This window comes from Schistocerca cancellata, chromosome 6, assembly GCF_023864275.1.
Source record: "Schistocerca cancellata isolate TAMUIC-IGC-003103 chromosome 6, iqSchCanc2.1, whole genome shotgun sequence".
In the NCBI taxonomy this organism is placed as follows: domain Eukaryota; kingdom Metazoa; phylum Arthropoda; class Insecta; order Orthoptera; family Acrididae; genus Schistocerca; species Schistocerca cancellata.
In genome coordinates, this window is record NC_064631.1 from 515,524,832 (window position 1) to 515,596,920 (window position 72,089).

The window sequence follows — 72,089 nt, forward strand, 5'->3', positions numbered from 1 at the left end:
ATTACGGGTGGGCGTTATCTTGGAGTAGCATCACTTCGCGCAGTCTTCCTGGTCGTTGCTCTGGACCTCGTCTACAAGACTTCGCAGATGTTGACAAATTTCAGAAGTGATGGTTACACCTCGGGAAAGCAATTAGTAGTAAGCCACACTATCGCTGTTCTAGTAGCTACACAAAGTTATCTTATGTGCATGAGCGCAGGTCTTTGTATGAGAAGTTTGATTTGGTCGGGGTCTACCATCCCTTTCTTTTCCTTATCTTAGCATAAAGACACATCACTTGTCATCACTAACGATACAGGATAGGAATGGTCGGTGTTGTTTACGAGCCGATTGATGGCGAGATAGCAGATATGCACATATGTCCAACCGCTGATTTTTGTGATTTTGGCTTAGAACATGCGTACCCATACACTCGATTTTAGAAGCATGCCAATTGCATGAAAATGTCGCTCGATAGTGGAATGATCACAGTTCATCACATTTTCCAGTTCTCGAGTATACTAACGTGGTTGATTGTGGATTAACAGGTTTAAACGATTTTCATCAAACCCCAAAGTCTTTCTGACCGTGGAGAGTCACTAACGTCCAACCGATCCTCCTTAAACCGAAAGAAAAGAAAAAACATTTTGTTGCCATGTTCTCCAACGGCATTATCCTCTTACACAGTTAAATGTTCCTGGCTGCATCCGCTGTTGTCACTCTGTAGCACCAAAGACGCAGATAAAATACTTTCTACACCATCCACAATTTTTTGCCGTTTAATTTCCGCCGATAGCTTGTACTATACTGATAAATATGAATCTGCAAGCTCTGTTACATAAACAATATTTAATACGTAATGGATGTAATAGTGCATTTACTTGTGAACGTATATAATTGATTGGAATGTAAATACCGGGTGATCAAAAAGTCAGTATAAATTTGAAAACTGAATAAATCACGGAATAATGTAGATAGAGAGGTACGAATTCACACACATGCTTGGAATGACATGGGGTTTTATAAGAACCAAAAAATACAAACGTTCAAAAAATGTCAGACACATGGCGCTTCATCTGAGCAGAATACCAATAATTAGCATAAAAATGTGAGACAAAGCAAAGATGATGCTCTTTACAGGAAATGCTCAATGTGTCCACCATCATTTCTCAACAATAGCTGTAGTCGAGGAATAATGTTGTGAACAGCACTGTAAAGCATGTCCGGAGTTATACTGAGGCATTGGTGTCGGATCTTGTCTTTCAGCATCCCTAGAGATGTCGGAGGATCACGATACACTTGCGACTTCAGGTATTCCCAAAGCCAATAATTGCACGGACTGAGGTCTGGGCACCTGGGAGGCCAAGCATCACAAAAGTGGCGGCTGAGCACACGATCGTCACCAAACGACTCGCGCAAGAGATCTTTCACGTGCCTAGCAATACGTGTTTTTGGTTCTAATAAAACCCCATGTCATTCCAAGCAAGTGTGTCAATTTTTACCTCTCTATCTACATTATTCCGAGGTTTATTAAGTTTTCAAATTTATATTGACTTTTTGATCACCCGGTATTGTAAACTGCTAAGGGAAGTTTGTTTAAATGTATCGATAGCAACGACGAAATGGCGGTAGCTTTGCCCAGTCTCGCTGTGAACAGAGAGGAGACACAGCAGTTTGAGTGATGAGAGAGTGCTGAAGTGTTTGTTGGGCGTTCCCGCAGACGCGGTGCGTAGTTATGATCGCACCACTGTAGGTGCACCTACTTTATTAACTGGCGAGTATTGAGAGCATGGTAGGAGTGGACAGACGGAGGAAGCTGCAATTCTAACTGCTGCCTGTCGGATAGTTATCCGTGGCTTTAGAGACGACTCGTGGTCTCAACCACCCAGCAGCAGCAGCAGTGGCAGCAGCAGCTCAGCATTATCGTGCTTCATCGTCCGCAAAGCTACAATATGGTAAGACTGTAAACTGATGGAGTATTACTAATATTGTACAGGCATTACCCAGTGCAATTTCTTTAACAAACTTTAATGACTAACTTTATTAAATAATAATCTGCAGTAGAAAAAACTTCTAGGGCATGTGTGTTTCATTGTCCTCAGACATTGTTACCAAGCAGGGTCCATTTCCTTGAACATGCAGTCGCCGAGTGTCGTAAAAATGTGAAAACTGATTAACTTTGTACTGCCGGTTCTATTTGTTTGCTTATGACAAGTTTCAATCTAAATTTTGCTGTTTCAGCAATAGTCCCTTCTTGTACTGCATAACAGAGTCTTAATTAATTTCAAATTTTGAGTATTAGCTTCACTCAATTAAAATAATGTAATATTTCAATGGCAAAACTAGTAACTAAAGATACAGAACAAATTAAGAGTATACAGCTTTATTCATTCCGTATTTAGCCTAGCGAATGACTTCTACTGGATTGGTATATATTTTATAGTTTTTATGTTAAAAGCCTGTTACACACGCTTACTTCAGCTCTGTGGCCACCTCGTCGCTTGACGCGAAAGTAGCGCTCCCACTGCATAGAATCAGAACTATAGCGTTCGTTACGTTAAAGTTTATGATGTAACGCACTGATGTGAATACACTGATATGAATATCACCCCAGCACCACCACCAACAAATTATACCCAAAAACACATTTTTTGAGAGTACACTCAATTCTGTGCTCACTCCATTCCCAGATGTTTACATTTATTTACGCGTCGTGAACAATGTTTCTTTACTTACGACGTGTTACACTACCTCTTTTAAAAGCCTCCGTTGCTAAATTCTACAACGCCGTTAGTACGGAGAAGCTGTTCAATACAAGAACTAGACGTAAACATGTGAGGATGGGATGCCATGGACCTTGAAGTGTCATCATGGACTATTAACGTCTGTAAAAGCTACTGGTTGCAGCAAATTAATCATAAATTACCTTCAGTTTGAACAGTCGCAGGGTTGTAATACGCCCACAACGGGCGAAAATTGTTAATAGGAGAAAAGAAAGAAAAACGGAATACGGCTATGTAGTAGGCATTTCCAGTCGATAAGCAATTAGGATTAACTTTCCAATTTTTGAATACAGGCAGCTTATTCGAGTGTTTTTGAAAGCTACTCTGTTAATATCCGCGAACACTATTAGCAAGCAATTTTTAAATATCTGTCTAAAATGCTTATGATGACTCATCGCAGAGACATGAATTGACTCTGTAACACTAAATAAATACAAACGACCGCCTCGCTCTCCCTCCCTCGAATTGTTTCCACGGGGCGGTTTGAAATAAATTGCATGCCGTATCCAGCCCGCGGGCCGCAGGTTGCCAACCCTTGAGCTAAGACATCGATTCGGGTGTCATTGTGATTGGTTTCTGGAGAACTGCCGGGATCCAAAGTGAAGCACTAAAGAAATTCTCTGGAATATGAGTGGAAATAGTCATTAAACTGAAAATTAGAAAATAATGAAAGATGCCGTCTAATACGACTCATGATTATGCTCGAGACAACAGAAAAACAAGTCAGAAGCAAGCTCGCTGCAAAAAGAATCCAAAAACCTTGAAAAGTCCAGTGCAGATTGAATTCTAGAACTATGGCAGCGTCGAAAATAGGATGCAAAATCCGGCAAAGCAATATTTCGTCTTATTTATTCTGTAACCAATATACTAGTCTATGTAACCATTGTGTTAAACAGACTTAAAATGAAATTACATAGTAATGCGTAACGCTTATTATGAATTTATCCCCAGTTTTCACTATAAATCTACGGCACGCACCCGAACCGCGCACACAGAAAATATTTCATTTGCTTCCGGAATCGGTAAAGAATTTCCAATTAACCATTTCATTTTCATGAAATGAAACATTTTTCATTCAGTACAATAGCACCAACTTACTGAAAGAAGGTGGTATTTTCCACTTTCGTAATATTAATTTTATTTGTTTACAACTGGTTTCAACATTATAGGTCATTTTCCAGTACTTTTTCGGTTACATAGAAATGTCGACGTCTTAAAATTTCTGTTTTCTATTCGTTTTGGTTCACAAATGCTGTCTTGTTGCTTTGACAGCTTGGCATGTACAAGGACGTTATACTGATCAGTAATGCTAACTTGTTGGTTTGACTGCTTGACAGTTACAAGGATATTACACTGGTCAGTGTAATATTCTTGTAAATATCAAGCTGTGAAACCAACAAGACAGCATTCCTGAAGCAAAACGAATAGATAATACGCATTTAAATACGCTGGCATTTTAATATAACCACAAAGTACCTTTTAATGGCCTAGAAAGCTTAAGCCAATTGTGAAAAAACAAAATGAGTACAGCAAAAGTGAAAAATTCTACCTTAATTTAGTAAATCATTGTTGTCGTACCGTCTATGAAGAAAGAAAAGCTTATTGAAAGTACGTTTTCATAAACTAAATTGGGCGTATTGTTTTCAGGCGCAAAAACGAACGTGTTTTGTGGTTGTCAAACACAATAACACTCAATTCACAGTTGTCTGTGAGAGAGCACGATTCTTTTGCACTCCGCAACATAGTAATGTTTGCCTTGAGCTTTAAAGACTGTTATACCTTACAATAATCTTACGGCAAACTGAAGCCTTTTGATTCTCAATGACTAATCAGTTAAAATATGTGCTATTCGTGATGTGAATTTCTACTTGTCTTTTTCTTGTATGGCTAGTATTGTCGCTTGTATGTTGTTTTTAGGAGCTTTGTGATGTACAATCCTGATCATAAGACTAATCTGGTGAGTCGATATTTTTGGACAGTATTATTATCGGCTCAGTTTTCAATTGAAAACAGAGCGAGAGCATGTCGGAAACACTGACAGAATTTGGTGTTGCTTTAGGGACGTTTACGGTTTTCTCTTCTGTGAAAAAAGTGTCAATGAACTTATATATGTATTCTTCCTTTAGTATCATATTCAGTATCTGATAATTTCTTTGTTGAACTGTGTTATTTATGTAGTTTCTCTCTATAGATGGACACACTTACTCATTGCATTATTCCTTTGACTTTACTACGTTGCACAACTACTTGGAAAATACAACTACCTCGGAGTGTGCATCAATGTGAAATGTGCTGTTTCCAAGTTTTAAAGGGTTTTCAGAAAATAATTTTGTATTTGGATCGCCTGTTATTAGGGCACTCATGTTTTCCGTTATTGACAAGTTTTTTATGTGATTCTAAATGCTGGATTTCTCTAAAAATATATTTATTTCATCGGCCGGTACTATTTTTGGAATCACTGACGGCGTTTGTCGAAAATCTGTTGACATAATCAGTGATACAACTCCCATCAGTCTGTTGATCCTCGGAAGATACGCAAACATTCTGTCCGGGACCTCACGTGATTTTCTTATCGTGCATTCGTCTCGTACTAGGTCTTTTTATCATACTATAAAATGGTTACACGTAGAACCCTTTTTCTATCACAAACTGCATTTTCCTGTTTGCTTACATCGACCGGTTGCTTTAAGGCACAATGTGCTACACTTCCACCTTCCATTAACGTGGCTGCAGATCCAGATGGCGTCAAAGCTAACGTAGTTTGTTTATTCATCCGCATTTTGACTAAAATCAAGTCCATGAGAACTACTTTTATGGTGACGTCCTGTGCACCCAAAAAGATAATTATTACTCGAGAACATTCCATAATACTGTAAATGATTCGAGAACATTCAAAAACATTTAAAAATATTCGAGAACGTTCAAGAAAACTTAGGAAAAATTTAGAATATTTGGAAACATTCTAGAATATTACAAAACATTGAAAACATTTTAAAACTTTAAAGAAAACTCTGGAATAATTTGGAATACTTTAAAATATTCGAGAATATTCTAGAATAATCGATAACATTCGTTAAGTGTCGAAAATACTCGTAGAAGCTCGAGAGTGTCATAGAACAAGCTGTAACTTTTCCCCTTGTGGAACACGTTAATGCAACATAGACAGAATATGTCTTAGTGAGCATCATGATGTGGTAGAAACAACTTCACCAACAACTACTACTACTGCACATACACACACACACACACACACACACACACAGCCGCGCGGGATTAGCCGGGCGGTCTTGGGCGCTGCAGTCGTGGACTGTGCGGCTGGTCCTGTGGTCGTGGCGGAGGTTCGAGTCCTCCCTCGGGCATGGGTGAGCGTGTGTGACCTTAGGATAATTATGTTAAGTAGTGTGTAAGCTTAGGGACTGATGACCTTAGTAGTTAAGTCCCATAAGATTTCACACACACTTGAACATTTTTTGAACACACACACACACACACACACGCACACATACATACATATGCAGACTCTGATGTGTCATGTGACAGTAGAATGCACCGTAGGCAGAGCTAAAGTCACCAATTTTTCACAAATTTAGTTTATTGGAAAACATATAGTATGCTCGTCTCCTCTGATGAACTAAACACAATTAACACTCAAAACTGACACGTACGTGCATGGAAGACCACGAGTAGCCAGACCCTTTCGTGTTACTAAGGTTTGGCGATTGCGTATTACGCTCTTCTTTACTGTTATGAAGATATTTCACGAAAACAAAACCAAAACAGTGCTGAAACAGGCTGCCGCACCATAACATTGGGGTACATCCATTGTTTCCAAGCAGGTATCAGAGTCAACCATCAATACATAGATCAGTTTCGAATATAATTACACAGTCCCAGCCAGTGACAGCCTATGGTTCAAATGGCTCTGAGCACTATGGGACTTAACATCTGAGGTCATCAGTCACCTAGCACTTAGAACTACTTAAACCTAACTAACCTAAGAACAGCACACACATCCATGCCCGAGGCAGGATTCGAACCTGCGACCGTAGCAGTCGCGCGGCTCCAGACTGAACCGCTTGGCCACCACGGCCGGCGACAGCCTATTTCGGGGCCACTAACAAAGTGTTCTTTAACAACACAAGTTCACTTCAGAGACCATGTTTTCCTTGTCCATATATATAGTCTAAAAACTATTCGATGCACGATGCAATTAATAAAGCAGATATATATTAAATTTTGTACTCTTTTGTGCTGGGATACATTTTCGCTAGAGGCCATTGTTTTCGATTTATTCAAAAACAACATACAAAAAGTTGACATTTAAAATGAATTTCTTTAAATAACTCGAAAACCTTGATTTCCGGTTGTAATATTCCTTCTTTTGACTTGTGTGTGTTATTTACTATCCTGATATGCAAAACCAGATCTAATACTTGCATGTATTTTGTATTCTCTCAATTGGTTTGCAAAACATACTCTCATGCAAAACCAACTGTAATATTCTTATTCTATACTGTTAATAACAAGCAATGTAGCAAACAGAAATATAGTTTCCTATCCGGACAGCAAAACCACAAAAACAAGCGTAATAACCGTGTGTGTTAACCTAAGGAATAAGCATCAGACTTTAACTCGTTTCTTCAAATAAGTCATTAGTTCAGAGGTATGGCGAATAAAAGTAGTTAGACTACTATTCTGCATCGATAACAACATATGTGGTAGGTTGTTGTTGTTGTTGTGGTGGTCTTGGGTCCTGAGACTGGTTTGATACAGCTCTCCATGCTACTCTATCCTGTGCAAGCTCCTTCATCTCCCAGTACCTACTGCAGCCTACATCCTTCTGAATCTGCTTAGTGTATTCATTTCTTGTCTCCCTCTACGATTTTTGCCCTCCACGCTGCCCTCCAGTAGTAAATTGGTGATCCCTTGATGCCTCTGAACATGTCCTACCAACCGATCCCTTCTTCTAGTCAAGTTGTGCCACAATCTCCTCTTCTCCCCAATTCTATACAATACTTCCTCATTATTATCTTCAGAATTCTTCTGTAGCAGGAAACATTTCGAAAGCTTCTATTCTCTTCTTGTGTAAACTATTTATCGTTCATGTTTCACTTCCATACATGGCTACACTCCATACAAATACTTTCAGAAACGATTCCCTGACACTTAAATCAATACACGATGTTAACAAATTTATCTTCTTCAGAAACGCTTTCCTTGCCATTGTCAGTCTACATTTTATATCCTCTCTACTTCGACCATCATCAGTTAATTTGCTCCCCAAATAGTAAAACTCCTTCACTACTTTAAGTGTCTCATTTCCTAATCTAATTCCCTCAGCGTCACCCTACTTAATTCGACTACATTCCATTATCCTCGTTTTGCTTTTGTTGATGTTCATCTTATATCCTCCCTTCAAGACACTGTCCATTCCGTTCAACTGCTCTTCCAAGTCCTTTGCTGCGTCTGACAGAATTACAATGTCTTTGGCGAACCTTAAAGTTTTTATTTCTTCTCCATGGATCTTAATGCCTACTCCAAACTTTTCTTTTCTTTCCTTTATTGCTTGCTCAATATACAGATTGAATAGCATCGGGGAGAGGCTACAACCCTGTCTCACTCCCTTCCCAACCACTGCTTCCCTTTCATGTCCCTTGACTCTTACAACTGCCATCTGGTTTCTGTACATATTGTAAATAGCCTTTCTTTCCCTGTATTTTACCCCTGCCACCTTCAGAATTTGAAAAAGAGAGTATTCCAGTCAACATTGTCAAAAGCTTTCTCTAAGTCTACAAATGCTAGAAACGTAGGTTTGCCTTTCCTTAATCTTTCTTCTAAGATAAGTCGTAGGGTTAGTATTGCCTCACGTGTTCCAACATTTCTACGGAATCCGAACTGATCTTGGTAGGTGGTACACTACCAGTCTAATTGGGCACACGTAATGAAGCTGACTAGGAAAGCAGAAAAGATTGCAACTCCCTACTTACCTAACAGACTTCACTTTAGATTTAAATAAAAGATTTTTCAGCAATACAAAAAATGTTTAGCCGCTCAAAACAAAACTACAGCACCCAATTGCTTAATCATACAGACTGATTTCATTAAAAGAAGGAAATTTGGACAGGGGGTTTCTACATCAACATATTTGGTACTCAACATTTCATTGATTCACTATAAACTGTTTAACGTTACTATTTATCACCATTAATCATCAACTTAGTATTTCCTTTCATTTATACGTAATATGAAAGCAGCAAAAAATTTATCTAATGTGGTCTCTGAATCTGGCATAACCTTACGTAATCATTTTAACACAGAAAATAATAGCAATGTTAATTATGAAATTCTCAGTTATTCTTTCCATCATTTATTTCACTGATTAATCACTGATTTGACAACAATATATTAAAGATTTCACAGTCTTGGCTGAATACAGGTCACTCGGAATTTTTATTTACCAGGTTAGGATCCTGCTTGGTTTATAAGCGGAATAAATTACCAGGTGGACACAATTGTTAATTTGGATAATGGTTATTATTCTTAAAGCACATTTCATCTTCCTGGCACACACTATAATACGTAGCTAAAGTGTCGTACCCTGTAAACTGTGATCAACGACGGTGGCGTTGGTGGCAACAACTGCATTAATATCAGAACGGCGAAGAGCAGTTATCCATGTCGGACTTATTTACTCTTCATAGCGGTAATCCATCTTATAATCAACAGCCCGTTTTTCTCCCCATACCAGGCCGTGATAAACTGCAGTTTCCAACCGAGGCAGGATGCAACAATATGGCGCACTCCACACTATGCTGGCGTTGTACGTGCTGTCTCTAAGATCACTGGCCACCGACTGACTTTGATCACGCTCGCCAAAGCACGCCAAACGTTTCCGCTCACACCTTTTCCTACGCTTACACAGCTTTCCGTTCCTGACGGAATTACTCTATCTTTTATACTACACGTATCTCATACAGCCCTAAGCGAGTGCCAGTAACTATTATATACATAATTACATTATAGCACCTTTTTACATTTAATGATTATAACAAATAGATATCTTTACAATATATAAAAGTAAATATTACATCCCTTCCCTTAATAAGTACATTCACTTTAATCTTATCAAAGTGTTTCAGTATCGATTTCGCACAAGTTGTCTCTACTTCTGCGTTAACGGTTTCAAAAAATATTTACAAAATTTATAAAAAAAATATTAACAATAATATCACACAGTGAAAACGTGTCCGGGTTTAAAACCTAGGTGCATTAAATTTCCAACAAAAAATTCGTGTTCATTTCTTCTGTCGGGCCAATTGTTTGTGCAGAACGAGCGAGAGACTATGAAAACCATTCAGGTGGTTTTCGAAGGGATTGTGGGCTGCATAACACCAATAACTAGGGACATCTGAATCACCCTGTACATATACACCGAAGAAGCAAAGAAATTGATACACTTGCCTAATAGCGTGGAGGGCCTCCTCGAGCAGGCAGACGTGCCGCTACACGACGTGGCATGGACTCGACTAACGTCTGAAGCAGAGGTCGAGGGAATTGACACCATGAACCGGCAGGCTGTCCATAAATCGTTAAGAGCACGAGGTGGTGGAGATCTCTTCTGAACACTACGATCCAATTCTTTCCAGCTCAATAATGTTCATGTCTCGGGAGATTGGTGGCCAGCGGAAGTGTTTAAACTCAGAAGAGTGTTCCTGGAGCCACTCTGTAGCAATTCTGGACGTGTGGGGTGTCGTCTTGTCCCACTGCAATTGCTCAACTCCTTCGGAATGCACAATACACTTGAATGGATGCAGGTAATCAGACAGGATCTTACGTACGTGTCACCTGTCAGAGTCGTATGTAGACGTATCAGGAGTCCCATATCAGTTCAACTGCACACGCCCCACATCCTTACAGAGCCTGCACCAGCTTCAAGAATCACCTGCTGACATGTAAGGTCAAAGGAGTCATGAGGTTGTCACCATACCCGTACACTTCCATCCGCTCTATTCTATTTGAAACGAAACTCGTTCGACCAGATAACATGTTTCTAATCATCAACAGTCCAGTGTCGGTGTTGACGGGCCCAGGCGAGGCGTAAAGCTTTATGTCTTGTAGTCATCAAGGATATATGTGTGCGGCTCCGGCTCCGAAAACCCATATCGATGATGTTTCGTTGAATGAGTCGCACGCTGACATTTGTTGATGGTCCAGCATTGAAATCTGCAGTAATTTGCGGAAGATTTGTACTTCTGTCACGTTGAACAATTCTTTTAAGGGGCTCCGGAACACCCTATACTTGCAATGTTAAAATAACGCTTATAAATTACATCTTTCCTCACAAAGTATTTGAGGTAGGAAGTTGAACTTTTTACAGATTATTTATTGGAATATGGGCTACAACTTAACACAGGGATTTTACAAAATTTTAGTTCAGTTATTAAAGATGATTTTTTTTTCAATTGTAATGAAAATTCACATTTTTTTGCAATTTTTTATTTATATATTCAAAAATATACAGTTTTTTGGAAAAAGGCTGTGTTAAATTATGCAGAAGGTACTGTGTAACATTTACTGAAAGTTTGAAACAAATATGTTTGGAAGATCCTTAGAAAACATGTAATTAGTATGAGAAAATAAAAGTTTTGGCAATCGAGCGACAAAGATTGGATTAACTTTTTGGTGCATTCCAGGTCCATAGGATGGATTATCTTCATCCTCTGCAAACTCCTCCTCCAGCTTCCTCTTGTTCCTCCTCCTGTTTACTCTTGCTTGTATTTCTAGACTCTTTACAGCCCTGTCTGCAGCCCGAAGGCGTTCCTTGTCTAAAGCAAGCATCGTTCGTACCATGTTAGAACCTATCTTCATTCCCATATTTCTAAATACCTTGCACCTTACAATGTTGCCATCATTGAAAGTCGCAACAGCATCATATACACCAAAGTGAAGTGTTTCTATTCCAACAAATACAGTCTTGGGGATTCTCGACCATATAACACTATTTACACTTTCATTGGGATTTTGAGTTTTTCCGTGAATACACTTTTTCAACAGTTCAGGTGCTGCTAAGTCTCTGAAAATAGATTAGCCACAACACATACTTTATCTCACATCACTAAAATTTACCTGATGAACACGGACGTTAATAATAACACCATTTGACAGCAGTTTAACAGCGCCACAGTGGGTCACGCCCATGTAGAACACATTTCAAAAAAAATTTAAAAATAGTTGTAGTCTTCGGAATTGAATAAATTATATATCTATTAAAAAGTAATAGTCTGCAGATTCAGAAAACGCAAAAAAGTAAAAATTGAACTTTTCATGATTTTGAGCCTTTCCGGAGCACCTTAAGTCGTCGTTGGTCCCGTTCTTCCAGGATCATTTTCGTGCAGCAGCGGTGTCGGAGATTTGATGTTTTGCCGGATTTCCGATATTCACGGTACACTCGTGAAATGGTCGTATGGAAAATTCCCCACTTCATCGCTAGCTCGGAGATACAGTGCCCCATTATTCGTGTGCCGACTGTAACAAGTAGTTCAAACTCACTTAAATCTTGATAATCTGCCACTGTAGCAGCAGTAACCGATCTAACAACAGGACCAGACTGTTGTTGTCATATATAGGCGTTGTCGACCGCATCGCCGTATTTTGCCTGTTAACATATCACTGTATTTGAATACGCGTGACTATACCGGTTTCTTTGGCGCTTCAGTGTAGTACCAATCAACATTTGCGTTGCTTTGCACTATTTTTACTGTAGTGGAGCCAAAAAGCTAAATGTGGCAAGAAACCCAACAAATATAAGTAACTGTAACCATGTAAAGGAGACCGTGGCATTCTTATCCCAGAATATTCACGTTTCCCTGAATAACCTCTGAAAGTTTGTCGGAACAAAATTTCGAAAGTTGTGTGGGGATATTATCCGTGCATTTTGGCACAAGGGGCTTGCGGTCTCCGGTGCCTCGTTACTTCTGAGAGCCACTTTCGGTAAACGGTGGATCGGTCGAGGTGACCCTGTGGCCTGGCAACCCACATCTCCTGACCTCATCTCAGATGTCAAAATCTTCCGGTGGTGGCATATGAAGCAGCTGGTGTAAGAAACCATTGTGGGAAGACAAGAAGATCTCGTATTGCAGTAGCTGCTGGTGCCATTGCAAACGTGCTAGGAATCTTCGTACGGACACCACAATCAATGGTCTGACGATGTGCTGCGTGCATACATGACGATGGTGGCGAGTTCGGGCAGCTCCTGTGAATTTCACTGCAGCAAATGGCATTATAAACTACTTTCTTTGTAAATCGTCACTACCACCAGAAACTGCAATCAGTTATCATATGTAACATAACTAAATATTTGTGTTTTGATGTTCGCATTAATTTGAGCGAATAGTTTCGGAATACCCTAATACCCTGAATACAGGATGCGTCATATATATATATATATATATATATATATATATATATATATATATAAAAGCAAGTGCTCATGACTCTTAAGGTGTACACTTTGGAGCCCAGTACGCGTATATATATATATATATATATATATATATACCGAACTGTGTTAGAAAATTTATTTTTCTACGTAAAAGATTAGATTTTTAAGAAGGAGTAGTTTTATATTTCCTCAACAGTAGGTAGCAGACCCAGTTTGTGCCATGATGGACAAACGTTCGAGCTTTCCAAGAGTTGAAACAGGTGATTGAGAACGTCGCTCCGATTTAGAAATAGGGAGTACGTGAGTATGGGGCTGCTCCATCATCAAAGTTAACAGTTACACGCTTACGAGACAAATTTGAGGATCGGGGAGCAGTGTGTGACGGGCACCAGTGACCAATCATCTGTTGCGGTGCTGGAATTGTTTCATCGTTCACAAAGCAAATCCTCTAGACAAGGATCAGGTGAGAGTGGTATAAGTGCTGGTCCTGTGCTGCGCATTCTGAAGAAAGGTAATTTCTGCATGTACATTCCACGGCTGGTGTAAGACTTTAGTGCCGACGACCCAGATCGTCGGGTACAATTTTGTGAATGGGATCAGGAGATAGTTACACGTAAAGGCCGTAAAAGATTTGTTACACCGTACTAAAACACGTAACCTGGACATATTGGGGGAGGAGACTCTGACGGTGTGTCTCTTAGATATACGGCGCGAAGTGCGGAATCTGTCATGACTCGTATTCAGAAATTTAGAAGCGGCAGTACGGAAAAAAAAAAAAAAAAAAAAAAAAGAAAGAAAGAAACCACTCATACGCACAGGTTTTTGTCCGTACTGCCTTCTGTGAAAGTTTTGTCGGTGTAGTTCGGGTGGTCCCAGGTGCAACTGTCAAAAAAATATTCTACTGGAAGCTGTTTGCTTTCCGTACTTTGAGAAGTGGTGATATGGATCAATAGGACAGGAAAGGGTCTGTAAAACTGGGCTCCAAAGTGTATACCTTAAGAGTTATGAGAATTGTTTATTTACCCTACTTTGAAACACATCTCTTCTGGTGAACAAGTTTCTCGTAGCTCTTAAGGTATGCGTTTTAGAACCTATGCTTTCTAGACTTTTTGCTTCGATTTATCGTTCTTCTCACATCCCCGAATACGATTTTGTCCTATGGATCAAGACTATTGAATTTTCCTGTGTGACACTAGTTTTGAATCGCCATATATAATCCCTTTCAGCCATCCAGTATCATTACAGTACACAAACATTACAATTGGCCCTTTCGCGCTTGCGTTTATGCTGTGAGGTGGTGCTTCATGGTAGGACTTCCAGAAGTCACTCTCCTAAGAGGCGCTGGGAAGCCGCTGCCATCTTGGAAAGACCAGCCGTTAAAGATAACTTTACCCTCTGTACACGGGTGGCAGCCACCACACACACTCCGGCTTGTGTTGTCGGGCGCTGTGATTACTGTTATGTTGGTGATAAACACACATAAGCTTGTCGGCTTCCGGACGCAGTATTTTCCTGGATAACATTTATGAGGTTCATAGTCCGTTGCTTGATGTAAGCCCACTGGAACATATTTTAATCCGTCAAATGATGACGGTTCGTCGTGATTTTATTATAGACAGGACATTCGCAATTGATGACGGTTTTACTAACTGAAGATGCATGATACTTTGCCTAGCCACGCCAACTGTTACTCTGCGGCATTCTTTAATAGCGCGCTACACATATCACACAGCGCTATATACTCCTGACGATACAACCTAAAAATTGCGATACCTGTTGTGTTAGACTCTAATCGACTTCAGTAAATACAGCTCCTGCGGACTATTGGACTATTTTTATATTTTAGAAGTTTTAACACTTGCATATACCTGTGTCATACAGCGTCCAGTAAAAAGAAGTCCAGTGCTTCAAGAAGTAGCCACAAACAAACAAACATAATGATAAAAGATTTTTATTTCTGAAAAACAGATCGAAGGCCATTGTACATTAGCTGTTTTTAAAAATTATCTGTAGTAAACGGTGTCCTCCACTGTTGACACACTGATGTAGTCTTTCCCGGAAGTTGCGTATTGTTCTTCGTGACGTTTCCGGTTGAATTACAGCCACTTCCTGGGGGGGGGGGGGGGGGTTGCTTCCTTAAGCGCTTGTGGATTTGTAGAGTTATTTTTGCATTCTTCAGCCTTTAAGTGTCCGCAAACAAAAAACAAATGAAACATTACGAGGTGATAAATCGGGTGATTTTGTGGACCAGCCCATGTCTCCTCGTGAAACGGCGTCTAAGACACGACTCTAAATTTCTAGACATTGTCGAGAAGTTTTAGCTGTGGAACCGTCTTGTTGGGACCGGAATTCTCCCTCTTGATAGTCTGCACAAACTGGTTTAACATAAGTTGAAGGAATGTCTGTACCATGTGACAGTAGCAATTTCAATTAACAATTACGCCATATTCTTCTCAAAATATGGACCCCAACACCAAATTCAGCAAGACCGCACTAAACTGTCGCTTTGCTGTGAAGCTCTCGTTGGTGAAGCTCCTGAGGGTTTTCTGCTGCCGAGTAGCAGAAATTACGTGTATTTATAGCAACTGACATGTGGATGTGGGCCTCATCAGGAGAAGTGAAAACAGCACCTGGGGGAATGTTCTCAAGACTTTCCTCACACACAGCTCCGTCAGTTTCAAACTCTCTCTCATTCATTCTTGGGTAATCATCTTCTTGTGTGGGCGTATGTGAAGATCTCCGTCCAGGATTCCTGATACACTCCAAAAGAGCAGCTGATCGCTTTGGAGACTCCTCCATGGACGCTGCCAAACGCGCCACATTTTCCAGCATTGTTGCAATCCGAGGTCGGCCAGTACATTTTCTTTACAGTGAAGAACCTGATGTTCTAAAGTTAGATACATAAACATTTCTATCAGGAACAGAATCATTTTCGAGGTGGACGGGAAATGCTCGATGAGTAGTAACCATAGAACCACCATTACGAATTTAGTGCAGGCACCATGTTCACCTTGACGAAGCATTGTGCGTCCTGGAAATGGTAGGTACACCGCTCTCGATCGATGATCCCTCCACATCAATAACCCCACCACAGCTCAGACAGGAGCCTGTCCAAATACTGAAGCCCTTTTGCCAGACCGTGTACTGTGCCAATGGCCAATCACTGGCGCTTGAGCTTGCCCTGTAGACCTACACCAGAGACCATTTGGGTGGACAACAGATGAGTGGCCCATCATCTTAGTCCTGGAGAAAGTCTCCTTCCCTGGACGAGGGAACAGACTAGGACTTCCACTATAGTCACAGGTCGAACAAAGAGACGTGGTACCAAGTGTTACGTGAGGAAGAGTCACGTAGAGATGACACCAACACTGACACCGTGGCCTGGGGTTGGCCGGCGGCTGTCGCTTGCGGTGGCCGGCGGTCAGTGAGCGGCCGTGGCTGTGCCGCCGCCTCCGCCGCCCCCGCCGCCGCCTCCGCCGCCGGCAGGCGCCACCGCCACTGCCAGCGCGCTTCCTATTGATCTTCTTCCGGGCGACCACGGCCAGAGTTTTCCGGTGTCGCCCCGCCTGGGGGCGTCAGGTGCCGCTGGTCGATAGCCGCGCCGGGTGCCACCCACACCCTCCATCCTCCACCCACACCTCGTCCCCCAACCTCCGCTCGCCAAACACTTGTCTCTCCTTGAGTCCTCGGGAGCTACGTTAGAGCGCAGTGAAGGATTTATAGGGCCACCTTCTCAGTGCTTCTTTAGACAGACAAGTTCCACCTAATAAGATGATGTACTGCACTCGACTAAGAGGAGCGAGGTCTGCGTGTGCATATCTTTAGGTATTGTGGTTGCCCTACTGTGATCATTCCAGAGGCGAGTCTCTGGTCGACATCCTTTCTTGTCCCTTTACTCAAGTCATAGTTTGAGGTTTGCGGTTTGCCGATGGCGCTGAAAGAGCAGTTGAACGGAATGGGCAGTGTCTTGAAAGGAGGATATATGGTGAACACCAACAAAAGCCAAACGAGGTTAATGGAATATAGTAGCATTAAATCAGGTGATGCTGAGGGAATTAGATTAGGAAATCGCACACTAAAAGTAGTAGATGAGTTTTTCTATTTGGGGAGCAAAAGCACTGATAATGGTCCAGGTAGAGAGACTATAAAATATGACTGGCAGTGTCAAGGAAAGCGTTTCTGAAGAATAGAAATTTGTTAACATCGATTCATTGTAGCCATGTATGGATGTGAAACATGGACGATAAATATTTAAGACAAGAAGTGAAGAGAAGTTTTCGAAATGTGGCGCTGCAGAATAATGCTGAAGATTACATGGATAGATCGCATAACTAATGAGGAGGTACTGAACAGAATTGAGGAAAAAAGGAATTTGTGGCACAACTTGACTATAAAAAGGAATCGGTTGGAAGGACATTTTCTGAGACACCAAGGGATCATCAATTTAGTATTGGAGGGCAGCGTGGTGATTAAAAATCGTAGAGGGAGACCAGGAGATGAATACACTAAACTGATTCGGAAGGATGTATGTTACAGTAGGTTCTTCGAGATGAAGAAGCTTACACATGACAGAGTAGCATGGAGAGCTGCATCAAACCAGTCTCTGGGACTGAAGACTACAACAACAAAGTCATACTTTCCGATTTTCCAAATAATGGAAGTCTCCCAGTTCTGTTATAAAACATTAACTGTCGTTACATGATTTCCACCATCAAATGTACGAATATTACTTTCCAGTACTGGTCAGTGCGGACTATTATATGACTTCCAGAAAGGAAACTTCGTTATATACAACACTGACTAAAAATGACAAATTTACAGGGGTCACGCTCCACCAGTACAATGAACAAGTATAAACACTTCTTGACGTGTATGAGGACAGACAACCACGCTGCCCAGCCAGAGACGGTGGGGGCAAACATAAAACTTAATTTTTTTTCTTTTCTTGTTACCATCCCTTTCGCCACAGACGAGCTGGGGGTGGGTTGTCAGCGTTCAGAATTTGCTGATCTACAGCAAAATGATTTTAAAAATTTGAAATACAATCAACTTTTTTTAAATAGCTTTAAAATTTTACATTTTCACAAAAATTAAACGCGGTTCGTGTTGATGATTTCCTTTTCGTTTAAAGTATTTTCTCAAAGAAGGAGGAAGTGACGAATTTACAGAGATTCTCAAGGGTAACGGTTTTATTGGAAATGTACGTTTTGCATGGTGTGTAGTATCAGTTGCACAAGAGCTATTCGGAAAGTAAGCAGTGATCAATCACGAAGTGGAAACAACAGGGAAAATCCGATTAAGTCTGGGCATTGTCTGAAGTATGCCTGTAGACAGCATCACGTCGCTCTTCTCTTATCCGAGCGCCCAGTGAGCGCGTAAAGGTGCCTAGAAAATAGTGTCCCGCGCCAAGTGTGTGTGGCTGCCTAGAGATTCGCCTGATTTCATGCAACCACACATAACGTAGCTGTCATGCAGTGCCTTCTTCATGACAGTTCTCGGGCACACACTGTGTGGACTATGAGGACGCTCCTGCAGCGTTTTCAATGGGAAGTGTCTGATCGCCCACCACACAGCCCTTACTTGGCTCCCTCCGAGTTACATCTCTGGCTATGAAGGCAACATTTTGACATGGACAACGAACAGCAGTCCAGAATAGAAAACTATCGGAAAGCATAAGAGTCTGCATTCTATGGCGAGTGTATTCGAAAGTTGGTACAACGCTACCTCAAATGTCTAGGTTGGAGCGTCGACTATGTGGCAGGAAGATGTAGCTAACTGTTGTAACTAAAACACTTGACACTATGGTTTCCATTTCGTGAGCGATAGGCCCTTACTTTCTGAATAACCCTCGTACGTAGCTGCGTGTTCGAGGAATTTGTGAGGGTGATGAGAGGGAAGTTCTGAACCAAGCCTTAGATGTGAGTGGAGTGGTTATGACAGAAGAGCAGCACTGGTAAGGGGCGGAGAGTTGGGATCTGCTACATACGGTGGGACGAGTATATTTTTGCGCGAATTTCATAGTAGTTGGGAACGAGTAGGTGTGTGTAAAAGTGATACGGAAACAATGTAAAAGTAAAAGCAGAATAGAGAACACCGTCCATGGCGAGCCAAGAGTAATAAAATAAATCGCCACAGCATCAAGGATCATCAAATAGGTAATAATGTCAGCAGCTGGGTGCACATTGAATCGCTGTTCTCGTACATGTCAACACTGTCGTTATAAAGGCGGTAAGAGTTAAACTCAACAGTTGCAATCGACGGGTGAAGTCGTTACCAGATGTGCAACTTTTTATCGTCATACAAACATAACCTAAGTACCAATTACACTATGGACAAAATAATACAGATGAAAATTTAAATGGAAGATGGGTTTAGAAGTAAAACGAAATTCAAGCAAAATGAAAAATAGATACAATGAACGCACTAATGTGGACGAAAAAACAGGGTGATAAAACAACAGAAATTGAAATTAATACATAAAATTAGTAGAAGCTACCTTGGGGAAGATCAGTTTGGATTCCGTAGAAATATTGGAACACGTGAGGCAGTACTGACCCCACGGCTTATCTTAGAAGCTAGATTGAGGAATGGCAAACCTACGTTTCTAGCATTTGTGGACATAGAGAAAGCTTTTGACAATGTTGACTGGAATACTCTCTTTCAAATTTTGAAGGTGGCAGGGGTAAAATATAGGGAGCGAAAGGATATTTACAATTTGTATGGAAACTAAATGGCAGTTATAAGAGTTGAGGGGCATGAAAGGGAAGCAGTGGTTGGGAAGGGAGTGAGACAGGGTTGTAGCCTCTCCCCGATGTTATTCAATCTTTATATTGAGCATGCAGTGAAGGAAACAAAAGAAAAGTTCGGAGTAGGTATTAAAATCCACGGAGAAGAAATAAAAATTTTGAGGTTCGCCTATGACATTGTAATTCTGTCAGAGACAGCAAAGGACTTGGAAGAGCAGTTGAACGGAATGGATAGTGTCTTGAAGGGAGGATATAAGATGAAAATTAACAAAAGCAAAACGAGGATAATGGAATGTAGTCGAATTAATTCGGGTGATGTTGAGGGTATTAGATTAGGAACTGAGACACTTAAAGTAGTAAAGGAGTTTTTCTATTTGGGGAGCAAATTAACTGATGATGGTCGAAGTAGAGAGGATATAAAATGTAGACTGGCAATGGGAAGGAAAGCGTTTCTGAAGAAGAGTAATTTGTTAACATCGAGTATAGATTTAAGTGTCAGGAAGTCGTTTCTGAAAGTATTTGTATGGAGTGTAGCCATGTATGGAAGTGAAACATGGACGATAAATAGTTTAAATAAGAAGAGAATAGAAGCTTTCGATATGTGGTGCTACAGATGAATACTTAAGATTAGATGGGTAGATCACATAACTAATGAGGAGGTGTTGAACAGGATTGGGGAGAAGAGAAGTTTGTGGCACAACTTGACTAGAAGAAGGGATCGGTTGGTAGGACATGTTGTGAGGCATCAAGGGATCAATTTAGAATTGGAGGGCAGCGTGGAGGGTAAAAATCGTAGAGGGAGACCATGAGATGAATACACCAAGCAGATTCAGAAGGATGTAGGTTGCAGTAGGTACTGGGAGATGAAGAAGCTTGCACAGGATAGAGTAGCGTGGAGAGCTGCATCAAACCAGTCTCAGGACTGAAGACCACAACAACAAGAACAACATAAATTAATTAGAAACACATGAATAAAGATTTCAAGTGCAGAAATGACGATAGGAAGCAAAATGAGAACAAATGAAGAAGTTGATGTTATGATTAAAATTACTTGACAAACGAATGGAATTAAAAAGTTACATTTAAATCAATTAAATGGTTAAAATGACGATTGGAGCAATTTTGATACATATATAAAAATTTAAAAAAAATGTGCCTTCGGCAGAATTCGCACCAACACACTCCTACATGCAAAGCTGTTATCGTATCCACTACAGCACGCAACAAAAATACGATAGGGGTCATTTTTAACGCTACCGAATGTCACACGGAATTCCGATTTTTTCCCGTCTATCACTCACAAACAAGTTCCCACCAGGGTGAATGGCTGCAGTGTCGTACCTGGTATCTTAGCCTGCATCATCGTATACATATAGTTTCAAACAGTCGATCGCGCCGCTGTGGACCTCTCCTTTCACAAGACACGAGAGTGTCTAGCGTGTCATCAATCGACGGCGGTAACCTTTAAGCCTCAGTGATTGGTGACGCTGCGGGTAAAACAGTTATCGAGTCGGTAAAAATGCTAGCAAGTAAGCGCACGATCTGGCGAGAAACGTGCAGAGGGAAACCACCGTAGCTGTACTAAGTGACCGAAATGAATATTAAATAAGACTAAATTCAATGAAAACTGAACCCGACTAGTTACTGAGAAGTCAGTAACTTCTAAAGACAAAACTTAGACGGCGAGTGTGTGGGTCAAAACACGACCTCGATCGAAAGAGTAATTCAGTTCTCTAGTACCATGGATTTTGTCTGTAAAATGTTTGAAAATTAACATGTCGGCAGTATCTGAAGAGATTTTTATAAATAAAGAGTCTACCGATAGGTCACATAGAACACTATCACAATACCATAGTAGATGTCGTACAGACGTTGCGTACTTTAAATCCCAGGCCGTAATATGTAATTCTGCGCTTAAGAACCCGAATTTTCATCTAAATAGCGGCAGCATTACGAAATAAACATAAGCGGAAGTATAGAAATTTTATTAGTTTTAATTTACGAGCAACCAAATAGTGTAAAGGAGTGTTTATCTCAACAAAATCTTAATTAGAATACTTGTGTAGCTTACATAGTAGAGCATTCGCCCCCCCCCCCCCCCCTTTCGACGAAGGAAGCAAGGGTCCAGAGTTCTAATATCGTACAGTATACACAGTTTTAATCTGCCAGAAAGTTTCAAAATCGTAATTGAAAACGTAATATTTAAAGTATGAAAAATCCAAGAACAGCAGAGCAAAAATGAGAAAACGTATGTATAAACTTTATGATTCATGCCTGTAACACTAAATTTGTAGTATTTAAGTGTGTTCTAGAAGAATGCCCCCTCCAGCTGTCATTTCATGTAACCTGAAATGTCGTACCCAGCTTTCATAAACCACGTCTGGGGTTTTAATATTCTCTTTCTCCCTACGTGGAAACTACAAGTTCTACAGAAAAAAATGAGTACACTTTTTAGGAAATTTAATGTAATTAAATTTTGTACTTAGATATGTTTTCGAACTATTCAAGAAAAATGTACAAAAGTGATCTTAGAACGTCACCTCCCTCGCACACTCAGCTCCCACAGTTCAGGATTTTTGGCAATTTGCTTATGGCTCTCCCACGTTCCACTGTGCATAATTTTGGGACTACACGAATTATTTCCGACATTCGACCTATTTTAATCTGGCCTTATTATGCGACCGGTTTAGTAGAGCACTTATAAATTGTCCAACTAATGTTTGTGTAAGTTTTGCCAAACAGTTTCGTGTATTTTAACAACATAAAATAAACAACTACAGCGTTGTATTTGTCAGGTTTTCTGACTACGAAGCTAGAATGCCAAAGGTTAAGTTCGGATCGAATTGTCAACGTAATTAGTTTTAGCGTAATGTTTACGAAGGTTTATTCCGTTCATTACTATCACATGTACGTTTAAATTGATTGTGTTAACCAAGTAGTTGGCTGTGCTGGTGGTGTAGAAGCCCAATCAATAGACGAAAAACTCGAACATCGGGAATAGTACCTGAAGCTGGAAGTTTTTGTGCAGTGTTTGGAGGGAGTGTCACGAACAACATACTGGAAAACCTGACTGCTGAGAGATAAGTGTGTGGGTGAATATGCGTTCGAAGGTCAGTTTTGTATGTTTTTTCCGAATAACATAAAACCGTGCCCTCCAGCAAAAACGTATCCCAGCACAAAATTTAACCACATTGCATTTCCTACAATAAGGTCCTCCTTTATATTGTGTAGGACTAATAGTTAATGTGTAGCGAGCCAGAGGTTATGGAAATCTTGCATGTGATTTATGAAGGCCAGGCGGCCGGTGGGGCTGAGCGATTCTAGGCGCTACAGTCTGGAACCGCGCGAACGCTACGGTCGCAGGTTCGAATCCTGCCTCGGACATGGATGTGTGTGACGTCCTTAGGTTAGTTAGGTTTAAGTAGTTCTAAGTTATAGGGGACTGATGACCTCAGATGTTGATTCCCATAGTGCTCAGAGCCATTTGAACCATATAAATGCCACAAACAACATTGCGGGTTGCATAAAGTGGCAGCGGTAAGGGCAGCTATATAAGTCTGTATATTCATCTTTTCAACGTTGAATATTTCGCTTTAGGTGAAGTAGTATGAAAGCTAGCCTTTAAAACGGTATTTGAAAGTTATCTGAAGTTATAATTTTAACTAATTCACCATTGCGGAATATTAAACTTGCTCCTAAATGAATTCTGATTTGCTTTTCGGAGATTTTTTAGGAAGAGTGCGGGACACACAACGTGAGATACTGCTCTAGTTTGGTCCTACATCTCCCTCAATGATCCATTGATTGAGTGATAAACAATTATTAAGCTGTGACATCTCTTCAAAAAGTGGATAAACGCCGTTTTGTCCAATTGTAAGAATTCTGTGAGTTGTGAACGTTGTTCTCCACCCCAAACTCCTGCCTGGAAATGTTTTAAATTTTGTCACTAGATTTTTTTAGGATAAACACAAATTTGTTTGTTGACACCTAGACTTTAGTGTAATCAACTCTTATAAATCCATCCACACATTCGGAGGTACTGACTGAATTCCAATCTATTGTTCGTACAGGTGGACGTGTTGGCTCACCGGCTAAAGTTTGTATACTCCCCACGCAAAATAATAATAAAATATTATGGATAGTGATTCTAATTTTAGTGTAACCTCAGAACAAAATTGGTTCCCATTTATAATCTCCGTATAGAAATGCATTCACATTTAACGTATCCACAAAATTCTTTTCTCATCTAATGTAAGCTCGAAACAGAAAAATTCCTAAACCTCGTAATAAAAAATAAATTCAGTAACCTGGTAGAATTTGGACGACAGCAGCGCTGCGTCGTGGCCCTGTAAGATCATTCTGAATAAAAAAAGGAACAATTCATACCTCAATAAAAACGGCGAAAATATCTGCTCTTATATAAAATTTTTTGGGACAGCTCTGTGCAATGCTGGCCGATAGATTTGTCATTTATGAAATGAAGCAACTGATTTTTCTTTTGTAACAATAGGAATGATCATGAATTGAAGAAATTAGTAAATTCTTTAAATTGAAATGAATGTTTTTTTAGAAATTACTTTATATCACGATGATTATTATTAGGACATTTTTAAAAGATTTACATGGGACTTTACATAACATTACTAGATATGCGCGAGTTTGCTTTTTACCTTGTACAATAATACTCAGGCTCCAGCATCGCTGCACCGCGACCAGCCCAGCCAACAAGATACACCAGACCAGAGCAGACAGGCGACTGCTCGCTAGCAACAACTTACTGCTCTTTGGTCTCAGATTCTCTTATAGCTTACATATCGCAGGTAACACATACCTCTTGCATAACCCTCCACTAGGGGGTGGGCAAAAATTTGCCAGCGATGTTGTATTAATATTCCATTTTATCATTTTGGTAGTACATTAGGTACACCAAACAGTGGAACCATAATAACATCTCCATTGTTCAAGGTAGTGGACACCATGATATGTCAACACCACACTCATTCACCAACGTAGAATTAGTGCAGAAACCAAATATAGTGCTCCATGATCATAAGGATAGACAGGACAAACGTATATTGCAGTAATTTCTGGTAATTAGGACAGAAGGTGAAGGACATTAAGTCTTATGCTAGTCATCATTGAAAATTACACTATTCTATCAACCGATTTGACTAATTGTTGGCACTCATTGCCTAGTTACTGAACACTTCTGTACTATGTATGAAGTATTACAGAATAATGTTCATAAATCATCTGATTACAGTGAACATTGGCACTCATTGGCCAGTTACAAACCATTTTTATACATTATTTAAAAGTGATCATTCAAATCAAGTGTTAATTAATTGCATACCATTTACATAATTCATCTAGTTACAGTAATCATTGGCACTCATTGGCCAGTTGCAAACCATCAGAAGTCATCATTCAAAACAGGAGCTAACGAATGGCATAGTATTAACATAATTCACCTAGTTATAGTAATCATTGGCACTCATTGGCCAGTTAATAAACGTATAGCAAGTATTGAATATTACAAAACATTTTTCATCATTCAAGTGACATATGACATATTTAAAATAATTATTGGCATTATTTGGCCAGTTACTAAACATATAGCAAGTATTGAACATTACAAAATATTTTTCATCATTCAAGTGACATATGACATATTTAAAATAATTGTTGGCACTCTTTGGCCAGTGATAAACCATCAGAAGTCATCATTCAAAATGAGAGTTAATTATTGGCTTAGCATTTATAGAGTATAACAAAAATATTATTTACAGAAATTATTGGCATAGCATGTATGCATTATTACAAAATATCATTCACTATTACTCAGAACTCATCATTCAAGTGACATAGGACATATTTAAAATGTAACACACTGTAACTATTACTCACGGTCTGTGGTTAGAAAACATTACTCAGAACTCATCATTCAAGTGACATAAGACATATTTAAAATGTAACACACTGTAACTATTACTCAAGGTCTGTGGTTAGAAAACATCATTCAGTATTACTCAGAACTCTCTTAAACTGTTAGCAGTATTTGGGACTGGTGGTACATTTTTTTGTGCTAGCAGTGCATTGCGTTGGGATCGATAATTAATTGCAGGGGCATGACAATATTTGCTTTTGACTTATTGCTACAAATGAGGATAAGTAACATCAATCGTCATGCGTCAGCTGTAGCAAGGTTATGAAACAAGTAGAGTATATGTGATCACATTCATGAATGACACACACAAATGGGCAAAAAAATGCAAGTACTAGAACAGGTTTAATGACTAACTGCTTATAGCACATTAATTTCATGAATAGCTTCTCCTAGAAAAAATACAAAAAGGATTATTAAGTTGAAAGAAGAAACGCATATTATGCTGAAAAGTAGTGAACTTCGAATTAACAGGTAATCAAATGTGTACTCAATATGTATATACTCTAGCTGTCCTTTCCAAAACATTCAGTCTTATACCATGCGATATAAGACAAACTGTCAAAACGAACTGCAACAAATACTTAAATAACTACATAGCACCTCTTAACTAATAGCAAATATATAAACTACATCATTATTCTCATCTGCAAAGAAAAACTTCATTATTCATATTACCATAACGTCATTACTATCATCACTTACAAAGAAAAACTTCATTATTCATATTAGCATATTCTTCATATAACTATTCATCACCATTCATTATCATCTGCAAAAAGACACTTCATTATTTATTATTCATATTACCATTTACTTCATACAACTACTCATAGTATAGAGTTTCTTATTTCTAGCATATTTCATCACTAAAATTAAGATGTGTAGTTCTGTCTGACAGTCTGCATCAATCGCCTCGTATTCTGAAAGAAAAGTAATTAGTTAAGACTGCTATCATACGAATGACAAGGTATTGCATCTTCTTTCGTTCATTCCGAAGGTGAAATTCCCATTTCATAGTAATCCACTGTGGTTTGTTTAATTTATTTCTTTTACACGTTATTGCTTTCTGAAAATGATGAACAATGATTAATGTCTTGCATTTAAATCGTATACCCGTTAAATAAAAACTGGTTTCTAGTGATATAATTAAGCATACAGCTTAGCATGACAGAAAACGTATTATGTCAAAAACATAGACAGTTTTCAAGTGCAAAAAAAAAAATATGTACACAGAGTATCATAATGTAGTAGCAAAAAAAAAAAAAAAAGTAAAATAGTCGCGATGTTGAGATATGATAAGACAAAATGTCAAAGTCAACTGGTGTTTGTTACATCTTAAAGATTTCGTAGTGCATACAGACAAAACTGGAAAACAATCATACATACACGAAAAATGGAAAATGTGCACGGTCTGATATTTAACGACAAGAAGAGCGACCTGCTAATCTTACCTTGCCGGGCACTTACCAAGAAAAAATACGATAATCATTAGTAAGTAGTTACATAAATATAATTGCATAAGCGGTCATATAAAAATCAGGAAATGGCATTACAGTGTGATAAATCATAAAGTATGTTCATTCAATAAAGGGTTTAATATTGGAGACATGGTGATTGCCTTTACTTTTTCTGGTTCTCAGAGTTTCGACGTGTACTACACTGGGGTGAGGAATGCTGCGAATTCGATATGGACCTGAGTATAGAAGTTCAAATTTACTGCATCTACTTTTTCCTCTGTTGGATAAATAGTGTGTCCGTACTAATATTTTCTGTCCAATGTGAAAGTCACGGCGTTTACAAACCCGTTTTTGCTGTCTTCTCCGACGCTCTGCGGCACGTTTGATGTTGTTCAGCGCAATGTCAATTATTTCATGGTGTCGTAGTCGACGAGACGTAGGAAAGGATACTAATTCTTTAATTTTGTTAGGTGGTTCAACATTTTTCATTATAACAGTCGGAGATAGCATAGTAGATTCATTTGGTATGGAGTTAATTACATCCTGGAATGACAGTATGTGTGTATCCCAATCAATATGTTTTTTTTTATGGTAGTATATTCTACACAATTTACCAATTTCTTTCATTAGTCGTTCACAAGGGTTCGAAGAAGCATGGTACCTGGATATATAGATCGGAGAAATGTTTCTAGCTCGTAACATACGTGTCCATATAGCAGATCGATTGTCCATTGTGGTCCATTGTCGGAAATTACTTTCAATATATGCCCTACATGAAATAAAAAATGTTTTACAAATGCATTCAAAACAGATTTAGCAGTAGCTTTGCGTAACGGGGTGAAGGTAACAAATTTTGAAGTGAGTTCAACAGCGACAAACATGTAGCAAAAACCCATTAGTTCTGGGAATCGGACCAAAAATGTCTACAGCGGCCATGTATTTCAATTTAACAGGTATAATGAGATGTAAATGAGGAATATGTGAAGTCGTGTCTGACGTAGCTTTCTGGCACATTTTACATGACGCTAAAACTCGTCGAATACGTTTCTCCATGTTGGCAAAGTAACAGTTATGACTCAGTATAAGAAAACATTTTCTGGCTCCGTAGTGTGCGTAACTTAAATGAGTATATCAAATTAATTTGTTAACAAGTTCGTCAGGAATGCATAGTAACCAGTTGTTGCTGTCAGGGTGAGAGCGGCGAAACAGAATACTATTGCGTACAGTGTAATGGTTTCTAATGGTAACATTATTCGTATCTTGCCAAAGGTGTTTAATTTCTTTCCATACGTTGTCTTTACTCTGCTCTTGTGCTATGTCTCGTAATGACGACGAAATGAAATTTTCAAATGAAACTTGTTGAATATACATGACGCTGAAATTTGCTTTGCAGAAGTTGGTTGCGATGTCTTGCTGATTGTTGCTGAGAGAACGGGATAGTGCGTCTGCTACAATATTTTGTGTACCAGGAATGTGAACAATTGTAAAATTAAATTCCTGTAAATAAAGCTTCCATCTGCTTAAACTGTCGTGCGTAAATTAGCGGAAAGTAAAAACTGTATAGCTCTATGATCTGTGTAAACGGTAGTGTGTCTTCCATAAAGAAAATGACGAAATCTCGTTAATTCCCATACAACACATAATGTATCAAGTTCTGTGACAGAGTAATTGCTTTCAGCAGGTGACAGAATGCGACTCGCAAAGGCGATGGTTTTAATTACTGTACAACCATCTTCTTCAATTTCCTGAAAAATGTGTGCGCCTAAAGCAGTGTTAGAACTGTCGGTGGGAATGGAAAATTTTTTAGTAAGATCTGGATGTGATAAAAGTGGCGCATTCAACGAAGCTTCTTTCAGATTCACAAATTCAGAATGTGCTTGGCTATCCCAGGACCAAATAGTGTTTTTACCCGTCAACTGACATAATCTAGGGGTGTCCAAAGCAGAGTAATGAATAAATTTACGAAAAAAGTTAATTAAACGCAAAAAGCTGCGTAGTTGTTTCTTCGTCGTAGGAACAGTAATGTCACGTAAATCTTGAAGTTTTTCCAGGTCAGGCGCAATGCCTTCTGCTGAAATTACATGTCAAAGAAATTTTGTAGAAGTTTTCCCAACGTGCGATTTACTGAGATTAACTGTGAGTCCTTGTGCACGAAAAGTTCGTAACAGTTGTTCAAGAATCAGATTGTGTTCAAACCAGTTAGCTTCTGCAATAAGAATGTCGTCTACATACGTTGTGATTCTATCTTTAAGTTCTGTCGGAAGTATAGTATTCAAACCGCGAATAAATGCTGCTGAAGAAATTGTTAAACCGAACGGTAATTTGTAAAACTGGTAAAAGTCACCAAAACAGAGAAAAGCTGTGTACTTTCTACAGTTCGGATGGAGCTGAATTTGCCAAAATCCCGATTTCAAATCTAATGTGGAATAAATAGCAGTACCATGAAATTTCTGTAGAAGTTCTTCTAGTGTCTGTGGGCGATCTGTTTCATTAATAATAATGTCATTAATGTGACGCGAATCAAGTACGAGGCGAAGTGAACCATCCTTTTTCTTAACAATATGGAGTGGGTTTATGTACGGACTAACTGCCGGTTCAATAATTCCTAGGTCAAGCATAGCTTGCAATTCTTTCGTAACTTGTTCTCTGTGAATATACGGAATGGGATAATGTTTGGCTTTAAATGTGTCGTTCTGTTTTACTTGAAATTCATACATAAAACCGGACATAGTACCAGGAACATTGTCAAAAACTGGAGCTTGCTGTAAAAGAATTTTGCGTAATTGCGTGCGTTCGTCGTCTGTATTTGCACTGCTCTGTTTGACTTTATCAGAAATCATTTGCATAACGTTATAGTCGGCTTCGTCTGGAGTATTATAGTTGTGTACGTACGTATCTGTGAACAATGTGGAATAACAGTCTATGTTACGTGCTGCGGAAATGACCTCTGTACGATTAATTGTTTGTTCTTCTGCAGATAAAGAGTGCTGAAATTCTAAAGCCAGTTGTACATTTTCAACCTTTAACATTAAATAGGAGTTTTGAAAGTCAATAATTGCGTCGTGTTGTACCAGAAAATTCGTACCTAAAATAACGTCTGTTGTCAATAAGGGAACAATCCAAAAATTTGAGTGAAATGTATGACCTGCAATACAAAACGATAAATGTGTCTATAATTTTACATCTACTCCTTTACCAGATACTGCTCCTTTTACTTTAGTTTTGCCTAATGGTAACGTAGGATAGGTATTCTCTTTGTTACATTCGTTGAAAGTTTCCTCATTTATAAGCGGCATAGGTGATCCAGAATCGATTACTGCTGAAAATTTGGATGATCCAATCTTTACTTCAATGACTGGGTGTGAAATTGTTTTTTGAATAACTGGTTTTTCCTGCAAAAGATTGTCTCGGATGTCGTCAAAAGTAATAACATTTTCGTGAACAAGATTCTGCGTATCTGAAGTATTGCTTGCGTTGCTGGAAGATGCAACCTGTACTGTATCTAGTCAAATTCTATCTGACGTGCTATTATTTTCTGGAGGATGCTGTGGCATTTCAACTATTTGTACTGTTCTGTTATTTCTTCCTGACGTATTAGGTTCGGGATGATATCTACTGTCTGGTTCATTCATGATAATCTGTTGTTGCGGATGATTTTGCTGCTGATAACACCGACTGTTATTAAACGTACGCTGAAAATTGTACTCATTATTTTTACGTCTGTCATGACAGTCATTTCTATACGGTGCATTGCGATATGAGTTGAAATGGTGTGATTTCTGTACGTAGTTATTTCTTTGTTGCTGTGCGTTACTATTTGGCGGAGCCGATGCTATACGTGCAAGCGGCGAAACATTAAAGCTTGGTTGACCTTGTACATTACATTGTTGGTTAGGTATGCTAACCGGCTGGCTTTGATGCTGTTGCGGTGAAAAGCGTCTATTGTTACCAAAATGTGGTTCCTGTTGCTGATAATTTTGACGATACTGATAATTAAAATTTTGTCTCTTATTAAATTCTGGTGGTTGTCGTTCCTGGACCGTCTATTACCTTTGCTATTGAAATAGCGTGACTGATCGTAATTGCTGTATGTTGGTTGTCCTTGGTTATGATGTGAAAAATTTTTGTTTATGAAGGAATAATCTGATTGCTGAACTTCCAAAAGCTGTAACAGATCTCTAAATGCCGAAATATTTTCTTTCTGCTGTCCTGTTAAAAGTGATACTCTTAATGATCATGGTAATTTAGAAATACATAATTGGATAAGTGCAGATTCACTGTATGGCTCACTGAAGTATTGGTTTTGTTGGACCATGTGTTCAAAAAATTGCGTGACAGTGGGAAAATTCGAGTTCTCATAATTCACTAAAGTAATTAGTTGATCCTTGATTCCGCGCTGTGTCGTCTTCGACCAATACGCTGACAGAAAAGCATTCTGAAATTCTTCTACCGAATAGCATTGTCTTGCGATCGGTCTCATACGAGTTGCCGGTTCGCCTTCCAAAAAACTGCAAATAAATTCAAGTTTATGTGTTACGGGCCAAGTCGGTGGAAAAGCAAAGCTAAATTGTTGTATCCAATCCAATGGGTGAATCTGTGTTCTGTCATTTGTAAATACTTTAAATTTTCTCACGGATAGAAAGTGCTTGTAATCAAAATTATCGTCTCTGTATGTCTGAACAGGTTCAGGATTGTATGAGAATCTGTTTGTCTGTGACTGTTCGGAATCTAACCCACGTACTCTATGCAATTACCTAAATTATACTGGCTGTGTGAGTCTGACAAATGTTCGCAAAGTGGCGTATGCTGTGATGTGTTAAACGCTGAAACATTTTTCATCTCTGTTACCTCTTGCTGTAAAGTTGACAATTTTCTACGTAATGTATTATTGGACGAACCTATCTCACTGATTGTTTGCTGTAAATTTTGGAATTCGGGTGTTTGATTAAGCGAAACTGGTGACGTATCGTCTGATTTGGTGTCATTATTACTTTCGATAACGTCAACACGACTGGCCAACTCATCATATTTTTCAGTCAGTGCTTTTACTTGATCATCGTTTTTATTATCACAAGCATTAATTTGTTTTTGTATTTTACGTGTGGTTTCGTTCAATTTATTAACGTCTGCTTTGATGGCATCGGGATCCTGTATTAGTTCCAACTTTTCAAGTATGTTGGTCATTGTCTGAAAGTCTAATTTGTGTGTGTCTGTTTTTGTTTTAAGATCGGAAATTTCATCACGCAATTCGGTGTTCAACTGTTTGATTTCGTCCGATACTGTAGCAATATTGTTGTCTACGTATGTTTTTGCTTTCGTAAATGATTTACGCTTATCTTCCTGTCTCTGTGCAGTAATTGTTTCCATGACTTGTCGCTTTACTTTATTCTGTTCCTGTATAAATTTATGGTAACGCGTTTCACTATTTTGTGGGTAGCGATTAAAACGTTCGTCAATTTGGCTGTGCTGTTGGTCAAATTTCGCATCTACTTTCGCGTCCAGTGTGTGTGAAAGTTCTGCTGACACTAATTTAAACTCGTCGCGTAACTGTGTTGCGTTTTCAGAGCATTGTTTAGCGACTGCACTAATTTCGTCTCTAAGTATTTTAGTTGTGGCTGCATGTGTATTACTTAATTCTTGTGCAACAGATCTAATTTCTTCACTACTGTTCCTAGCACAAGCCTTAATTTCCTCACGTAATTGTTCTTTAGTATCATGACATTGCACGGCAACAGCTGCAATCTGTTCATTAATCTGTTTAAATTTCTCATTAATTTGTTCGATCGACTTGTCTTGTTTTTCATTCAACTGTTTGGAATTGTTGTCTAGTTTTTCATTAATTTCATTAATTTTTTGTTTGAGATTTTCACTAAGTTGTTTGTGATTGTTGTCTTGTTCTTTCTTCGACTGTTTGGAATTGTTGTCTAGTTTTTCATTAATTTGTTTGTTCGATTCATTAATTTGTTGTTTGAAATTTTCATTAAGTTGTAGCAATAATGCCATAACTTGATTCATGCCAATATTACCTACTCTATTATCTGTGCTGTTTGATGGCGTATCTCCATTTGTCACTTTTTCTGTAACCATTTAGTCATTCTGTATTTCTTGAAAAGATTTGCCAATTTAATATGCACTGTTAGTCACTACCTCGGAATCAAATAAATCTGACGTACTTTGAGTACATTGTTCACCTTCGTTAGAAACAATTATATGTTCACAATTCAAATTTTGCAAACCGGGTGTGTCAATCTGGACAGCGTTCATAGTAATGGAACGTGCCGCGTCGTCAATTGTCGATAAATTAACAGATGACACAATTGAATTTGTTTGCTCATCATTAGAATTAAAATCATTACTAGTGGTCGGTCCGCACTGATTATCTGTAATTATGGGATTATCATTATTACACTGAGCGTCGCAAGAATTATCGGTCAAGTTATGCGAGTCGGCTATTTCACTCATTGCACATCGCGATGTACAGTTGACAGTTTTTCGCGGCATTTTTCACAAATCAAAATTAAGCACAAAAATGAAACAAAGACAAAGCAAAAATGGAACAAACACAAGTTCCACAAAGAGCAATAAATTGCCGATGATCTGTGAAAGAAAAAGTGACAAGTTAGTAAATGCGTTGCGCCAGATGCAAACTACATTTAAGTAAATAAGAGCAGATATATGACTACTTCTCAGAGATTCACAAAGAAATACGATCCTGGCCGGTTGTCGCCAAGTGTAACCTCCCCACGCAAAATAATAATAAAATAGTATGGATAGTGATTCTAATTTTAGTGTAACCTCAGAACAAAATTGGTTCCCATTTATAATCTCCGTATAGAAATGCATTCACATTTAACGTACATACAAAATTCTTTTCTCATCTAATGTAAGCTCGAAACAGAAAAATTCCTAAACCTCGTAATAAAAAATAAATTCAGTAACCTGGTAGAATTTGGACGACAGCAGCGCTGCGTCATGGCCCTGTAAGATCATTCTGAATAAAAAAAGGAACAATTCTTACCTCAATAAAAACGGCGAATATATCTGCTCTTATATAAAATTTTTTGGGACAGCTCTGTGCAATGCTGGCCGATAGATTTGTCATTTATGAAATGAAGCAACTGATTTTTCTTTTGTAACAATAGGAATGATCATGAATTGAAGAAATTAGTAAATTCTTTAAATTGAAATGAATGTCTTTTTAGAAATTACTTTATATCACGAAGATTATTATTAGGACATTTTTAAAAGATTTACATGGGACGTTACATAACATTACTAGATATGCACGAGTCTGCTTTTTACCTTGTACAATAATACTCAGGCTCCGGCATCGCTGCACCGCGACCGGCCCAGCCAACAAGATACACCAGACCAGAGCAGACAGGCGACTGCTCGCTAGCAACAACTTATTGCTACTGCTACACAGTTCGTACTGCAGTCAACACTGCTCTTTGGTCTCAGATTCTCTTATAGCTTACATATCGCAGGTAGCACATACCTCTTACAAGTTTAATGAACTCTTTTTTCCAAATTGTTTCCAAGCAGCAAGTTAGTGACAGAAGCAGGCTAGTAGTATTATTGACAAATAAGCATGTTCGTCCAGTTGCAATGACCTAGTGACAGAGGGTAAAAAGGCAAGCCATCGTATGTAATCGTAAAGCCCTTCAGTGTAAAAAAACTTCCTGGCAGATTAAAACTGTGTGCCGGACCGAGACTCGAACTCGGGACCTTTGCCTTTCACGGGCAAGTGCTCTACCAACTGAGCTACCCAAGCACGTCTCAGGCCCCGTCCTCACAGCTTTACTTCTGCCAGTACCTCGTCTCCTACCTTCCAAACTTTACAGAAGCTCTCCTGCGAACCCTGCAGAACTAGCACTCCTGAAAAAAAGATATTGCGGAGACATGGCTTAGCCACAGCCTGGGAGATGTTTCCAGAATGAGATTTTCACTCTGCAGCGGAGTGTGCGCTGATATGAAACTTCCTGGCAGATTAAAACTGTGTGCCGGACCGAGACTCGAACTCGGGACCTTTGCCTTTCGCAGGCAAGTGCCCTCCAGTGTAGTTATTCAGCACAAATCCAAGACCACGGACAACAGCAGAATTCCTCGATCTGTTTAGGGTATCTGACCGGCTGCATAATGATCCGAAATGCCATTGCACGGCTGATGTATTCCCAGGAGGAATGGTCAATATCAAAGGTATAACATGAACGATTATTTGGGGGGGAAAACTAGTGCACGCGGGTTCTAAAATGCATACTTTAAGAGCAATGAGCACATGTTCTATAGAGGAGATGTGTTTCACAAAAGCGAAGATGACCAAGTGTTCATTTTAGAGCCCATGTTTACTAGACTTATTGTTTCAAATGATCATTCCTGTCACATCCCTGACTTTTAACCATTCGTCCTGGGACGTCCACTATACTCGCCAGGCGCCTTGCTTGAAGGAAGAGCACAGGGTCAGCCAGCGGCGGGTTGTGGCTCGGTCGGTATCAATGATGTGTGTCGCTTTGGATCGGAAGAGATTCTATCTGGTTTCAGGCGGCTAACAGAAGTGATAAAGGCTTCCAGTCTTGCTTGCGAGATGCAAAACAGAGCTCACATTTACAACGTAGACGACAGGACTGGTTGCGGACCTTCGTTGCAGAACCGATTGGAGGGTCTGAATCAGAGGCTCAGACGGTTCTGCGACCGTTTGGGCTACAGATTCCTCGTCTTGTGCCACAGGGTGGTGGGTTCCACTACACGAAGGAGGCAGCTACACGGGTAGCAGGGGCTGTGTTGCATGGAGTAGGCCGTCTTTTAGGTTAGACGGTCTCGGGGAAACACAGTCTCAAAGGATGCAGGTCGAACATAGGAAGAACGTAGATGTAGGAACCATCGGCATAACTGTTGTATATTGTCGTGTCTGTGTTGGAAAAATACCAGAACTCCAAGCGCTAATATGTATGTATGCTTAGATCGTTATAGGCACTGAAAGCTAGATAAACCCCGACATAGTTCAGGCCAAAGTTTTTGCTAGAACATAACGGCGTTCCGCAAGAACGGGCTAAACACAGTTGGCGGTGGCATGGTTGTTGGTGTTAGAAGTAGTTTACCTTGTAGGGAAATTGAAGCAGATAGCTCCTGTGAGTTAGTATGAGCAGAGGTCATTCTTAGGAACTGGAATAAAATAATAATTGGATCCTTTCACCGAGCTCTCAACTCAGATGATACAATTGCTGAATGATACAAAGGAAACTTGAGTTTAATTTTAAACCTGACTCACACGATTATAGTTGGTGGTGACTTTAATTTACCCTTGATATGTTGGCGAAAATACATGCTGAAATCCGGAGGTACGCATAAAAGATCATCCGAAAAAAATGGCTCTGAGCACTATGGGACTTAACATCTGAGGTCATAAACCTAACTAACCTAAGGACATCACACACTTCCATGCCCGAGGCAGGATTCCGACCTGCGACCGTAGCGGTCGCGCGGTTCCAGACTGAAGCGTCTAGAACAGCTCGGCCACAACGGCCGGCTAAAGGTCATCAGAAATTGCGCTAAAAGCATTCTCTAAAAATAATTTCGAGCAGTTAGTTCACGAGCCCACCCGAATAGTAAACGGTTGTGAAAACACGCCTGACCACTTAGCAACAAATAACTCTGAGATAGAAACGAGCATCAAAATGGATACTGGGAATGGTGAACACAAGGTTGTCGTAGCGAAACTGAATATTGTAATCTACAAATTCTACAGAAATATACGAAAAGCATACGTATTTAAAAAAACAGAAGAAAATCTCACTTGACACCTTTCTGAGGGACAATCTCCACTGCTTCCTAGTTAACAATATAAATATAGACCAGATGTGGCTTGAATTCAAAGAAATAATATCGACAGCAAATAAATTAACAAACGACAGTGGCGATCCCCCTTGGTACACAAAACTGGTCAGAACACTGCTGCAGTGACAACGAACTATGCAAGCCAAATTTAAATGAACGCTAAATCTCCAAGATTGGCGATCGTTTACCCAAGCTCATAGTTTACTGCGGACATTAATGTGAGATGATTTTAATAGTTACCAAAACGAAACATTGTCTCGAAATCTTTCAGAATATCCAAAGAGATACTGGTCGTGTGTAAAGTATGCTAGCGGCGACACACGGTCAATGTTTTCTCTGCGCGATAGCAGTGGAAATACCCATCCTTCCGAAATTCCTTCAACAAAGAAGACGAGGTAAATATTCCAGAATTCGAATCAAGAACAGCTACCAATATGAGTTCCTTAGCAGTAGATATCCTCAGAGTAGTAGCACTTATTAAAAGTAAGTCTTGTGGCCCTAACTGAATACCAACTGGGTTCCCTTCAGTGTACGCTGATGCAAAAACTCCATACTTAACAATCATATACAATTGCTTGCTCAATTAAAGATCCGTACCCAAAGACATGGAAGTTGCACAGGTCACACCAATATTCAAGAAAGGTAGTAAGAGTAATCCACTGAATTACGGGCATATATAATTAACGTCTGTTTGCAGTAGGATTTTGGAAGATATATTGTGTTCGAACATTATGAATCACCTCTAAGAGAAAGGTCTATTGACAAACAGTCAACATGGATTTAGAAAACATCATTCTCGTGAAACACACCTATCTCTTTACAGACACGAAGTGTTGAGTGCTATTGACAAGGGATTTCGAATTGTTTCCACATTTCTCGATTTCCGAAAGGCTTTTGATACTGTACAACACATTCGGCTTTTAGTGAAATTGCGTGCTTATGGAATATCGTCTCAGTTATGTGATTGGATTCGTGATTTCCTGTCAGAGAGGTCACAGTTGTTAGTAACGGACGGAAAGTCATCGAGTAAAACAGGAAAGTCATCGAGTAAAACACAAGTGATGTTTGGCGTTCCGCATGGTAGCATTATAGGCCCTCTGATGTTCCTTATCTATACAAATGATTTAAGAGACAATCTAAGCAGCAGCCTTAGGTTATTTGCGGATGATACTGTTATTTATCGTTCGTTTATCGTCTAGTAAGATCAAAACAAATTGCAAAACGATTTAGAAAACATCTGAATGCTGTGAAAATTGTCAATAATGAAAAGAGTGAGGTTGTCCACTACAGTACTGAAGGGAATAGTTAAACTTCGGTTACGCGATAAATCATTCTAATCTTGCTGAAATGAGCAGTTTTACTGCCTGTTATTTTACAAAAAAACATACAAGGAAACGAAATGTTACCAATATATTGTCTTTAGAAACAAATTCGGAAAACTCTCCGTACATTGTGAGACTGTTTTATGCAATGTGGCACACTAGACAGCTGCTGATTTATTTATCTCTTCTGTTTACGAGGTGTATTCAATACACTTACTAAAAAACGCTATTTAGTACGCACAGTAATAATACAAATGAATTACAACTTAACGGAAAATGTATTTCTAATAAAGCAAAGTATATCAAATTGTCGCGAATCAGCAGAATAATAAGCACTTTCGGCTTCGAAATGGTCTGTCTCTACTTTCAGTCCACATCATACTGAAGTAGCGTTAAAAGGCTACCACGGAGAAATGCAAACGTAGCAATAGGGGAAGACACATGACAAACTCTAGCTAATAAACCATTCAGTCTCACAATTAAGTTAATACAATTGACCGAACCTGAAAAAGCAGGCAGTAACAAGTGTGTAGCTCAGCAAGGTTTTCACCTTTAGATCTACAGGTTCCAGAATCAAGCTAGCGACAAAAGTTGTCTTACTATTTCGTTACTATTTGTCGATCTGTCTGCTAGTGGCTCTTCCACAAATGAGGTGAAGATCTTGACACTAACGAGATTAGAACCAAAAACTAATGCACTCTTCCGCTTGAAGGGCAAACTGTGTACCGCTATGGTAGCATGCAGCTGCATGTAACAGTGGTCCTTGTTGTCCCAATCGTGATCAAGACAGAGAATTCATCAAGTAAATTGCGAAGTAAACAGCAGTTTATATCCGAACGAGATACCTGGACTCAAAACCATAAATTTGCTACCACTATGTTTTCCACCCTGTGAGAATAATTTAGAATATTTAATGCAAGTGGGACAAAAATATCGAGTGAATTTACCAGGCTAATTATGAACTGAAGCAGGGAGTAAGCCGACGGTCACATAGTTGCCCAAAGTATTCTACAATTTAACCAGTTCTCCATTAGACTAGAGGCAGGCAGAATAAAACTGCTCAGACGATGAGATACTTGAGCTAGCTGGGATTGGAGAATTCATCTTTCAAAGACGCGGTATCGCCGGCTTCCTCTGCGTTGACTGGGAACAGAAATACCTAGCACAGGCCAAAGATTCTTATTCACGATTCGTAACTTTCATTTGGATATAAATCTTAGTTGTGAACACTATACAGATGCACGATGACAAATCGAACATTATAAATAAATATCGAGGGAAAACATTTCAGTATACTCCTCTTCTGTGGCTATCGTAGGTATTTTTGTTTAGGGCCTAAAACGAACTGGAAACTAAAAAACTCATTCACTATGAGACATTAGCTTTTTGTAACAACACCTGATCCTCTTAACATTATGGATGAATAACATTCTGTTTTATATTACGTGTATACTTCAAAACATTTTTCCTAATGAAAGTTTGCGTTGGCACTACCTCTAATATGGAATAACACATATGAAACTACAACATAACGCTGTTTGTCGAAGTTTGCTGTCTGTGTTCAAATTTCATATGCTGTGAATAACATTAAGCTTCAAATGACAAAAGCAAACTTTTCGCAATGACCGAAAAATAGGACTCAAAAGCTCCGAAGAAGTCACTGCAGTGCAAGTTCGATTCTAGTTTCTTATAACATGAAAGAAGAAGCAGTTGACATGAGACTGTGAGACAAGGAACAAAAACACTGTAATGTGTCAAATATGTAATTCTTAAGTAAAACATTCTTTCATTCCGTAGAAGTGAAAGAGACGAAATGCATTATCTAGTCGTAATGATTACGATATAACTGCTGGCGATGCTGTATCGATAACAGCGAAAAGTGCCTGACGTATGAGCTTTCCAGTTTCCAGACAGCTTAAGACAGACAGAAACCAAAGTAACACGAACATGTTACCCTTCCTGAGCATTGGATGGATACTATGCAGTATCCCGTAGTTGGGGCACTTTGCTCATATTTTATTTCTCAGTTGTTTCACACTAAGGACCCCTCTAGGATATAACAGCATTTTTATGTGAATTGTACATCTACCTGACCACTCTGCAAATCACAATTAAGTGCCTGGAAGAGAGTCCATTGAACCAGCTCGTACCTCTTTCTCTGCCGTTCCACTCTCGAAAAGCTCACAGGAAAAATTACAATTAACTCTTTCTGTATTTGCTCCGATTTCTCCTTTTTTATGATGATAATTTCTCCATATGTAGGATATTGCCAACAAGATACTTTCAGGCTTTGAGGAGAAAGTAGCTGATTGACATGTCACAATGAAAAGTACCTACGTTTTAATGACTGATTCGTGTATCATACCTGTGGTACTCTGTCCATTCTATCCACTGATACAAACGAGCTACTCTTCTTTGGACTTCTTTGATGTTCTCCGTCAATCGTAAATGATCTAAGCTCACACTGCACAGTAGCACTCTAGAAAAGGGCGGGGGAGCATAGTGCAAACAGTCTCTTTGATGGACTTGTTGCATTTTGTAAGTGTTCCGCCAATAAATCGCAGCCTTTGGTTGCTTTCCCCACTGCGTTACCAGTGTCATCGTCCCAATGACAGTTATACGTAATTGTCATCCCTCAGTATTTAGTAGAATTGACAACCTTTAGATTTGTGTGATTCATAGTGTAACCGAAATTTAGTGGACTTGTTTAATACTCATATGGATGAATTCAAACTTTCCATTATTTTTGCACCACACAGATGTCTTGTCTAAATCACTGTGCAGTTTGTCTTGATCATCTGAAGTTATTATAAGACAGTTAACGACAGAATCATCCTCTAATTAAAGAGGTGAACTTGTGGCCTGATCTGACTCAATGGACAATGCTAAATACAAATATCTTTTCATCCTGGAGAATATTTTAAAGGGGTAACAACGCTTTGAAGATACTGACTGTGTACATTAACTTATCTCCAGAGACACTTGCTCATCGAGTCTAGTTTGGTTAAAAACTTGAGGATCACATAAACAGGGTAAAACGAGAAGAACAAGGAGGCATATTACTCTCTACATCATTGTGTAATAACTTGAAAAAGTTATGTACTGTAAGGCAAGGGATGTGGATGAAATGAGGTTGATAAATTAAATTGAGCATTTCAGCATGGAACATAAATCATTTCTCGTATAACGGTTTTTGTATTAAAGTCACCCCTACACAGCTGACAAACACCAAATACGGCTAAAGGAAGATCTCTCCGAGTCGTTTTAAGCTGTTCGTTTACTCTAGGTCACAGTTGGAAGCGTCCGTTACCAAATATTGCCGTCTTTGCGTCCCAGTATCATGAAATGCCATTTACCGTTCTACAATCCTATCGAGAAGCTCAGAAATGATGTACTTTCACGAAAAGAGTTAAAAAGAGAGAATAGAAAAGACCAGTAATTGCAGCAAATGAAACATGTCAGTTTCCACATAATCGATACGGTTTAATCTTACCTTAACAGGATTAATTGCGTCATATCAGTTCTGAGAGACGCAGGGAGTGGTGACTACTTTGGATAGTATATTAGTTTCTCGTTAGCAACGTTTGGAGCCCGTGGGGATTGGTCGAACTATGTTTCTGGTGTGGATATACTGCAAGAACTCTATGCTCCACGAGCAGGCTTAAAGTTACACCTCAATTTCCTGACTATGTTTTAGAATAGCGAGCTCCAGTAAGTCGCTCTCGGACAGAGTCGAATCTTCGCTTGGTGAAAGAAGAGAGAAAATAAGTGATCACATATTTTGCTTTAGGTACCAACACTCAATAGTTCCCGTGAAACTGACAGTCAACATTTTCACGCTGTTGCATCACTTCGCACAGATGATGTAATCTCAAGCATGTTGACAGCTTAGTAGCTAACAGCACCGGTTCGAATTTTGGTGCTCCTTGTTTAAATCCAGTCTTATGACGTTGTATCTTTCCTTTTTTTGTCGCGTATGTGTGTGAGATAAATGACATAAATATTTTTGTGACATCGAGAAATACAATAGAATTATTCAAAAATTAATGACCATTTTAAATATTATTAAAATTAGATTTTACTATCTTATATCTAGTGTAACCTTACATGACTAACAGTAACTGAAAAAAATTAGCCTACGACATTGATTTTTGCTTTAGTTTTACTTTTATGTTTCAAGCGAAGCAGTGTGTTCCCCTGGGTGAGATATATCACAAAAACGTTCAAAGCACAATAAAATAGAAGCACCACCAGTAACCTCTGAAGGCAGATATGCGACAGTCATATTCTTTAGTGTGGCTGTCATTAGGAAAAGAAACTTCGTTAACGCTCTAAATACCTCGCAATCTAGCGATTATTTCGCTGAAAACCAAGGTTATCAAAGCACTTTCTAAAAATCTGGGGCCTGCAATTGATTATGGATCCAGGAGTATATTTTATTAATTTCATCACTTTTACCTGTGATTTCCGTTTTCAGTACGACGGGGAATAGAGCACTTTTACAATGAGCAAATGTAATTCTTCACCTGTTAGTGAATGTGCGCGTCTTCGGGTTGATACAAAGGCATACTCTCTGAAGAAATTACTATAAATGAAAAAGTCGATATTTAGATATCATCGATATCTCGGCCATCCAATAAGGAAGTTGACCTTTGCCCGTCCCACGAGTTAATAATATATATAAACGGCTCCATTTTTATTTACGGTCACAAAACTTTGTCAGGAAACTGGTGATAGGTATCTTTTGTGAGCTTTCCGGATTATGATGCTATTCAGTTGGCTGGTTTACATCTTTTTGGACTCTAGGGCGAAAATTGCGACTGACTTCTTGCAGACAAACGAAACCGTTCGTAGTAGTTTTTCGGAAAGACTTAATCCTTACTGGGCGGTGTACGAGTGCGCAAGCTCACAACTACGAAACAGATATCACGTGGAGGATCCGGATGACAAGAGCAAGATCGACTAGACATAAATAGAAAATGATGGATTCGTGAGTTTTCAATAGTTTTCCAGAGGCTAGAAATCGTGGACATGTGGTCGCTACGCGAGCATTATGGCAGTGGACAATGGCTGCAGCAGCCTCCTTGCTGGTGGAAGGATTCGAAGTCAAAGCCTCAGATACCTGGTGTGATTCACTGAAGGGGAAACAGAATTCGGCAGCGTCGTACCGGGGCATACATCAGCACCAATGAAAAACTTACGTCTGATACGTTACTGTTAACAGTAACAATTTTTCAACTTCAAATCTCCACTATAATTCTTGAAATCTACTCTGATTTAGTTATACGTATACAGTAAACGGAATGTATCACATCTCTAGTACGAGTATGTTATTTTTTTGAGGCGATTAAGTTACAGAAATAGCTGTCGGCCAACTGAAACAAATAAATCTATCCTCAGCTTTCGGCAAAAATTTTGCTACCTTACGTAATGCAACTGACAAGTTCGAGGTGTCCCCGCACCCTCAGGACTCAGTATAGACTGAATTATGTGTACAGATAATAAAAATAATTTCTTGTTACTCACTGGCATTGTACAAGTCTTTTCACTGGATGTTACTTCGGTGACTTGCGTGTCCCTAACCTATCCAAATTATCCAACCATAGAAAGGGAACCTATATGATACGTTGCGCGGCTGACCCCAGTACGCCTTTCTTGTGGTGTAATCTTTGCCATCGGTGTCGCTTTGGCCAGAGGCGCGTCGGTTATTCACCGCTGGTTCGGCTATTGAAGTCGAGGTAGCAGCTCTCACTGTGTGGTCTGTAGGTTGCGGTTGCAACACGGTCGGGAGGCTGGCCCTTACCTGGTGCGCATGCTCATTGCGCGTGGTATTACTGAAGTGGTGTTTGGCTTTTCTCACCACTCAGTGCATGTTGAGAAGAAGAGCTTGCCGGGGCGTCGCCTGGGCTCGATTTAAACAGGTACAAATGTGTGCTTATATGTGTTTGTTAATGGTTAACTAATGTTGTCTTCAGTGACGAGTCTGATGTGTCAAAGTTATGCCACACGTGACATGATAAACGAAGCTTGGTCTTTCCATCTTAGTTTCGTACCACTTGATGACGGATCAGCAGATAGACATACGGACACCCGGTGAACTCCTCATTATTGAGTGATGGTATATCTAAAATTGAGGTAACCTTGGTGGTTAAGTACCAAAATTGGCACCTTAATTGACGAGTAACGAAATACTATTCAATGAAAGTGTAGTTCTGATGGACTATTGCCAGTTTAAGGTAATAATAAGCTGCCGCTATTAAGTTTCAAAGAAGAATCTTATTTACGCGTTTACTGCAGTGTTTAAATGAATTCTCAACGGTTACGTTAAAAAATTATTCTTTTATGTAATTTGAATGTGCAATCGCAAGTGTGCTGTTGTAGTTTATTTTTGTTTTAGTTGAGCTGGGTGCAGTGTATTTACTCCGGTACGGTGGAACGTGCCGTCGGGGCTCGACGACATGGACGTTGCCAGTAGAACTGTGATTCTTTAGACTGGGCTCCTTGATGCTGGCCTTCTGTCTCGATCTCGTTCTTAAGCTGAGTATCGCTGTTCTCTTTGTTCCTGGCTCTATCAGGTCGTTAAGCTTTGTAGCTCGCTCCTCCGCCGCCTTGGCGAATGCACCTTTCGATTGAAATATGGATTTAAAATTGTAAAACTGGGTCACTCTCTAATTAGTGCCCGATGACATTGCTGGAGGCTCCGCCTTATTAATTCCTTATTCCCTTATCAGCCATTTTTATCATATTTGTACCTTCTATGCTAATTGTGAAGTTTCACTTTTATAAAGGAGGGTTTTATTTGCGTATATTCTCAGGGAATGTTTAGATGCCGAGGTGCTGTTTTCTTATTAAATGTTTGTTATTTAATTAACGCCTACCAGTACTGGCATCAACTGGATTATTCCTTCGAAGTTCGGGTGCCCGGTGTCTTCATTGCCGGGCGTTCAAGTTTTAAGTGTTGCCTTATTGTTACTTGTGTACATTATGTGATGCCTTAATGTTATACCTTGGTATGAATTTATATTGCAAAAGAAAAGTCATTGTACAGGATAGTCTTGCTGGTTCGCAGTTTGACAAGTCTTGATTGTATTAAGTATTGACATCAACAGAAATTTTCGTAATGCCTTATGCATTTGTTATGCCGGTTTCAACAGGGATTTAATAAAAATTTTTATTGTGCTTGTCAAATTTTGTGATTTTATTGTATGTAAATTGTGCAAGCTAATAAACATTGTTTAACAAAACTGTGTATTTTTAATTCTCGCGCTTACTGTCGTATTATTGGACGCAAATAGCGCGTCCCACTATAGTTCCACGTGGAATCCGAACCACATGTTGTTTCTGGCGGCTTCTCACATCACTGAGAGGGGAAGGCAAGGTCAAAACGAGGATCGATAACCCGTCATTTCACTGAAATTCGATCCTAGAATCTCCCGATTTTCCCGCACCTCTCTCTCTCTTTTTAATTTCACACATTTCTCTTATTACGGAGGGCAGACAACCCTCCGACTGAACAATCTGAACTACGGCGCTAGCAGAAATGACCCCCACGTTCGACACATACATGGATAATTCATCTACAGGTTTTGATAAATGAACTTGCGAGTATCCCAGTATTTAACATATATTTCCCTGTCTTCAGACTGCATTGGCTTGGAAGCTGAACTTATTTACATCGCAAAGTGAACGCAGATCTTAGTATCTTGCATAAATTTCAACTTGTTGCCTCTCCGCGTTCCTAAAAAAAGCGGTGTTAACAGTCAAAGAGACTGGCACACGGACGGACGGTGGACATACAACAAAGTGATCCGATAAGGTTGGTTTGCATTTTTACCGATTGAGGCACGGAAACTTAAAAAATTGGAGTCGTATCTGTTCATTATTGACTCGTGGGGTGTGTAAAGTTGTCCCTCCTTATAAGACTGTCTGGATGGCGGTGAAATCGGAAAGTCGACGTTTTCATTAAAAGTAATTCCGCCCAAGTGCATGCCGTTATGTCAACACTCTGACATACACTGTGTGATCAAAAGTATCCGGACACCCCGAAAAACGTACGTACGCGAGATTTTCACACTCCTAATCGTACCAAGGTCCACTGTTTCGATGTGACAGTGAAGTGGGAACGTGAATGGATACGTACAACACAAAAAGGTACAGGCCGACCTCGACTGTTGGCTGACAGAGACCGCCGACAGTTGAAGTGGGTCGTAATGTGTAATAGGCAAACATCTATCCAGACCATCACACAGGATTTCCGAACTGCGCCAGGATTCACTGCTAATACTATGACAGTTAGGCGGGAGGTGAGAAAACTTGGATTTCATGGTCGAGTGGCTGCTCATAATCCACACATCACGCCAATAAATGCCAAACGACGCCTCGCTTCCTGTAAGGAGCGTCAGTGAAAAAACGTTGTGCTGAGTGACCAATCACGATACATAATGTGGCTATCCGATGGCAGGGTGAGGGTATGGTGAATGCCCGGTGAATGTCATCTGCCAGCGTGTGTAGTGTCGAAAATAAATGCGGAGGCGGTGGTGTTTTTCATGGAGGGGACTCGAACCCCTTGTTGTTTTCCGTGGCACTATCACAGCACAGGACTACATTGATTTTTTGACCACCTTCTTGCTTCCCACTGTTGAAGAGCAATTCGGGGATTGCATCTTTCTACACTATCGAGCACCTATTCATAATGTACGACCTGTGGCGGAGTGGTTACAAGGCAATAATATCCCGGTAATGGTCTGGCCAGCACAGAGTCATGACCTGAATCCTATAGAACACCTTTGGGATGTTTTGGAAAGTCGACTTTGTGGCAGGCCCCACCGACCGACATCGATACCTCTCCTCAGTGAAGCACTCCGAGAACAATGGGCTGCCATTCCAAAGACACCTCCCAGCACCAGATTAAACGTATGGCTGCGAGAGTGGAAGCTGTCATCAAGGCTAAGGGTAGGCCAATACCATACTGAATTCCAACTTTACCGATGGAGGGCGCCACGAACTTGTAAATCATTTTCAGCCAGATGTCCAGATACTTTTGCTTACTTGGTTTATATCTTTTATGACACATGAAGAATTCCGTTCGCAGTTTGCGAAAGTGCCCTGTCCCTACCGCACAGCAAACGGAAATCACTAGTAAAAGCGATCGAACTAATAAAGCATACCCCTGGATCGACAATCAACTGCAGGCTCCAGCTTCCGAGAAGATTCTTTCATGTACTTGGTTTGCCACGGCACAATCGCGATATCGCGAGGTATTTAGAACGTTAGCGAAGTTGCTCTTCCTAATGATATGATGTCTGTGGCATAAGTGCCTTCGTAATTTGCTGACGATGCTTCGATTTTTTATGCTATCAATGATTTTATGATAGGTATATCCCTGGGGAATACACTGGTGGTCTTGTAGTGTAAAAGTAAAAATCAATCCAAAAATGTATACACTAGAATTTATGTGTTTTTCATTTTTAATCACTGTTAATTTCATAATGTTACATTCGGACGTGGCGACATAGTGGCACTGTCACGGTAGCTCAGTATGTCTGGTCAGCGTGCTGGCTGCCGTGTGTGACAAAAGAACTGAGAGAAGTTCTCAACGGTGAACTTGAACCGGAGTCATGTGACATTCAAGCAGACCAAATAAAAAAACGGTGGAAAACTATTTGCCTGGAACACGAGAGGTCCGAATCTTGGTGAGACCAAGGCTTCTCTAGTCTTTGTTTTAACCTAACATTCACCTCTCAGTGATGTGGGAACTCACCAAAAACAACACGTGGTTCGGATTCCACGTTAGACTGTAGGTTCTATTTATGGTTAGATAATTTGGATAGGTTGGGGCACGCAAGTTACCAAACTGGTGTCTTATTGAAACAGGTGTATCAGTTCATCGAGTCACATGAAATTATTATTTCACATAAGGTTGTACAACACTTGTCATGATAACATCTAATTATAATACGATTTGAAATGCATATTTATTTTGAGTAATTCAGCTGTATTTCTGGATGACACAAAGTTATTGATGTCACTGATCTTAATTACTTCCACAACTGCAAAAGGACAACAGTATCACCGTAAGTTCGGATTTGAACGTCATAATCATAAACTAAACTATGCCTTGTCGATTTAGCCACGTCCCTCTCTCCATTGTGATCCTCTTCAATTCTTCATACGATTTTATCCCCATATATTGTTTGATGTTATTAAAATACGTTGCGTCGGGCGCGGTGGCCGTGCGGTTCTGGCGCTGCAGTCCGGAACCGCGGGACTGCTACGGTCGCTGGTTCGAATCCTGCCTCGGGCATGGGTGTGTGTGATGTCCTTAGGTTAGTTAGGTTTAAGTAGTTCTAAGTTCTAGGGGACTTATGACCTAAGATGTTGAGTCCCATAGTGCTCAGAGCCATTTGAACCATTTGAAAATACGTTGCTCTTGACCTGCCTCCTGGTTTTTTCCCTAAGACTTTTCCTTCAAATACATTCCTTAGGAACTGGTTGTGCCTCATAATGTGCCCTATCATTTTTTATTTTCTTCTTCCTATATACTTTAGTAACGTTCTGTTCGCATTCACTTCTCTTAAGACTTGTTCATTACTTTTCGTCATTCTTCTCCATATCCACAATTCCACTGCTTTCAGTCCCTTTTTCTCTGCCTTTTCCAGAGTCCACGCTTCGCATCCGTATGTTAAGACACTCCAGTCAAAAGTTTTGGCAAACTTTTTCTTACTTTCTAGGCTTATATGATTGTCTGTTAGTAAATTCCTTTTATTTTGGAAAGCTTCCTTTACCATGGCTATTCTTCTCTTCATGTCTGTGATACATTTATTGTCGTCCGTGATTGTGCTCGCCAAATAACCAGAAGATTTGAACGTGGAGGACAGAAATTCGCCGGCCGGAGTGGCCGAGAGGTTCTAGGGGCTACAGTCTGGAACCGCGCGACTGCTACGTTCGAAGGTTCGAAACCTGCCACGGGTATGGATGTGTGTGATGTCCTTAGGTTCGTTACGTTTAAGTAGTTCTAAGTTCTAGGGGACTGATGATCTCAGAAGTTAAGTCCCACAGTGCTCAGAGCCATTTGAACCATTTTTTGAGAGAAATTCATCTCGAAATATTTAATTTATTTTGTCAATCTCATTTCATCTAAATTCGTTGCCTTAACTTTTGAAGTTATTCCGCACTCCTACAAAAAATGAGGTGTCTAGTTTCCAAGCCTGTTTGTCCTTCTGGTTGTATCCTTTTTATGCGACTATCAACTTCTTAGCAAAGCAAGAGCTGACGAGCAGTTTCCTCGGACGACGAGTTAATGTGCACAGTGAGTGTCTTGATAGCACTGTTAAGCCTTTCCAGTAGTGTTCAACGCGGAATAAAATATGTCCACAGAGTCAGACCGGGCCACAAGTACTGTAATATTTATAACAGCAGTCTATTTTAACAGCTATACGTAGATTATCCAGATATGAATGTTGTGACGGTCTACAGGGATCGTTAGCGTGGAACGACCGACAAATAAACTACAAGCAAAATGCGTTAACTCTAAAACATTGTCTATAAATTCCATCCCGTACCTACGGTAATCTCTTCTTGTTAGAGAAATTACATTGCAATTGTTGCACTAAGACGATTTTTTCGTATCTGGTTTTTATAGAATAAACGACAATTATGCTTTAGACTGACATATTTGACATATTACTTTCTGCGTTTTCCGTTCCTCCTTTCACATTCTCACTACAACTGCTTCCCCTTTTAAGTTAACAAAATCTGAAATCGAACTTATTCTGAACTGACCAACTTGTTTAATTATCTTCAGGGCTTCTGAGTCCTCTTTCTCCATCATTGCAAAAAAATTCCCCTGCACTGTTTGCTTTTGAAACTATGTGCTATTCACAGCATATAGAATTTGATTACCAAATGTGACCATCCACAGACAGTGATATGCTGTCTGTTCACTGGTTTTATTAGGTATTAGAGGTGTTGCCAATGGAATCATTCACCAGGAAAAATGTTTCATGTATATAATATTTGATTAAATTACACTGGTCGACAGTGACTTTGCCCATTAATTGACAGCGAATTTAGGGTAACTTTATGACTCTGAATTTCAATGTATCACTCGTTTTCTAGATTTTCTCTATTTATTATACTAACTTACAATATGTATTAGGTATTAGAGGTGTTGCCAATGGAATCATTCACCAGGAAAAATGTTTCATGTATATTATATTTGAGTAAATTACACTGGTCGACAGTGATTTTGCCCATTAATTGACAGCGAATTTAGGGTAACTTTATGACTCTGAATTTCAATGTACCACTAGTTTTATAGATTTTCTCTATTTATTATACTAACTTACAATATGTAGATAAACAAACAAAGAAAAATTCAAATTATTGACTGAGATACATTGTGTACACAGTCAAATGAAAATGATAAAAACATATGTAAAGGATCACAAAAATGTTGATTCAGCATATAATAGGAGAAGAAAGGAAAAAACAGATTCTCTTTTAAAAACATTACAATTTCCATAAAGAAAAACTACGCCTGTGTGATTTTCTCTTGTGTTGATCGTGAGGACAGCGACGCTGAAGATTCCAGCAGTAGTCTGCCTTCGTGTGCTTGTCTCACCCACCTTGATATCGTTCTTCTATCACCTGAAAATCTTGATGGAATCCTTCACCTTGTTGCTCGCTGTAGTCTCCAAGATTGCCCAGAAATCTGTCAAGATGGCTGTTGAGGTACTGAATCTTCTGAGGTGACGGGCGAGTCGCAGCGTGCTGAAAGTATTCCGAGTTGTCGTGGCCGCGCTGGGGCCTCTCGGCCGGCGGCGGCTCGGCGGCAGCCGTGTGGTGCCGAGCATTGTCTGGGGTCCAGGGAGCTAGTGATGGGGAGCTCGCGAATGAGTCGTTCAGATGAACGCATCACTCCAGTGAAGTGTGAACTAACCACTCAGTTTCAATGAACTGGTACTTCAAACTCTTCACAGATAACACACTCCACACTTCCTTCTAGTTCACCCACTCTCTCCCCCTCTCCCTCATCCCATTACATCGGCGCTACGTCACTCATTCTCCCTTCACTTCAGTCCCCCCTCTACTGCCTGTCGACGAATCGCGATGCGTTTGTGGGAAACTATAGATTTGCGAGGGTTTGGGGAGGTGAGGGGCGAGGGGAAGGCAGCGTCAGCTGCTTCCTGCAGCCGTGACTATTTGTGCAGTTCAGTTATACTTCGCGTCTACCGGTAGCCTATCGTTGGCAGCGCTTTCGGACAAATTAATATTACAGATACAAACGAAGAGGCTGGCTGTGTGAGCGCGCACAGCCAACATGAAAATAAAAGGTTTGTAATAACACTGAAAGAGGGATTTTACCTGAAATCGTACCAATGACTACAGGTGACTGTTTACGTTTTGAATCTGGAGGGTTATATTAGTCTCAACAAAAATAAAATCTACAGGAAAACTTCTGAATCATTAATTAACCGCAGATATATAGACTTTGTGACAGTGGTAAACATACTCATTCTATTTTGGATTAAATTTTAAAAGGAACATGAAATTGGACTGCATTTTGTTGGTAGCCCTAGTTTTCAGTCCATGAATACAATAAATAATGTTTCTCTTGGCAGATAAAGACTTTTTTGGGCGCTTCATGAGAACATGTCGAGCAAGATTAAATGTAATACCTTCTTTATATGTGACAGGCTTTTCTGTTTATCTTTCGTTTGTCCCCTTCGACCATGCTCTATTTAAGTTAACTCAGACGCTGTAAGAGCGTAAAACGTTGCGTGCACGTTACTGCATAGTTGGCCATCTGTTGGTAAAATTATGAAGTATTATGAAGCTTTATTCTACGAGCGAGGCGAAGCGAGCGTAGCCGCGGCTGAGCGGCGAACTGGGCAACTTCGCCAGGCTTCCGTACTTCATGAATGAACTATTTCATTTGAACGCTTCACGGCAAAGAGTGAAATGAATGAAGTTGTTCAGGGCTGGGAATTCCATGTTGACGCTGTGACGAGAACTGTGCCTTGTGTCGATGAAGGCGAGTTGTATGCAGGTAGTGCCGAAGATGGCGGACTGTGTGAGACCATAATGGCAGACATTTCGCAGTTCATATAGAAATTAATAGTAGCTAGATCAATCATGATACCTCAAAAAGAAACATGTACGTTCCTACTCTTTCCACGACGACTCTGATGGTGTAATCAGATTTTCAATGTCTTAATTATTTTAAAGTTTAGTATCTGACAGTAAATTATACAAGTAACATCCAGCATCCAATTCCCAAAATCTAAACGGTTCATCCGATTTCGTCGATCTATGTGTCTTTAGAAAGGTATTAGTGTGAACCCAAATTCGTATGAATTACAGGCATGTAACTTGAAAAGTACATGAATTATTGGAGGTCAAGGTGATCGATTACTATCGATCGAATCAGGCCATAAGTACTCCAAGGTTACACGAAGAAACGGTATCAGCATGCTTATAAATATATTTATTCGTCTATGTCTTTGTTTATATCCGATATACACTATTCATGAAAAAATTGGTCAAATATTTACTGTGTTTTAGAAAGCACAGAGACACTGGGCTACTGGCCTATTTCTGTTCTATTCCTGTGATATATGCTTATTTAATTTGTTTATGTATTTAATATTGTGTGTTAGAGCTTGGTTATGGTCCAGCCGTAGGAATATTTATTTAATTTCAAGTTGTTTAAATGTTGATCCAGTATTTCGAATTTGTTTCAAAATGTTTGTGAGTGTGCCTTGCCTTGGAGATATGATGGGAGCGCTATCGCCAATCACAACGCTCGTTATTAAGGGAGGCGACTACTAAAGTGAATGGAGGGGGAGTTCTGAACACAGTGCTGGACGTGAAGGACCGACGTACGGTCGCAGGAAAGACTTGGAATGGAGCAGTTTGCTAGTGATCGCGATAGATAGAAACATTTCGTAGTGCCGACTTGTATACTTGTGAGGTTTTCGTGGCTTCTATAGTGAAGAAGTAATACGTCTTCACTGTAATAAGTGAATATCTCGGGCGCTATGTTGTTGTTCATAGCTAATTATGTGCAATAGGAATGTATTGTTTCCCTGTTATTCAACTTATGTTTTATTTAATTGCTGGACCATCGACACCAATAAGTGTTTTGCAGAAATATACCGCATTCTCAAAAGTACTTCTACAGTCGTACTCATCATTTAAAGTCGTTAAGAAAGTACATGAAGATTTTATTTAATTGCAATCTTTAATTTATAAACGTATTTATAACGTTCTAAATTCGCAATTGCCGAGTGATAGGAACCTTCGGCCATTCGATTCATGTGTATATTCATATTGTATATTGTGGACTCAGCAGTATTTGGCCTGTAATGTGGCAACTACGTATCCCAGCCACTAGAAAACGAAACAAGCCAAAGCTTTCAATATTTCATCTCTGATGCTGAGAGTACGTAGTTGAGGGCCCCATCACCACATCATTTATTATGTCAAAACCCGCAGTGCTAATGCTCATATTAAGCCTCAGGGTTTTGAAGTTTCTGAGCATGTTTTGCACCAGTTCGTCATAATTCTGTGCTGTAAAAGATGAGCCAGACAGTAGGGGATTTTACTTTATTATATGAGCTTCCAAACGGTAACTTCATTTTTCCATTATGGCCAGTCCACAGCCGGTTGTGTTAGCTGCCTGTAAATTCTTTCGTCCCATGGTCTAATAACAGGAAGTCAGCACCGAGGAAGGGCACCTTAATCACGCGCCTCCCTCATGTGCTTACGAGGTAACGCCGCCCAGGCGTCGCTTAGCAGGCAACGCTCTGGAAACCCCTGCGGATTTCTCAGTCCCGACCAATCAGGGCGGAGGAAAGCGCGTAGTGCGTCGAATATACCCGGCTGCCCGTCGCCGGACCTGCTCTCTTGTACTCTTGTCTTCTCGCTCTCTTCGACGCGCGCGCTGTAGCAGTGTAGACCTTCCCACTTCTCCCAGTGCTGCGGCACTGTGGACTTAGTTTTGGCAGACAATAACTTTTGTTAGCTTCGCGGACCATGTTTCGCCAAACTCTACACTCTGGCTCACCCTCACTCACCTCCTTAGGCCTGTGTGACCCCTTTTTAACGTGCTTTCGCCAAAAAATGGCGTTTGTCTAAATATTATCCTATTCATTCCATAACGCCCACCGCCTGCTCATACGCCCATCCTGCACAGTCCTTTGTCGTTAGCCAAGACGTTCTTGACAACTATGACAAAACTACTGCAGGCAGATGCTTCAGTGCAATTCATAACATTAATGATTTCATAACTTCAATGATTTTGTTCAATGCTTTCACGAATTGCTTCAATAGACCAAGATTCATATGAAGTGGTGGAAGAATGATTTTGACCCTGTTCAAAGAGCCTTCCTATGGACGCTGCTGACGAAATAAGGAAGGAAACTGGTCGGGTTCTCCTGAAAGGTCCTACCCAATGCAATAATATAATCGCTGAAGAAACAGCTGCACTATGGAACTTTCAAGATCTGGAAATAGTGATGCTGAAGGCTGATAAAGGTAATTCTACAGATTTGCTACCTTGTAGGTTGTATTTGGAGAAGATGTGTAGCCTACTTAGTGATACTATGTACAGGGAGATTGATCGAGACCCAACAGCACGAGTGCAACGGAAGACATGTGCACTTTTGAACTCTTCCTCGTTAGCTCCAGAGATCATCAAGTGGTTAAGACCACATGGCAGCGTACCACCGAGAATGTATGGTCCTCCTAAAGTACATAAAGAAGTTCTTCCTTTACGGCCCATAGTGAGTAATATTGATGTACCCGCATATGATTTAGCCAAACCTCTAGCTTCTTTGCTGAGACCATGTACGGAACTCTGCTGGTTTTATCAACAAACTAGGGGCTCTCCACTTAAGTAGTTAAGATTTTCTGGTGAGTTTTGATGTAGTTTCCCTTTTCATAAAAGTACCTCTTGGGGATTCCTTGACGCTAATTGGTCAACAGTTTGAATCGGACATCACTGCTTTGTTCCGACATGCTCTTTCGTCAACCTATTTTATGTTTAACTAGGAATATTTTGAACTGTCTGACGGTATCGCCATGGGCATCCCTCTGTCTCCTATGGTGGCTAACTTTTGTATGGAGGATTCTGAGGAAAGAGCATTTGAATCAGCAGTTTTTAAACCAACTGTTTTTTGGAGATACGTTGATGACACTTACGTAGTGTGGCCCCACGGGGAAGAAAAGTTAATGGAGTGTTTTCATCATCTTAACATGGTTGCCTCCCATTCCTGGATGTTTTGGTTAAACGGAAGAGTGACGGCTCGGTTGGAAGTTCTGTTTATCGTAAGCCAACAAACAGTGATTTGTACTTGCCTTCTTCAAGTTGCCATCACCCATCCCAAACCATGAGTGTGCTTAAAACCCTTGTTCACAGGGCATATACGGTGTCGGATGCAAAGAAGTTGCCCAAGGAACTTGCACGTTTGTAAACGATGTTCAGAGACAATGGATATTCGACCCGGCAAATTAACAGGGCTTTCTCAGCTAAGGCCAGAAACCGGGAAGTGGATAAAGAGGAGGACGCGCCAATCAAGTCACTGGCTTCTTTTCTTCCCTTCGTAGGGAATATCTCCTTCAACATAGAGAGGGTTCTTCATAATATTCATTTGGAAGTGGATTTTCGTCCACCTTCTAAGATTTAGGATTTGCTGGGAGCGGTGAAGGATGATTTGTTACTGCGTAAGGCGGGAATTTGTAAAATACCATGTCAATGTGGTATGCCCTATATAGGACAGACAACGTGTACAGTGGAAGAGCACTGTACGGAACATCAACGATGCACTCACCTACTTCACCCAGTAAGTCTGCAGTTGCAGAACGTTGTATTTCCAACGGACATTCAATGGAGTATGACAAAACTTCGATTTTGGCCACAGCAACAAACATTTGGGACTCAATTATCAAAGAATCCGTCGAAATACGCATTGTGGAAAATCTAATGAACCATGACAGTGGTTCCAGAATGAGATTTTCACTCTGCAGCGGAGTGTGCGCTGATATGAAACTTCCTGGCAGATTAAAACCGTGTGGCCGACCGAGACTCGAACTTGGGACCTTTGCCTTTCGCGGGTAAGTGCTCTACCATCTGAGCTACCGAAGCACGACTCACGCCCGCTCCTCACAGATTTGCTTCTGCCAGTATTATGACAGTGGTTACCAACTGAATAACGGGTGGATTCCCGTTATCTCCGAACTTTTCTCGAGACGAAGACGCCAGGAGACTTCGATAGCAGCGGTCAGCGACACTACCGATGGCAGCTGAGACTTGCAGTTCCACCAGCGAAGGCGCTACTGCTGGGCGGTGTGGTCCTTCTGTCTCCGCAACTTCAACGCATGCGCGGCAGTACCATCAGCGCACTATATAAGATGGAGTGGAGAACGTCTTCGTCATCTCTGGCGGTACTTCGAAAGAGTACCGTTCGATAACGGCATAGCCACTTATTGAAGAGTTGGTGTTCCAGGACCAGCCAGCCAACGGTCCAGCCAGCCAGCCAGCGGTCCAGCCAGCCAGCCAGCGGTCCAGCCAGCCAGCCAGCGATCCAGCCAGCCAGCCAGACATCCAACAAGCCAGCCAGCCAGCGATATAGCCAGCATCAGCATCAGCAGCGGCGGCAGCAGCAGTAGCAACCCAGCAGCAGCGGTCCCAGCAGCTTAGCAGCCTCTGCATTCGCTTCCCGCAGCAGAGTGGGACTTCGGCCCCAGTCAGCGTTTCATCCGTCTTCGTCTGTCTTCGTCCATCTTCGTCCGTCTTCGTGAGTTCCTTTTTTTCTTCTTTCGTTTTGTCCAGTCCTGTCCTGTTCTTTTCCTTGATTTCCCACTGTTATCATGACTAGACTCACCACCACTTCCACCACAACCGCCGTCATCTATACATCACCATCCGCCACCGCCACCACGGTTACGTGGTGTGCCCAGTCACCACCCCCTCATTCCATCCCCCCACTTCTCACCCTCCCCTCTCTGGCACTCTTTGTTACCCCATCCCCAGCCCCTTCCCCTTAGCCTCCTCCTCTGATCCCTTCCCTCCCTCCTCCTCCTCCTCTGATCCCTTCCCTCCCCTCACTCACCCTGTTGCCACTGTCGCAGCGGCAACCGCAAAGGTGGTGGCCAGGGTGCACAGCCCATGTGCAACTCTCTCCATCGCCATCGCCATTGCCATCGTCTTTACTGTCGCCATCGCCGTCGCCAACACCAGCGCAGGCGCCCACAATGGGACCTTCCACCTCACGCCATCTCCCTGTTGCTCCCGTCCCCCAAGCCTCCTCCAATCCTTCTATAGCAGTAAACGTCCCAGCAGCACCCTCATCTCTTCCTCTCCTAAAGAATCTCAGCCTCTCCCTCCTCCCACACCCATGGATGCCATGGATGTCTCCCTGCCTGTCCCTTCTACCACCTCCTCTTCCTCCTCCCCCTCCTGCTACAAATATCTCCTGTCCCAACCTGATCCCTCACTCCTTGAGGCCTGGAACGTCACCCTGCTCTTCTGTCTGCACTTTCCCGGAGCCCCCATCTCCCTACTCACTCCCCACCACAACTCTGTTCTTATCACCTCCCCTAGCCCCACCCTTCACTCTGACATCCTGTCCCGAATCCACATTACTCGCTTTGGCCCTAATGTCTCCCTCACTACTGCTCCTTCCCTTTCCCCCTCCCACCAACCACAACCACCACATCACCCGCCAACCCTCACCACAGTGATCACTCGGCTTAGTCTGACTATCATGGAGGAGGAGGTGTTGGCGGAGGTTAAGGCACACCCGTACCTTGAAATATGGGCAGTACGCCAGATTTTCAAACCAGCCGGACCAACCCACCTCATGTGAGTGGCCCCTTCCATTGACCTGGTCCTGAAGGAGGGTGCTCTCCTATTCCATCGCTGGTACAAAGTCGACCCCTCCCATTCCCCTCTTCAATCCCTCTGCTGCCAGATGTGCCTGCAATACAATGCACACCCAACATCTGAGTGCCGCGAAGCCCCTGTCTGCCCACATTGCAAACAGGTGCACTTCCTCTGGTAGTGTCCCAACCTCCAGTCCCCTCCTTCCTGCATCACCTGCAACCTCCCGCACCCTACCTACTCTGAGAAGTGCAAGGCCCTACCCCCTCCCCCCCACCACTCTGAACTCACCGTCCCCGTCTGCCCTCTGGATGCCCTCACCCCTCCTGGCAACTCCCTTCTTCCACCCCCCCCCCCCACTGCCGAGGACATCATCAGGTTTGTCACCATTGTCCTCCAGAAGGTCCGCCCGTTCCAGCGCCCCCACACCCTCCAGCAAATATCCCTCACCACCCGGTACATCTTCGACCATAACACTTATGCCACCTACTCCCATAACCAAGCCCACTTCACCTTGTCCTGTATTGACAGCCTTGTCTAAATTCCTGTCATGCCACGACCGCACCGTATCTTGTTCAATAACATCCACTCCATTCCAGCAAACATGAACCTCCTCCTGCACACCCTCACAGCACACTGTGTGGATGCCTTCCTCCTCAACAAAACCTTTCTTTGGCCTCAGAATACCATACACACTTCGCCCTACCTCCTTCACCGCTCCATAATCCCCTTCCAATAGCACATGGCGGAGTAACCATTAGCAAACACTGCCAGATCCCTGTTCATCTCCAACCCCTCCTTCCCATCCCCAAAGAACACCTGATCCTTAGTCTCTTCTTCCTCAGCCTCACTATTACCTGCGCCACCATCTATGTCCACCCTAATGCCCCTATTCCTTTTGACTTCCTTTCCCACATCGACCGCACCTTCTCCTACGTGATCACTGGCAACCTCAACATCCATAGTCGTTCCACTGCCCAGTTACATCGGTGGCATCAGTTCCTCTCCTCCCTCCAAGGTGATCTCGTTCCCATTCCCCAGCACACCCGCCCTGAATCCAATGCCACTCCCGATGTCGTCCTCTCCTCCCCCAACCTCATTCGCTGCATAGCGGTGGACATACTTGACCCTATTGGTAGTGCCCATCTCCCTGTCCTCCTCACTGTTTCAGGTGGTTGTCGCCACCATCCCGATCCTCACATCGACCCTCCCCTGAAATATGTCCATGATTATTCCCATGTCGACTGGAATGCCTACCGGCATACCTTCTATACCCAGATCGACAGCCACCTCCTCACCTACTAGCACCCTGATGATGTTCCCTATGCTGCCTCCTTTCTCCAGCAGACCTTGTCTGAGGCCGTGGAGGCCCATATCCCTACTGTCGCCATCCAGCGCACCATCCCACTTTAACCCCACAGGCCGTCCTCCTCCTCTGTGAATCCCACCATTCTACCGTGCTTTCCTTCACACATGTGACCCGGACACAGTACGACGCCACCGGCAACTACAAAGACACGTCAGAAACTTGCTCATGGCTAATAAACGCCAGGACTGGCGACAGACATGCACCGGTCTCAATGCTGCACTTCCTATCAACTCGTCCAAGTACTGGTCTGCCTTCTGCCACCTTACCAGATCTAAACCCCTTCTCCCCTGCTACCCTCTCCTTCATGATGACCAACCCTTCCCTGACGACTTTACTAAGGCCAATCACTTTGCCTCCTACCTCTTGAATTTCTTTACCCTCCCTGACGATCCCCAGTTTGATAACTCCCTCTTCCCAGATGTCTAAAATGGAACTGACACCTTTGTCCCTCCCCTCGCCCTGGCTTTCTGTACTTGGACAACATTACACACACAACGAACTCAATGCCCCCATCATTACTCAGGATACCATCACTACACTCTGCACGAAACGCAACACCACTCCTGGTCACTATCGTGTTTCCCATCACCACCTCCGTGAAGCTCCTGTCTCCTTCCTCTCCACCCTTTCCAGGCTCTATAATGTGGTTTTGTCCACCAGCTACTACTCTGACCTGTGGAAAACGTCCTGTATCCTGATGTTCTTTAAACCTGACAAACCGCCATCCGCTGTCTCCTACTATCATCCCATCAGTCTTAACTCCGTCTTCAGCAAGGTCCTGGAATACATCCACCAGCATATCAACCAGCACCGCCTCCTTCCCGCTACCCAGTGTGGATTTCGACCATCCTTCTCTGCTGGTGATCTCCTTCATCTCACTAATCACCTGTCTGAACAGCTCAACTCCCGTCAATCTGCCATCTTCCTATTCCTCGACCTTGAGCATTCTTATGACAGTGTATGGCATTCCAGTCTCCTATGCAAGCTCCAAACCTTTGCCCTTCCTATGAACCACGTCTGTCTGATCAGGTCCTTTCTTTCCCAACGTCCTTCCTACGTCAACATCCATAACACAGATTCCTACACCTTCTACCCCACCACCGGTGTGCCCCAAGATTCTGTCCTCTTCCCTCTTCTCTACCTTCTGTATATGGGGGACATGCCACAGCCTTCACTCCCCAACCACCTTCTCCAGTACGCCGATGACAGAGCCTTCCTTGCCCTCGCTCCCACCCTGTAATGCTCCCAACACCTTCTCCAATCCCATCTTTACCAGTTCAACACTTGGTGCAATCAGTGGTTGCTCAAGGTCAATCCTTCTAAGACCCAGGCGATCATTGTAGGCAAAACCACCCCTTCCATCCATCTCCTCGATTTCTACATCACCATTTATGGCCGTCCAATCGCCCTCACCCCCACCCTCCAGTACCTTGGCTTCACGCTTGACTGTCGCCTCTCCTGGAACCCCCATCTTTGGACAATCCAAGCCAAGGCACACTCCCGACTCCATCCCCTCAAGCTCCTTTCTGGCCGCACATGGGGTCTGGACACCTTCAATATCCTCCATACCTATAAATCCACCACCCGCCCTATCCTCTGCTATGTCCACCCTGCATGGATCTTCGCCCCTCCTACCTTTTACAAATACCTTCAAATCCTAGAACGTCATCCTCTGCGCCTCACCTGCGCCTCACCTAATTCAGTTCCAACACCTCCTCCTTTTCCTCGAACGGATACGGACCCTCTACACCTCCTGTAAACTTGATCCCCGTCACCCACTTGTCTCTGCCATCGTTTCCCAACCCTATCTGCCCCCATCTCTCCACTCTCCATAACCTCGCCCAAGGTGGCTTCCACCAACTCCCTCTCCCTGACGATGCCCTCATCCCCTCCATTTACCACTCCTGCCAACTTTGATCCTCCCCCTCCACATTCTGTGTTTTTCCCTTAGGGCATCCTCTCTCCCTCCTCCCTTCCTCCTTCCTTCTTCCCCCGGGCTTCCCCTACCCCTGTACCTTCTTTCCTCCCCCTCCCATCTACACCTCTCCCCTCTCCCTCCTCCCCCACCTTTTCCCCTTTTGGCAGGTCCCCGGACTCGCACACGTCAATGAAAATTCGCGCGCCAGAGATCATCGCCATCGTATCAGTGTCTGCCGCCGTGTTACTGTTTCAGTGTTTTCACCGCCCACGCTCCATCTTTCACATGTGTCATCTCAGTCATCAGTGTTCGTGTACAGTGCTGACCGTTTTTTTTCTTTTTTTTTTAATATTCTACACGTGTGAGTGGCTCTGTGTTGTTTTACTCATGTGTCTACTGCTTTTGTCCACCATTATGTTTTGTTTTTCTATGTCTTCTTTGATTCTATTTGTACTGTCTGTGGCCGAAGAGCAGCGAAATATTGCCGCTGCCGGCACACCTTTTGTAATACCGTTAATGAAGTTTACTACCACCGGCTGCAAGCCGAAATCTGTTTGAACAGTTGATTCGCTGGGAAATTTTAAATTTTACATGATTTTGTCCGTGTCAACTAATGGTTCTTTTCGGATATTAGCTGGTCCTACAGTAAAGCTACCTCTTGATGGTCATGAAACTTTTCCCCAGTGATCATGCTTTTCTCTGCTGTCCCATATCCAAATAACGATAGGGTATTTTCTGTATACACTTAGCTGTCCAAGCTAAAAGACAACCGTTTTTAAATCGACACAGATAGGCCACTGGTGTTGACTACAACGAGTTTGCGGAGAATCATCTGGATATTTTCGTATTCCTCATGAAGTTTCGTCGAGTGGCAAATTGGAATGGATGCATAGCAGTTACCATTACGCAGCAACACACGTTTTAAGCTTCTGGTTGAGCAAACTATAAAAAGCCTCCAGTCTTGAGCTTGATATTTTGGTAGTCCCACATTTAGTAGTAAACCAGGGATGTCACAGCAGTAGACAAGTACATCATCTTGACTGAAGTATGGAAGTAGATCTTCTTCTCTTGTCCAGTAAGCAGTGATTTTAGTTGCTGGTTGTAGGCAATTCTTCCCATTTTGTCTAGGTGCCAAGAGTTCAGAAAACTGTTCAGAATAACAGAGGTCTCTTATCAAATATCTAAGCTCTTCCTGACTAAAGAGCTGATGTCTTGTGGAACATCCTTCCTATTCAGATTCAATACTTTTTTTTTGTCGTCAATCTACTGACTGGTTTGATGCGGCCCGCCACGAATTCCTTTCCTGTGCTAACCTCTTCATCTCAGAGTAGCACTTGCAACCTACGTCCTCAATTATTAGCTTGACTTATTCCAATCTCTGTCTTCCTGTACAGTTTTTGCCCTCTACAGCTCCCTCTAGTACCATGGAAGTCATTCCCTCATGTCTTAGCAGATGTCCTATCATCCTGTCCCTTCTCCATAGCAGTGTTTTCCACATATTCCTTTCCTCTCCGATTCTGCGTAGAACCTCCTCATTCCTTACCTTATCAGTCCACCTAATTTTCAACATTCGTTTATAGCACCACATCTCAAATGCTTCGATTCTCTTCTGTTCTGGTTTTTCCACAGTCCATGTTTCACTACCATACAATGCTGTACTCCAGACGTACATCCTCAGAAATTTCTTCCTCAAATTAAGGCCGGTATTTGATATTAGTAGACTTCTCTTGGCCAGAAATGCCTTTTTTTGCCATAGCGAGTCTGCTTTTGATGTCCTCCTTGCTCCGTCCGTCATTGGTTATTTTGCTGCCTAGGAGCAGAATTCCTTAACTTCATTGACTTCGTGAACATCAATTCTCATGTTAAGTTTCTCGCTGTTCTCATTTCTACTACTTCTCATTACCTTCGTCTTTCTCCGATTTACTCTCAAACCATACTGTGTACTCATTAGACTGTTCACTCCGTTCAGCAGATCATTTAATTCTTCTTCACTTTCACTCAGGATAGCAATGTCATCAGCGAATCGTATCATTGATATCCTTTCACCTGGTATTTTAATTCCACTCCTGAACATTTCTTTTATTTCCATCATTGCTTCCTCGATGTACAGATTGTAGAGTAGGGGCGAAAGGCTACAGCCTTGTCTTACACCCTTCTTAATACGAGCACATCGTTCTTGATCGTCCACTATTATTATTCCCTCTTAGTTGTTGTACATATTGTATATGACCCGTCTCTCCCTATAGCTTACCCCTACTTTTTTCAGAATCTCGAACACCTTGCACCATTTTATATTGTCGAACGCTTTTTCCAGGACGACAACTCCTATGAAAGTGTCGATTTTTCTTTAGCCTTGCTTCCATTATTAGCCGTAACGTGAGAATTGCCTCTCTCGTCCCTTTACTTTTCCTAAAGACAAACTGATCGTCACCTATCGCATTCTCAATTTTCTTTTCCATTATTCTGTATATTATTCTTGTAAGCAGCTTCGATGCATGAGCTGTTAAGCTGATTGTGCGATAATTCTCGCACTTGTCAGCTCTTGCCGTCTTCGGAATTGTGTGGATGATGCTTTTCCGAAAGTCAGATGGTATATCGCCAGACTAATATATTCTACACACCAACGTGAATAGTCGTTTTGTTGCCACTTCCCCCAATGATTTTAGAAATTCTGATGGAATGTTATCTATCCCTTCTGCCTTATTTGACCGTAAGTCCTCCAAAGGTCTTTTAAATTCCGATTCTAATACTGGATCCCCTATCTCTTCTAAATCGACTCCTGTTTCTTCTTCTATCACATCAGACAAATCTTCACCCTCATAGAGGCTTTCAGTGTATTCTTTCCACCTATTTGCTCTCTCCTCTGCATTTAACAGTGGAATTCCCGTTGCACTCTTAATGTTACCACCGTTGCTTTTAATGTCACCAAAGGTTGTTTTGACTTTCCTGTATGCTGAGTCTGTCCTTCCGACAATCGTATCTTTTCCTAGTCTTCACATTTTTCCTGCAGCCATTTCGTCTTAGCTTCCCTGCATTTCCTATTTCTTTCATTCCTTAGCGACTTGTATTTCTGTATTCCTGATTTTCCCGGAACATGTTTGTACTTCCTCCTTTCATAAATCAACTGAAGTATTTCTACTGTTACCCATGGTTTCTTCGCAGCTATCTTCTTTGTACCTATGTTTTCCTTCCCAACTTCTGTAATGGCCCTTTTTAGAGATGTCCATTCCTCTTCAACTGTACTGCCTACTTCGCTATTCCTTATTGCTGTATGTATAGCGTTAGAGAACTTCAAACGTATCTCGTTATTCCTTAGTACTTCCGTATCCCACTTGCGTATTGATTCTTCCTGACTAATGTCTTGAACTTCAGCCTACGCTTCATCACTAGTATATTGTGATCTGAGTCTATATCTGCTCCTGGGTACGCCTTACAATCCAGTATCTGATTTCGGAATCTCTGTCTGACCATGATGTAATCTAATTGAAATCTTCCCGTATCTCCCGGCCTTTTCCAAGTATACGTCCTCCTCTTGTGATTCTTGTACAGGGTATTCGCTATTACTAGATGAAACTTGTTACAGAACTCAATTAGTCTTTCTCCTCTTTCAGTCCTTGTCCCAAGCCCATATTCTCCTGTAACCTTTTCTTCTACTCCCTTCCCTACAACTGCATTCCAGTCGCCCATGACTATTAGATTTTCGTCCCCCTTTACATACTGCATTACCCTTTCAATATCCTCAAACACTCTCTCTATCTGTTCATCTTCAGCTTGCGACGTCGGCATGTATACCTGAACTATCGTTGTCGGTGTTGGTCTGCTGTCGATTCTGATTAGAACAACCTGATCACTGAACTGTTCACAGTAACACACCCTCTGCCCTGTGTAGTGGGACGCGAAATTGAAGCGTCACCCATCCACCAGTGTCAGCCCAGTTTGCAGGTGACTATAAGTTTAATTTAGTTTGTTTATATATTTTTCTTATTATTGGTAATAGATGTGAATTATCTAAAAGTTTTGTATTTTTTTTATGTGTTTCATGTACGGAGAGGGCGGCGCAACGAACGGAGACAGCATCTTCGTTGCCGCGACCAGAGAGGAAATTGCTGGCCGCTATACGTCGCGGGTCGACAGCCGAGGAGCAACAGAAGATCCTGGAACCGAGTTGTTGCGTCGTGCTTCTAAAAATTAAACATGAATTTGTATACTCTTTTTGTACAACAATGACGTCATATAGAGCTTAATCTTGTTGAAAAGTCAGTCCTATTCTGTTAAGCCTCAGGTTCAGAACGTCTGTTTGTAGGAAGTTAATAAAATAGTGGATACTACTAAAGTTGAAACACGTGTTCTGAGGATTTATTTATGGAGAATTATGTGAACTGATTAATAGTATATTTGACAAGATTATTGAATTTTGACAGTGGTCATCGCAACTTTGAATCTAAAAGGTTTAGTCAATGTGTGATTCTGATATCGATTAAGTCAAGATAAAGTGTGTCAATGTAAGTTCTGAGGAGAAACAAACGAAATTTAAATTGAAAAGGTTTACGCAAACCAATTGGCCTGAGTGATGTAATTCTTTGCATACGACTCGACTGATGTTTTACAGTTTCGTTCAAGAACCATTCTGTGACAATTTAAAAAGTATATAAATCATTTTGTAGTGGGTTGTAACTGACGTAGGTGACGAAGTCTGCACATGGTCATATGTCGAAAGAAAATCATTTATAAACAAACCTATATGTCGTTACACTACACCTACCTTCCTATTCATAACGAATCCTACACCTGTTATACCATTTTCTGCTGCTGTTGATATTACCCGATACTCATCTGACCAGAAATCCTTGTCTTCCTTCCACTTCACTTCACTGACCCCTACTATATCTATGTAGATTGAGTCTTTGCATTTCCCTTTTCAGATTTTCTAGTTTCCCTACCACGTTCAAGCTTCTGACATTACACGCCCCGACTCATAGAACGTTATCCTTTCGTTGATTATTCAATCTTTTTCTCATGGTAACCTCCCCCTTGCCAGTCCCCTCCCGGATATCCGAATGGGGGACTATTCCGGAATCTTTTGCCAATGGAGAGATCATCATGACACTTCTTCAAATACAGGCCACATGTCCTGTGGATACACGTTACGTGTCTTTAATGCAGTGGTTTCCATTGCCTTCTGCATCCTCATGTCGTTGATCATTGCAGATTCTTCCGCCTTTAGGGTCAATTTCCCACCCCTAGGACAAGAGAGTGCCCTGAACCTCTATCCGCTCCTCCGCCCTCTTTGAGAAGGCCGTTGGCAGAATGAGGCTGACTTCTTATGCCGGAAGTCTTCGGCCGCCAATGCTGATTATTTATCAAAATTTAGGCAGTGACGGGTATCGAACCCGGGACCGAAAACGTTTTGATTATGAATCAAAGATGCTACCCTTTTTTTTTTTTTTTTTTTTTTTTTTTACTCTCAGTTTGTTCGCTTTTGTTCGTTGCATCTGCTCGGGGCAGACGTCGTAAGACATCCATTTATGTTCGTGGTTGATCGATTGACTCAGTTTTTTTATTACAGAGGGCATGTAACCCTCTGACCGAACACGCTGAGCTACCATGACCCCTAGGCCACGGGTACGCTAATACTAATACTGTTCAAGTCCGGCGAATCATCATCATCTGAAGGAAGAAGTTTTAGCAGAGTGGTGAACACTGGTACAGGAATGTCATCGCTATGTGGCAGAAATCTGCTTGCTGATTCTAAGTGGCGGTATTCCCACTTATGCTTCTTGTAGCGATTTAAATCTTTTACATTGACAATGCAAAAATAACAATCAATATGATGGTTTTTTGGCTCTCACCACACCACTGGCACTCCAAAGTTTAGAGAATCCTTCGTTTAACATTAGTCCACAGTCGTAAAGACTCGACACAGCTTTTGCAAACTTTATGAGGAGCACAATGTTTACCTTGGTCCACCAGTTTAATCCCAAATTACGCAAGATAGGCCTGTTTCAAAAAATCGGTGATGTTCTTCCATCGTTCTTGCAAAGTGAATTCTCCACGAATATAGTAGAACACACCAGGAGAGTTGACACAACCTCTACACGAAGATCTCGTGTTTATCTATAAAAAGAGTGAACTAAAATAAAAATTATATTTGAAAAAATATGTTATTATAAATATAAATAATATGGGACTAATAAGACAATATTTATTACAATATGATCTATAGCTTACATTTAACCAAAAATAATGTAATTATTAATTGTGACATATATTTTTCTTGATACAATGCACGAGAAATTCTTCAGTAACAAAAACTTCCAACTGCTATTACCCAAATCGCATCCTCTCACACACTCGTTCCTCGCTCGACTGCCACACTGAGTGCAAACAAAAGGGTGTGGAACCCTGACCTTCAATGCAGCAGTGTGACCGACTGACTCTCCTTGAAACTGTGAGGCACAAGAGGGTGTCTCAATTACTACCACGTCCCATAATCTCACTTTCTCCTATATAACGTGTAACATATAATGTATTGCATTTGTACATATTCAATCACAATATATAAAATGAATAGGCATACAGAATTATGGAATTCACAGTCGATTTACTGTTAATTTTACGATTAAACGCTACACGTCAGAGATAGCCTGTATCGAAGAAGCTAGAGCCATTTGTGGAAGCCAGTTTTCAGATTCAGCATACCAAATATACCCAGTATACATTCAAATATCCCTAGTAAGAAGAAATTTTTTTTGTAGAGCTGTGTTGTATTTACTCAAAATGTTAACAGCACCTGGTGACGCTAAAAAACCGAATCGTTTGCAGACAATGAGATTTTTTAGTTTCCCGTTAGTTTAAGGCATTAAACAAAGGAGCTACTACAGCTACAGAAGAGGAGACTGCCGAAATAGTTTTCCTTGCTATCTGTTTATGATCTTTAAGGTGCCGTATGAGACTGTGGATGTTATTCGTAACTATTGTTTAAATCCAAATCATAGTTAAAAATTGAGAATAAAATTCATCGTCATCAGGTTACCTTCCATTCAGAAGGCCGTTGCACGCAGTGACTGCTATACTGACTTGTAAATAATAGATTTGAGCTATCAGTCGTCCTTTTTAAATTTTATTGGCAGATCTAGATTTTAGCTAGAAACTAGCCATTCTCAATGCACTATCATTTTTAATCAATACATGTAATTTCTGTTGGTCGGGCTTCATCCCCAGTTAATTTAATAGTATTCAATAGTATTAAATAGTCAATCAGCAAATGAATCCGGTGAAAACTTATACAAGTTTTATCTCTACCTTGAATCTGTACCCTGCCGATCTAGAGGTGATACATATTTCTGAACTGCACAATTGTTAACCCTTTCTTTTACACCTTCTGTCTATTGCCTTGACTTAATCGTGAGACTGAATGATTTCTTAACTCGATTCTGTTATATACCTACCTATACTCGTACGGTTGCAAACTTTCATGGTAGTCATGAAACGCAGCTTCAGTATGGCTGCGGACTGGCCGTAGAGGCAGACCTTTTCGAAGTCTAAAGTGTGTCTTATCATGAAAATTCCTGACAACTTGGAATACATTGCTTTGTTAAAAAAAATTTTTTTGCATAAGGTTATCATGTTAAGTTGTAAGCCGTTTGAGCCTACGAGAAATCGTTTTTCCTTAACCTTATTGAATACATTTCATAAACATAAAAGTTAAATAAATCAGCAGCAATATAATCTCCCAAATGGTCTAAAACAGTCTCACAATGTTCGGACTGTTTTTCAAGATCACATTTGTACACAGTATGTTGGTAGCACATCGTCTCCTTGCACCTTATGCTGTGTAAGAGACAGTAACGTTATTGCAGTTCATCATAACGAAGAGGTAAGGTCTCAAATTTTTTCACTGGCTCTATGCCATATTTTGTTGTGTCTCGATATCGATATCTGTGTCAGAGTTCGTGGTGAGGTTACAAGATAGCCCTTCCTTTGTCACTGATGTCTTCAAACATAAAGTTTCATGTTTCTACGTCTACGTATTTACATTTACTTCCGCAGCCACACTATCGTTCATGGCTGGAATATCATCCTCCCAGTTTTATCTACTTTATTTCCTATTCATTTTGCATAATGAAAATTCAAAAAATGACAGTCCTTACGACTTTTCATGTGCCCAATATCTTTCATCTTATTCCAATGCTTCTCACGCAAAATGCTCACGGTGGAAACATAATGCTCTCACAGTCTGTAAAGGTACTTTGCTCATTCACCATCTAAAACCAGAAAATATATTTAATTTTTTCTTGATGTTTTTATAAATTTACCGTTGTCTTGCTTAAATTACTTCACGTTATCTTCAGATTGATGACAACTGTTTAATTTAATGTTTGGATTAACATAAAATGCATCTATGACGGGGGAAGGACCGATGACGCTGAAGGCGTGAAAACTTTGCGTATATCAGAGCAGATAGCGAAAAATATACAGTCATTATGCCGTCACTGGAGTAAGATTTAGTGAACGTGCTCGTAATGATAAGTCAGAACGGTCAGCAGTTGACAGTCTTTCTGTAGCTAATGAGATAAATAGCATATCGTGAAATACTGACCTGTTCTCTGTGAGTTTATTTTGTGCTTAAAATTAATTCTTACTGGGGAAAGGTCCTGTCCCTTATGCTTTTCACAGGTGTGGCTTATCTGTAAGCCGAGGCAAGAAGACTATCATAGCTCAGATATTGTGGAGATTTTTCTGCTTTCAGTAACAGTTAATAGCTTGCAACAAACGGTATATATCACATACAGCAAGAGGAGATTAAGGCATGTAATATTGCTGCAAGAGTATAACATGCTTATCGGTACTTGATTATTATTAAATGGCGCTGCTGTTAAGACCAGCTAGTGTCCGAGCACAAAATTAATTTGCTATACCACGCATAGGAAGATCTATTATTTTTAGAAGTAACTGTGTTACAGGATGAAATTAAGCTCCACTTTTCTTATTTGAATGACATAAATCTTAAGGCCCTGTTATTTATAGAAAATTACCATGTTCAGTCTTAGAATTCAAGTAAATATCTAATTACAGTGAACATTATTGACGTAAATAACGAAGTAAGCTTTAGTCCTTTTTAACAGCATGTGAGAATAGTGTGTAAATTTATGATTGATTATCTATAGGTGTATATCTATCCAGCTCATAAACAAAATGCTTTCACCCTTTAAAATTCATTTAAGTAAAAGGTAATTATTTTTACGTAATTAAAGCTTTGTCAGGCAGCAAGTCATGTAACAAGTAATTTGCCGAAGGTAGCTAATAGAAAATCTGTTTTCAATTGCATTATTGTTGTTAGAAAAAAGTGAAGAGTTCACTGATCATATAAGCTACTGAGGCACACAAATAACATTTTGGTATTTTGCTTTTAGTATTTGAAAGGGAACATCACAGAGAAGAAATGACCCGATTTTCTGCTACTCGATGAAGGTTAACAGTAAACAGGCCAACACGTTTGAAGTTAGTGTACATGCCCATATTACAATTAACGTGTAACTGTAGCTTAGCTTATATTAGACAAGATGTAGTAATTCTCCGTCAGACTACAACGTTTATCTTTTTGTTGCTTCACATTCTTTGTACTGCCAATAACTACATTATTATAGTAAGTTATTAAACTGATGCTGAGAAATAACTGAACAGCACACACACTGTTTTATTTGACACAGTGTTGGATATCACGCAGTCAGTAAGAACATCATTTTTCACTCATTCTGAGACACAATTACAGTTCTCAAATGTTGTTAGAGCTGATGTTTGTTTACACTACACTAGCATTACTTTTCAGAATTAAAGTTAAACTGTACAATCAGATTCTGGCACGGTTACCACTCATTAAATCAGGAAATTTAGCAGTATTGAGAACTTAATCGAACATTTGCGTTGAAAGTGTAATGATGAGCACATACTGCTGTTTTAACTGTGCGCACTCCACTGTCACACCTTGCTCTAATGAAGAAGAGAGAAAAGGCGGTACAAAGTGCCTTATGTACTGTAGATACACAAACTGTGTGCTTAATGCAGTGTTTCCCATTACCTTCTACAATCTCATAGCGTTGATAATCGCTGATTCTGTCGCTTCTTAGGAGCTGTTTCCCACCCCGAGGGCGAGGGAGTGCCCTGAACCTCTGTCCGCTCTTTCACCCCCTTTGACACGGCCATTGGCAGAACGGTAGAACGATGGTGACTTCCTAAGGCGGAAGTCTTCGGCCGGCACTACAGATGATCTTTATTCAGATTTTAAGCAGTGGCAAGGTTCTAACCGGCGACATTTAGATTATTAGTCAAAAAGACTTCCCACAGACCTAGGGTCACACACACAGAGAGGCTTCCTATTGACCGAGGGCCAGGTACGGGCGACGCACTC

General features: G+C 40.9%; 1 non-coding gene across 1 annotated transcript; it reads right to left on the minus strand.

Moving 5' to 3' along the window:
• Positions 1-35,053: 35,053 nt before the first annotated feature.
• Positions 35,054-35,128, minus strand: Trnas-uga (transfer RNA serine (anticodon UGA)). The gene has a single exon. It is a non-coding gene; the product is annotated as a tRNA-Ser (tRNA).
• Between the last annotated feature and the right edge of the window lie 36,961 nt (positions 35,129-72,089).